The 72,089-nt window shown below is 44.0% G+C and overlaps 1 protein-coding gene across 3 annotated transcripts; it reads right to left on the reverse strand.

Moving 5' to 3' along the window:
* Positions 1-17,074: 17,074 nt before the first annotated feature.
* Positions 17,075-44,338, reverse strand: LOC130303743 (albumin-like). 3 transcript variants are annotated; one of them, XM_056551844.1, is made up of 16 exons: positions 43,869-44,338; positions 34,816-34,928; positions 33,505-33,568; positions 31,767-31,899; positions 31,385-31,590; positions 29,647-29,779; positions 28,582-28,679; positions 26,427-26,556; positions 23,676-23,893; positions 22,536-22,668; positions 22,339-22,436; positions 20,309-20,447; positions 18,608-18,831; positions 18,206-18,338; positions 17,395-17,449; positions 17,075-17,203 (listed from the first exon to the last, which is right to left on the reverse strand). In XM_056551844.1, the coding sequence occupies exons 2-15, from the start codon at positions 34,892-34,894 to the stop codon at positions 17,405-17,407; spliced, it is 1,833 nt and encodes a 610-aa protein (XP_056407819.1). In that variant the 5' UTR covers positions 34,895-34,928; positions 43,869-44,338; the 3' UTR covers positions 17,075-17,203; positions 17,395-17,404. The 3 variants fall into 3 exon arrangements, with proteins under 3 accessions (XP_056407819.1, XP_056407816.1, XP_056407820.1); XM_056551841.1 differs by lacking the exon at positions 43,869-44,338 and adding an exon at positions 43,286-43,433; XM_056551845.1 differs by lacking the exon at positions 43,869-44,338 and adding an exon at positions 36,983-37,086.
* Positions 44,339-72,089: the final 27,751 nt, after the last annotated feature.

Below are 72,089 nucleotides of genomic sequence, written 5' to 3' on the forward strand. Positions count from 1 at the left end.
TCAACTGACCGTGATGCTACAGCAGCTACTACCACAGCTTCAGCAATCATCTCCTCCGCCAGCTCCTGCACCTCCTCCGCAGCGAGTGGCCGCTTCAGGCCTACGACTATCCTTGCCGGATAAATTTGATGGGGACTCTAAATTTTGCCGTGGCTTTCTTTCCCAATGTTCCCTGCACTTGGAGATGATGTCGGACCAGTTTCCTACTGAAAGGTCTAAGGTGGCTTTCGTAGTCAGCCTTCTGTCTGGAAAAGCTCTGTCATGGGCCACACCGCTCTGGGATCGCAATGACCCCGTCACTGCCTCTGTACACTCCTTCTTCTCGGAAATTCGAAGTGTCTTTGAGGAACCTGCCCGAGCCTCTTCTGCTGAGACTGCCCTGTTGAACCTGGTCCAGGGTAATTCTTCCGTTGGCGAGTACGCCGTACAATTCCGTACTCTTGCTTCAGAACTATCCTGGAATAATGAGGCCCTCTGCGCGACCTTTAAAAAAGGCCTATCCAGCAACATTAAAGATGTTCTTGCCGCACGAGAAATCCCTGCTAACCTACATGAACTCATTCATCTAGCCACTCGCATTGACATGCGTTTTTCCGAAAGGCGTCAGGAGCTCCGCCAGGATATGGACTTTGTTCGCACGAGGCGTTTTTTCTCCCCGGCTCCTCTCTCCTCTGGTCCCCTGCAATCCGTTCCTGTGCCTCCCGCCGTGGAGGCTATGCAGGTCGACCGGTCTCGCCTGACACCTCAAGAGAGGACACGACGCCGCATGGAGAATCTCTGCCTGTACTGTGCCGGTACCGAACACTTCCTGAAGGATTGTCCTATCCGTCCTCCCCGCCTGGAAAGACGTACGCTGACTCCGCACAAAGGTGAGACAGTCCTTGATGTCAACTCGGCTTCTCCACGTCTTACTGTGCCTGTGCGGATATCTGCCTCTACCTTCTCCTTCTCTACTATGGCCTTCTTGGATTCCGGATCTGCAGGAAATTTTATTTTGGCCTCTCTCATCAACAGGTTCAACATCCCGGTGACCAGTCTCGCCAGACCCCTCTACATCAATTGTGTTAACAATGAAAGATTGGACTGTACCATACGTCTCCGCACGGAGCCCCTCCTAATGTGCATCGGACCTCATCACGAGAAAATTGAGTTTTTGGTCCTCCCCAATTGCACTTCCGAAATTCTCCTTGGACTACCCTGGCTTCAACACCATTCCCCAACCCTGGATTGGTCCACTGGGGAGATCAAGAGTTGGGGTCCCTCTTGTTTCAAGGACTGCCTTAAACCGGTTCCGAGTTCTCCTTGCCGTGACCCTGTGGTTCCCCCTGTAACCGGTCTCCCTAAGGCCTATATGGACTTTGCGGATGTTTTTTGCAAAAAACAAGCTGAGACTCTACCTCCTCACAGGCCTTATGACTGTCCTATTGACCTCCTCCCGGGCACTACTCCACCCCGGGGCAGAATTTATCCTCTCTCTGCCCCAGAGACTCTTGCTATGTCTGAGTACATCCAGGAAAATTTAAAAAAGGGCTTTATCCGCAAATCCTCCTCTCCTGCCGGAGCCGGATTTTTCTTTGTGTCCAAAAAAGATGGCTCCCTACGTCCTTGCATTGACTACCGCGGTCTTAATAAAATCACGGTAAAGAACCGCTACCCTCTACCTCTCATCTCTGAACTCTTTGATCGCCTCCAAGGTGCCCACATCTTTACCAAACTGGACTTAAGAGGTGCTTATAATCTCATCCGCATCAGAGAGGGGGATGAATGGAAAACGGCATTTAACACTAGAGATGGACACTTTGAGTATCTGGTCATGCCCTTTGGCCTGTGCAACGCCCCTGCCGTCTTCCAAGACTTTGTTAATGAAATTTTTCGTGATCTCTTATATTCCTGTGTTGTTGTGTATCTGGACGATATCCTGATTTTTTCTGCCAACCTAGAAGAACACCGCCAGCATGTCCGCATGGTTCTTTAGAGACTTCGTGACAATCAACTTTATGCCAAAATGGAGAAATGTCTGTTTGAATGTCAATCTCTTCCTTTCCTTGGATACTTGGTCTCTGGCCAGGGACTACAAATGGATCCAGACAAACTCTCTGCCGTCTTAGATTGGCCACGCCCCTCCGGACTCCGTGCTATCCAACGTTTTTTGGGGTTCGCCAATTATTACAGACAATTTATTCCACATTTTTCTACCATTGTGGCTCCTATCGTGGCTTTAACAAAAAAGAATGCCAATCCTAAGTCATGGCCTCCTCAAGCGGAAGACGCCTTTAAACAGCTCAAGTCTGCCTTTTCTTCGGCTCCCGTGCTCTCCAGACCTGACCCATCTAAACCCTTCCTATTGGAGGTTGATGCCTCCTCAGTAGGAGCTGGAGCGGTCCTTCTACAAAAAAATTCTTCCGGGCATGCCGTTACTTGTGGTTTTTTTTCTAGGACCTTCTCTCCGGCGGAGAGGAACTACTCCATCGGGGATCGAGAGCTACTAGCCATTAAATTAGCCCTTGAGGAATGGAGGCATCTGCTGGAGGGATCAAGATTTCCATTTATTATTTACACCGATCACAAGAACCTCTCCTATCTCCAGTCTGCCCAACGGCTGAATCCTCGCCAGGCCAGGTGGTCTCTGTTCTTTGCCCGATTTAATTTTGAAATTCACTTTCGGCCTGCCGATAAGAACATTAGGGCCGATGCTCTCTCTCGTTCCTCGGATGCCTCGGAAGTAGAGCTCTCTCCGCAACACATCATTCCCCCTGACTGCCTGATCTCCACTTCTCCAGCCTCCATCAGGCAAACTCCTCCAGGGAAGACCTTCGTCTCTCCACGCCAACGCCTCGGAATCCTCAAATGGGGTCACTCCTCCCATCTCGCAGGTCATGCGGGCATCAAGAAATCCGTGCAACTCATCTCTCGTTTCTATTGGTGGCCGACTCTGGAGACGGATGTTGTGGATTTTGTGCGAGCCTGCACTGTCTGTGCCCGGGATAAGACTCCTCGCCAGAAGCCCGCTGGTCTTCTTCATCCTCTGCCTGTCCCCGAACAGCCTTGGTCTCTGATTGGTATGGACTTTATTACAGACTTACCCCCATCCCATGGCAACACTGTTGTTTGGGTGGTCGTTGATCGATTCTCCAAGATGGCACATTTCATCCCTCTTCCTGGTCTTCCTTCAGCGCCTCAGTTGGCAAAACAATTTTTTTTACACATTTTTCGTCTTCACGGGTTGCCCACGCAGATAGTCTCGGATAGAGGCGTCCAATTCGTGTCAAAATTCTGGAGGGCTCTCTGTAAACAACTCAAGATTAAATTAAACTTTTCTTCTGCCTATCATCCTCAATCCAATGGGCAAGTAGAAAGAATTAACCAGGTCCTGGGTGATTATTTACGGCATTTTGTTTCCTCCCGCCAGGATGACTGGGCAGATCTTCTACCATGGGCCGAATTCTCGTATAACTTCAGAGTCTCTGAATCTTCCTCCAAATCCCCATTTTTCGTGGTGTACGGCCGTCACCCTCTTCCCCCCCTCCCTACTCCCTTGCCCTCTGGTTTGCCCGCTGTGGATGAAATATCTCGTGATCTTTCCACCATATGGAAAGAGACCCAAAATTCTCTCTTACAGGCTTCATCACGCATGAAGAAGTTTGCTGATAAGAAAAGAAGAGCTCCCCCCATTTTTTCTCCTGGAGACAAGGTATGGCTCTCTGCTAAATATGTCCGCTTCCGTGTCCCTAGCTACAAATTGGGACCACGCTATCTTGGTCCTTTCAAAATTTTGTGCCAGATTAATCCTGTCTCTTACAAACTTCTTCTTCCTCCTTCTCTTCGTATTCCTAATGCCTTTCACGTTTCTCTTCTTAAACCACTCATCATCAAACGTTTCTCTCCCAAACTTGTTTCTCCCACTCCTGTTTCCGGCTCCTCGGACATCTTCTCCGTAAAGGAGATACTGGCCTCCAAGAAGGTCAGAGGGAAAACTTTTTTTTTGGTCGATTGGGAGGGTTGTGGTCCTGAAGAGAGATCCTGGGAACCTGAGGACAATATCCTAGACAAAAGTCTGCTCCTCAGGTTCTCAGGCTCTAAGAAGAGGGGGAGACCCAAGGGGGGGGTACTGTTACGCCGAGCGCTCCGGGTCCCCGCTCCTCCCCGGAGCGCTCGCTACACTCTCGCTACTGCAGCGCTCCGGTCAGATCCACTGACCCGGTGCGCTGCGATACCGCCTCCAGCCGGGATGCGATTCGCGATGCGGGTGGCGCCCGCTCGCGATGCGCACCCCGGCTCCCGTACCTGACTCGCTCTCCGTCGGTCCTGTCCCGGCGCGCGCGGCCCCGCTCCCTAGGGCGCGCGTGCCGGGTCTCTGCGATTTAAAGGGCCACTGTGCCGCTGATTGGCGCAAGTGGTTCTAATTAGTGTGTTCACCTGTGCACTCCCTATGTATACCTCACTTCCCCTGCACTCCCTCGCCAGATCTTGTTGCCATTGTGCCAGTGAAAGCGTTTCCTTGTGTGTTCCTAGCCTGTGTTCCAGACCTCCTGCCGTTGCCCCTGACTACGATCCTTGCTGCCTGCCCCGACCTTCTGCTACGTCCGACCTTGCTTCTGTCTACTCCCTTGTACCGCGCCTATCTTCAGCAGTCAGAGAGGTTGAGCCGTTGCTAGTGGATACGACCTGGTCACTACCGCCGCAGCAAGACCATCCCGCTTTGCGGCGGGCTCTGGTGAAAACCAGTAGTGACTTAGAACCGGTCCACTAGCACGGTCCACGCCAATCCCTCTCTGGCACAGAGGATCCACCTCCTGCCAGCCGGCATCGTGACACCCAGCACACTCCATATGCGTTTTAGAACACAGCAAAGTGTTCTATACCTCTATAGAGGCTGTATGTAGGCTTGAAATAGCCTTTTTTAATATAGATTCGCCGCGAAAAAATTCCGATCGAATCAAACTTTTTCAGAAAATTCGGTGAATCGGCCGAATCAAATTTTTGAAAAGTTCGCTCATCTCTAGTGATGATATCCACGGCTGAAGGTGGATGTTAACAGACAGTATGGATGAGCTGTGGTGTTGGCATCCACGTGTGTCAATGTCTCTAGATGCATGCTCTGTGGTACTGTAATGGGAGGGTTCCAACTGTTGCAAGTACTTTGATCAAATTTAAAGACAATGTTTGCGGTAAATGTCCTTTGCACTATTGAGGGGAAATAAAACCAGGCTAGATGCGTTACAATACCACAGTAATTTTCTTCAGTAGTATATAGTATATAGAGCCGATATAGTATGATGCCGTGGGGTTGTCTTTAAAATCTTTTTACAGTGAATATGATGTGTACACTGTAAATTGGTGGGCTTTGAAATTATTAATAGCATATCAGACAATACTATACATTTTCCTGCTGGTCAATAGTGTAAAAGTTTTTTTTTGTTTACTTATCATAGTAAAGTAGCATTTAACATTGATATGAGTGGTGTAACATTTTGTTCTGTGTGTTGAAGTACTGCTGTTGTTAGTGTCAATCCACTTAGGGGCACTAACCTGGATTTGGGACACAAACACAAACCTTGAATACCCAGCTTGTGAGGCTAACAAAATTAATAATAAAAGAGGATGAAACTTCCATTTCGTACATGTTAAATATTTAATTAGTACATTTATAAACAAAGACTTTCTCAATGTGTATTCCTTTCTCCTGTCTACATTACGTTTTCTGAACTGTTGAAAAGAATGGGGGATTGAAATACACAAACACTTGGAGAGACAGAATGTCCAGAACATACAATAATAGCTTCTCTTGTGTACTAATAGGAGTTTTCTAATAATTAATTACCCTTTATTAATTAACCATATTTTATGGGAAATATAACGTATGTACAATTATTACACAAACTCTGTAGTTGGAGTAATAGGTTAATGTTTTAGGGAAAACTACCTAAAAAAGTGGTGTGATTCTGCTACTTTGCATATTCCCTGTTCCTGAAATTCCCAGTGGAATGCCAATGGCTTCTGGACCTCCACCCACCCTTAACCTCTTAAGGACCCAGCCATTTTACACCTTAGGACCCTGCCATTTTTTGAACATCTGACCACTGTCACTTTAAACATTAATAACTCTGGAATGCTTTTAGTTATCATTCTGATTCCGAGACTGTTTTTTCGTGACATATTCTACTTTAACATAGTGGTAAAAAAAAAATTGTAACTTGCATCCTTTCTTGGTGAAAAATGTGAAAATTTTATGAAAAATTTGAAAATTTTGCATTTTTCTAACTTTGAAGCTCTCTGCTTGTAAGGAAAATGGATATTCAAAATATATATTTTTTTCACATATACAATATGTCTACTTTATGTTTGCATCATAAAATTGACAAGATTTTACTTTTGGAAGACACCAGAGGGCTTCAAAGTTCAGCAGCAATTTTCCAATTTTTCACAAAATTTCCAAACTCACTATTTTTCAGGGACCAATTCAGGTTTGAAGTGGATTTGAAGGGTCTTCATCTTATAAATACCCCACAAATGACCCCATTATAAAAACTCCACCCCCCAAAGTATACAAAATGATATTCGGTCAGCCTTTTAACCTTTTAGGTGTTTCACAGGAATAGCAGGAAAGTGAAGGAGAAAATTCACAATCTTCATTTTTTACACTCGCATGTTCTTGTAGACCCAATTTTTGAATTTTTACGAGGGGTAAAAGGAGAAAATGTATACTTATATTTGTAGCCCAATTTCTCTCGAGTAAGCACATACCTCATATGTCTATCTAAAGTGTTCGGTGGGCGTAGTAGAGGGCTCAGAACCGAAGGAGTGACAAGGGGATTTTGGAGAGTACGTTTTTCTGAAATGGTTTTTGGGGGGCATGTTGCATTTAGGAAGCCCCTATGGTGTCAGAACAGCAGAAAAAACCACATGCCATACCATTTTGAAAACAAGATGCCTTGAGGAACGTAACAAGGAAATAAGTGAGCCTTAATACCCCACATGTGTTTCACGACTTTTGCATATGTAAAAAAATAAAATAAAATTTCACTAAAATGTGTGTTTCCCCTCAAATTTCACATTTTTGCAAGGGTTAATAGCAGAAAATCCACCCAAAATTTGTAACCCCATCTCTTCTGAGTATGGAGGTACCCCATAAGTTGGCCTAAAGTGCACTACGGGCGAACTACAATGCTCAGAAGGGAAGGAGTCATATTTGGCTTTTTGAGAGCAAATTTTGCTCGGGGGCATGTCGCATTTAGGAAGCCCCTATGGTGCCAGGAGAGCAAAAAAAAAACCACATGGCATACCATTTTAGAAACTAGACCCCTTGAGGAATGTAACAAGGAATAAAGTGAGCCTTAATACCCCACATGTGTTTCACGACTTTTACATATGTAAAAAAAGAAAATAAAATTTCACTAAAATGGGTGTTTCCCCCCAAATTTCACATTTTTGCAAGGGTTAATAGCAAAAAATGCCCCCCAAAATTTGAAACCCCATCTCTTCTGAGTATGGAGGTACCCCATAAGTTGACCTGAAGTGCACTACGGGCGAACTACAATGCTCAGAAGAGAAGGAGTCATATTTGGCTTTTTGAGAGCAAATTTTGCTCGGGGGGCATGTCGCATTTAGGAAGCCCCTATGGTGCCAGGACAGCAAAATAACCCCCACATGGCATACCATTTTGGAAACTAGACCCCTTGAGGAATGTAACAAGGGGTACAGTGAGCATTTACCGCCACTGGTGTCTGTCAGATCTTTGGAACAGTGGTCTGTACAACATTTTTAATTTGCACAGCCCACTGTCCCAAAGATCTGTCAGACACCAATGGGGTGTAAATTCTCACTGCACCCCTCATTACATTCCGTGAGGGGTGTAGTTTCCGAAATGGGGTCACATGTGGGGTTTTGTTTTTTTTTGCGTTTGTCAAAACCGCTGCAACAAACAGCCACCCCTGTGCAAATTACCTCAAATGTACATGGCGCACTCTCCCTTCTGGGCCTTGTTGTGCGCCCCCAGAGCACTTTGCACCCACATATGTGGTATCTCCGTAGTCGGGAGAAATTGCATTACAAATTTTGGGGGGGCTTTTTTCCCTTTTACCTCTTGTCAAAATGAAAAGTATAGGGCAACACCAGCATGTTAGTGTAAACAATTTATTTTTTTACACTAACATGCTGGTGTAGACCCCAACTTCACATTTTCATAAGGGGTAAAAGGAGAAAAAGCCCCCCAAAATTTGTTAGTCAATTTCTCCCGAGTACGGCGATACCCCATATGTGACCCTAAACTGTTGCCTTGAAATACGACAGGGCTCCAAAGTAAGAGCGCCATGCGCATTTGAGGCCTAAATTAGGAATTTGCATAGGGGTGGACATAGGGGTATTCTACGCCAGTGATTCCCAAACAGGGTGCCTCCAGCTGTTGCAAAACTCCCAGCATGCTTGGACAGTCGACGGCTGTCCAGCAATACTGGGAGTTGTTGTTTTGCAACAGCTGGAGGCTCCATTTTGGAAACAGTGGCGTACCAGACGTTTTTCATTTTTATTGGGGAGGGGGGCTGTGTAGGGGTATGTGTATATGTAGTGTTTTTTACTTTTTCTTTTATTTTGTGTTAGTGTAGTGTAGTGTTTTTAGGGTACAGTCACATGGGCGGGGGGTTACAGCGAGTTTCCCGCTGTGAGTTTGAGCTGCCGCGCAAAATTTGCTGCATCGCAAACTTGCAGCCTGATACTCACTGTAAGCCCCCTGCCCATGTGAATGTACCCTGTACATTCACAGGGGGGGGACCTCCAGCTGTTGCAAAACTACAACTCCCAGCATGCACAGTCTATCAGTGCATGCTGGTAGTTATAGTTTTTCAACAGCTGGAGGCACACGGGTTGGGAAACACTGAGTTAGGAAACAGACTATGTTTCCCAACCAGTGTGCCTCCAGCTGTTGCAAAACCACAACTCCCAAACATTCTCAGGCATGCTGGGAGTAGTAGTTCGGCAACATCTTTAGAGCCAGATGTTGCCGAACTACAACTCCTAGCATGCTTGGAGTTGTAGTTTTGCAAAATATGGAGGACTACAGTTTGCAGACCACTAATACAGTGGTTCTCAATCTGTGCCCTTCCAGATGTTGCAAAACTACAACTCCCAGTATGCCAAAACTGTCCAGGCATGCTGGGAGTTGTAGTTCTGCAACATCTGAAGGGCCAGATGTTACAGAACTACAACTCCCAGCATGCCTGGACAGTAAGGGCATGCTGAGGATGTGTAGTTTTGCAACATCTGGAAGGGCACAGTGGTCTCCAAACTGTGGACCTCCAGATGTTGCAAAACTGCAACTCCCAGCATGCCCAGACGCCAAGGGCTGTCTGGGCATGCTGGGAGTTGTAGTTTACAGGATCCCATTACAGAAATGCATGTCGCTTTACGGCGACGTGCATTGCTGTAAAGGGCCCGACCGCGGCTGAAGATCAACTCACCTGTCGTCGCCGCCGCCGTCTTCATCGCAGGGATCCGGGTCTTCAGGGACGAGGTAAGTACCGGGGCTGGGCCCCAGCACTCCCCCGTCCCCCGCCACGTCCTCCGGTCTTCCTCCCGTCCTCTCCGGACTTTCAGGGGCCGGGCAGGACGGGAGGAAGTAACCGCCCCCCCTCATGCGATTGGTCGGTTAACTAACCGAAGAATCGCAGGGTATAGGAGGAGGTGGCCGGTTTGCCACCTCGCTCCTATACGTTAGCATGGTCCTGGCTGTCCCTTGCGATTTGCGGCAATCGCCGATATGGGGGGCCTACATGGCCCTCCTCGGCGTTTGCCCTGGATGCCTGCTGAAGGATTTCAGCAGGCATCAAGTTCCGATCTCTGCCCGGCGCGCAGCAGAGACCGGAAAACGCTAGGGCGTATGGATATGGTTAATGGTGTTCTCCTAAAGGAGAAATCTTGCCTCATTGACATAAATGCAGTGGGTGAAATAGGTATTGAACACGTCACCATTTATCTCACTAAATATATTTCCTAAAGTGCTATTATCCTGAATTTTTTTTTACCAGATGTTGATAACAACCTAAGTGATCCATACATACAAAGAAGCCATGTATAATAATGTGAAATGACACATGGAAATAGTATTGAACACATAAAGAAAGAGAGATGCAAAAAGACATGGAATGCTAAGACAACAGCTTTTATATATTGTACATTAATATATCCCTAAAAACTTCCTAAATGTATGTGATTACATACCTGTCATCAAAAGAAGTTTTTATATATTGTACATTAATATATCCCTAAAAACTTCCTAAATGTATGTGATTAAAAAAAAAATTTATTTCCATGTGTAATTTTAGTTTGAAATAACCACCACTAGGGGTCTCCCTACATAATCCGGTCTTATAGATTTCGGACTCATGCTGGCCTGGCATGAGTCCAAAATCTCAGACACGTGACTAGCACAGCGCTGCTCCCTGCCTGTCAATCAGACAGACGGGAGCTAGTGCTGTGCGCTGCTGGGCTCACGGCTCGCTCCCCCGCCGGAGGAGAGGAGTTCCTCTGCCAGAGGAAAGGAGTTCCCCCACCAGAGGAGATAAGTTCAGGGACCCCTATGCCGATCACTGGTACGGGGGTGGACACGCCGACAGGCATCTGTAAGCTCATGCTGCCAGCAGTGAGAACGGGCAGGAGATGGACACGCCGCCAGCAGTAAGTAAGAGCAGGGGGTGGACACGCAGTGGGCTCTGCTGAGGCAGTCAGTCATCACTGCAGCTCAGGGTCCAGGTGGCCCACGGTGAAGGCACACAGGCCACAGGAGACCCCTGAGGAGCGGAGAGAGACATGTTACCTCCGCTGACAGGATATCGGGGCGCAGTGTGAGGGGAGCCCCCATGGCAGGCAGCCCCTTACTTCACTTTGAGGTGTCTTGAGAGTGTACCTGAGACAGCTTGGGGGACCTACAGGATCCTTTGTGTGTGCTGAGAGGAGGATGGGGGTTGTTACCCTATCATAACATGACACCATGTAAGGGCGGAAGTGTTACTCAGCAGGCTTCATCTGACGTCACGCCTGCCGGGTAGCGCCCACTTCAGCCAGAGAAAGATGACAGGCAGTGAGTAGGCTTTGAAAGATAATTATGAAGGAAATACTGGGCGAAAATAAAAAAGGAAAACTGCGGGGGGTTGTTAATAAAGAGGGCAACATAACAACAGCATAATATAAAGCAGTGGAGATGGTGACAGGTATTCTTTAAGGACTCAGCCCATTTCGGCCTCAAGGACTCAGACAATTTTATTTTTACGTTTTCGTTTTTTCCTCCTCACCTTCAAAAAATCCTAACTCTTTTATATTTTCATCCACAGACTAGTATGAGGGCTTGTTTTTTGCATGTCCAGTTGTCCGTTGTAATGCCATCACTCACTTTACCATAAAATGTATGGCGCAACCAACAAAATGCTATTTGTGTGAGGAAATTAAAAAGAAAACCGCAATTTTGCTAATTTTGGGAGGCTTCGTTTTTACGCCGTACAATTTACAGTAAAAATGACATGTGTTCTTTATTCTTTGCGTCAATACGATTAAAATGATACCATGATAACATACTTATCTATTACTGTTGCGCTTAAAAAAAACGCAAACTTTTTAACGAAATTAGTACGTTTAAAATCCCCCTATTTTGAAGACCTATAGCTTTTTCATTTTTCCGTATAAGCTGCGGTATGAGGGCTCATTTTTTGCGCCGTGATCTGTACTTTTTATTGATATCATATTTGCTTATATAAAACTTTTAATCCATTTTTAATACATTTTTATTGGAATAAAATGTTATAAAAAAGCAGCTATTTTGGACTTTTTTTTTTACATTCACGCCGTTCACTGTACAGTATCATTAACATTTTATTTTAATAGTTCAGATATTTATGCACGCGGCGATACCAAATATGTATATAAAATATTTTTTTTAACACTTTTTGGGGGTGAAATAGGGAAAATGGGGCAATTTACGTTTTTATTGGGGGAGGGGGTTTTTCACATTTTTTTTACTTAATTTTTTTACTTTTATTTTTACACTTTAGTAGTCCCCATAGGGGACTATTTATAGAAATCATTTGATTGCTAATACTGTTCAGTGCTATGTATAGGACATAGCAGTGATCAGTGTTATCAGTCATCTTCTGCTCTGGTTTGCGGGAAGGCAGATCAGAGCAGAAGATGCAGGGAAGGCAGCGGAGGCAGGTGAGGGGACCTCCGGCTGCCGTGCTGGATGACAGGATCGCCGCGGCAGCGCTGCGGGCGATCCGATCATCCATTTTAGTGACCACGATGCTGCAGATGCCGTGATCTGTATTGATCATGGCATCTGTGGGGTTAATGGCAGATCGCGGATGTCTGCCATTACTGGCGGGTCCCTGGCTGCAATCAGCAGCCGGGACCTGCCGTGCATGATCCGGGCATCGCTCCGATGCTCACGGTTATGCTTAGGACATAAATGTACGTCCTGATGCGTTAAGTACCAGCTCACCAGGACGTACACTTACGTCCTGCATCGTTAAGGGGTTAAAAAGCAACCCAGCCCCTTGTAAGTGCAAATTAATACCAGCTGGTTCAGTCCCAACTGATGGCCTACAAAAAGATCTTATTGCCAAAGTGTCCTACAAGACACATCTCATGATGGGTAAAAGCAAAGATGAGTAGTAAAACATAATAATAGTGTTGGTTATAGGCACATATCTAAGCTTCTGAATGTTCCAGTGAGGACTGTAGGGGGAGTGGAAATACAATAATTTCATCATAACTTCAAGAGCTTCAAAAAAATAAAAAGTAAACTGTAATTGGCAGGTACTGTTGTCTCAAAGAAAAATATTTAGTGAGAAAAATGGTGATGTGTTCAATACTTAATTCACCCGCTGTATATACCAAAGTCATAAATTTGTAATTGATAAAAAGATTCAACAAACCAGACATTACACTTAGATTTTTTTAATTTACTTAGAATTTACAAATTTCTGGGTGAATTATTGACAACAAATAATAGTTGATAAAATTCTTAGCTACATGCACAATTGCAAAGGATATAAGGTTACATATTTCTGTATAGGTGGTTATGTTCAATAAAGCTGCAGATTATTGCCAAGCTGATATAGAAAATTAAAGTGTCATGTCTTTATTGGCCTGTGTTCACACACAGCTATTCGATTGGTTGTGTGTGAACAGTTTTATGTTCCCTGGTCAGGGAATAGTTAATAGCCTTTTGCTAGCTAGCCAATAGCTCCTAGGGTGTGTCTAGATAAGGATCAGCTCTGCTTAGCCTCAGCGCTGGTGATTAACTTCATTATATCCTGACTTGCTAAGATGCTGGTCATGCTGCATGGAGCTCTTGGTGAAACACTCTTTGTTTGAGCTTTTAATCTACTATCCCTGTCTTAGCATGCACTATGTATTTTCTGGTTTTAGCACTATGTATTTTCTGGTTTTAGCCATGGTTAGGTGGCATGCTTATAGTAGATTTTAATTTGTGATTGTATAGTTAGTTTTAGGATTTGTATATCTGTTCTGTTATGTATCTGTTCACACTTGTATCTCTTGTATCCATTCTCATGAAGTTCTGTGTTTAATATTTCTGTTTTCCTACTGGGCCAGCATCCTGTCCACACTGGTGAGTGTGCTGCTGGCCAGTAGTCTATTTGGATTTATTATTAATGGCTACTCCTTAAGTGGAGTGGAGCATCCAGTTTGTGTGTTCAGTCTGAACTGTGTTCTATATCTATATCCTGGGTATTTAGGCATCCCTGTTACCTGTCCATTGGGACTCAGAGGGTATTGTTATTCCTGCACCTATTGGAGGTGTTCCGAAGGGATTGCAATTATTCCTGTCTTGTGTTAAGTTTGAACAGTGTTCTATAAATATATCCTGTGTATCTAGGCATCCCTGTTACCTTTCCATGGGGACTCTGTGTCTACTGGAGGTTTTATGTGGGATTGCGAAAATTCTTGTTTAGCGATAGATTCCGTTTACCTGTCCGTGGGGACTCAGAGGGTATTGTTATTCCTGTGTCTACTGGAGGTTTTTCTAGGGGATTAAGCTTATTCCTGTTTTGTTCTGGAGTATGTTCAGACTTATCTGCTTTCCTGTCTGGTGTTTTGAACTCTATATGTTTATTAGTTATTTATTCAGATCTTTGGAGTTCTGTTCTTGACCGCTTATCTATAGTGTCCTCTGTTCACGTCAGCTGATATAGTGTCCTCTGTACTAGCTCTCCCATCTGTGTCCTCTGAACTTTATACTATAGAGTTCTATGTTTCTGTTATGTTTCTGGTTTGTGACCAACTATTTATTAGCATGTGTTTTTATTAGGCCCCTGCACTTTAGTTCAGGGAGGGACCGGTGCCCAGTTGTCGATCCACCGTTTAGGGTGGATGGGCAAGTAGGCAGGGAGAGCGGTTTTCGAGTCAGTTTAATAGTCACTCTCCCTTCCCCCCTGGTCGGTCCAGGACATAAAGGTTATGAATTTATTTTCCTAACATTAAATTATCATCCACTAAATAATTGTCTGTAATTGCCTCGGTTCATGGAATTTGTCTAGTGGATTTTCCCTTTTGAAATATCACAAAATTTTTGTTTAATTAGATCTGAGTTGAAAGATGTTATACTTTTGTGGTAAATTATTAGAATACCTTAGTTAAGTAAAGTATTTAGTGTTATTTAATCAGTACTTTTGTTTTGTAATTAATTGTGTCATCTGTTTTATGTTATAATAAACTATATATATATATATTTACATAATTCACTGCATGTGCTTTCCTTTTGCAAAGACACAGACCATATTCTATCTCAGTTAAAAACTTTTTAAGAGATGTTTTAATTAAATTTAATAAAATATTTTTTTATGGCATTTCTTAAATTTTCTTTTCACATACAAAGCCCATCCCTTTACACTGTACCTAACACACTGAGTTGCTGGTTTATGTGGGATTGAAATCATTACCCCATTTTCAGATTAAACTACTGGTACACAAATAGAACTGCATTACAGTAAAAGCATCACTTTCATCTAACGGCTAAACAATTGAACCCTGTCTGTAATATTGGTGAAAGTTTGCATCCATTTTTGCTAAATGAATGTGGTTGTGCACACAGTAGGTAAAAAAAACAGACATGACATGCCAATTTTTTTTTAAGTGATGCAAAAAATATGTCTTTTTTTTAAATATTGTCTCTCATTTACTATTGCAAACCCAACATGTGTTGTCAAGTTGTGCACCAGATTCTGGCACATTGCACCAGAAATTCTGTCTGCACCAGAATTTGCTCCAGAATTGAAAAAAACCCGACTTACTCTCCAATTTTACTAAGAAAACCTGAAAAAGGGGCGTGGTCGTTCGTAAAAGGGGGCATGGTCACCAAAAAGGGGCGTGTTCCCGACATTTTCACAAAAAACCAACAGTTTCACCAGAAAATGTGGTGGATTTCAGCTGAGGAAAACCCGACAGATTTGAGCATGTGTTAAAAAAGCAAAATGTAGGGAAAGTGGAAAATGTAGTGAAACCTTAGTAAATTAAAGCTTACAAAGAAACCTACACTCCACTCTTAGTAAATCAAGGCCACTGTGTGAACAACTAATTTCTCATAGAATCTTTTTTTTATTTTTAATAAAATATGCCTGAATTGAACAAATGTACTTAGAATTCTTTATAAATTTTACTAGAAGCTACTGTTGAAATAACCAGTTTCACTATATAGATTACAGTACAGTGAATTTCTGGGTAGTCTGACTGCTGGTACCCCCCCCCCACAATCTCCTGCATCATGCACGGAGTAACCACTCCACGAAGCATCTCTATGGGAGATCCAGAGATACTGCACTTGTGTATCTTTGGCTTTCCTATATGAAGGGGGCTGTGTCAGCCACTGCTTTGTTTGGTGGTCGACAATAATCTGTGCAGAGCAGAGGAGAGCCGGGGTGCCAGGCAGGAGATGAAGATGGGTCCCTGCGATCAAACACTTATTCCCTGTTGTATAGTCATACACAATATAATAAATCAAATATATAGTAATTTTGTAACCAATATCTTATGTTAAATTTTATTCAAACCCTTTAATTTATTTTGGACTCTTCATGTTACCTCTTCCATCTCACAACATATTCCAGGTTTATCTTTTAGACAGTGCTGTTTTTGGAAAACTGCCGCTGCAGTTATAGAGCAAAATGCAGAAGTGGATCCAGCAGAAAAAAAAAGTAAAAAGTCTTGCTTCATATTTCCCATTCCTTTTAAATCTACTTCTGGCTTTGGCTCAAAAAACGTGAGTGACACCAGCCTTAAAGAGGACCTGTGGCCAACACACATCTATCAAAATATTAAGATGTTATTGCCATTATATAGCTTAGGGAGCATTATCAAAAACCTTTTTACCATTTCTTGATGCTCTCTCTTCCTCTTTCTCTTTCCCAAGATTTGTGGGTTTATACTTTGTCTGACAATTTAGGGAATCTGTGGGAGTGACTGTAAGGGGATGAGCAGGATTAGACAATAAGGGGTTGTCTATGTTGTACCTTGAAGGACGTGTCTATTACGCACTCCCTAACTGTATAACCCTACTCATCACCTTATATTCACTCCTATTATTAAAGCTAAGTTTATGCCCATCTGATTGATATTCTAAATTGTCAAACAAACTATAAACCCTTATATCTCAGGAACAAACGGGCATATGAAGAAACTGTAAAAAGGTGTGCAATCAGAGTACCATAGGCTATTAAATGAAAATGCTATCTTATTTTTTTCTGTTGGCCACAGATCATTTTTAAAAGGGTTATTCAGGAATAGAAAAACATAGCTAATTTCTTTCGAAAACACTCCCTGTCTGTCTCCAGGTTGGGTGTAGTTCTGCAGTTCAGTTCCATTGAAGTGAATGGAGCCGAGTTGTAATACTACACACAACCTGGGAACAGACATGGAGCTGTGTTTGAATGAAATTAGCTCTGTTATTCTATTCCTGGATAACCTCTTTAATGTGTGCTTTTTTATCATATTGCTGCTTTTTGTATAATTTCCATGTATCTTCTTTATAGAATGGTATACCATTTGTTATAATACTAAATAAACAAGAGACGGCCTTAATTCACAAGAGCTTTATTTCATGTTGTAAAATAGCTCAGAGTATATTTTATTTGAGTCTTCTTTAAGTTGTATTAATGTTCGGATGTTACAGGTTTTCAGTCTTACTCCTCAGTGAGGCTGCAGTCTGTAGAAAGAAGGGAAAATATATTTTTTCTATTATAGTGATGGAACCAGCACAAATAACAGCCAGCAAACCTGAACTTCATTAGACTTTAATAAACCTAAAAACAATTGTATGACCTATACAAGTAAATGAATCCCATATGTCTAGAATTTTCTTTCCTCACAAAATACAGCCAAATATGACATATTCACCTCTTATATGTTAGTGTCCTAACACTTCCTTCAAATGCAGAAGAACAGTTGGTCTCTGGAGAGAAAAAAAAGTAAATAAAATTAACAAATCATCTATGTACATGTTTCCATAAAACACAGCCCTCCATGAAATCTTCCTTTGGTTTTCTGTCCTTATACTATGGGAAGTAAAGTTCCTTACTAAGGTTCATTAGGATCTTTGTGTATGATTACTGGCAATACATGATAATTCTAACCTTCATGTGCTCACCAGTGTTGGGCCTGTATTTACACTGATACACAGTAGCAAAGAGAGCTGTACGGCAAGGCTGGGTTCACACGTAGTATATTGGTCAGTATTTTTTTTTTTCAGTGCAAATCAGGAGTGGGTCCGAAACCCTGAAAAAGGTGCAACTCTTTCCATCAAAGTAAACACAAGGAAGCAGATTTACTATGGTAAATGCGCTACAAAAGTTGCTTCCAAGATCTAAACATTTCACATGTGTTGTAGACCATGAGCTAGTAAAGAGAGTGTCTCCTATGCTCCTTGTCTATGCATTTTGGACATGTTTAATTGGGGTCCTTACTCATGACCGTGACCAGGGCCAGCAGTCATTCGCGTGACCCTTTACACATATGCCTTATTACACAGGGAGATGTGCCACCACCAACCAATGTTTTGTTCAGTGGGTAAAAATGACCTGCTCAGCCAAATAACAAGGGTTTTGTTATTTGTTTGATGATCTGTAGCCCTATTGACACCCTGTGTAAAAGGACTCTTGGACTAGACAGTTTAAAGATGTACCAGATATATCTAATAGAAGAAACTCACCTCTTGGTCAAAGCAAACTTGATGATCTGGTGCGGCACAGCATTTCTCCCTCACTGTTCTGAATTCCTCAACAGTCTCCTTAAGTTTTTCTTTTGAGATGTCAGGCTTCAGTTTTAAGACATGAATAAGTAATCTGCAATTGGATTATGAAGATGAAGATTAATAAAGCCACAAAAGCAAGGTAAAAGAGTTGCAGTAATAACCCATCCCTAGAGAAATACCGGTCTCTTCTGATAGGAATGGCTCACCCTATTTGGCACACCAAATCTTTTGCACAGATAAATCAAATTCTATTATAATGAAATACATGGAATACAGAATCATTCCACAGTTGTCTGTTAATTTCCTATATAAGTGTAGAGGAAAACTTTAGCAATAATTTCATTTTTTTTTTTTACTTACGTAAGTCTTTTGCTTTGCTGTTCCTGTTCTGTACCTTCACAGATATCGGCACCAACTTTAAAGGCACTTTCATCAAATGCTGGTGGTTGATAAGATGGGTCAACTCCAAGTTTTGTGAAGCATGGTCTTCTGTCCGCATAAGAGTCATCACAACAGTGACGGACCTGGTCATTTATGAATTTAGCTGATTGTTTTTCACACATTTCTCCTAACAGTAAATCAAGCTGGAAATAGAAAAAAAGATTATATATTTTAACTGACAAATGACTGTTATCTAGATAAACTATGACAACGATGGCACATACTGTATCTACATCTAATGTATTGTGTCCATTTTATCCAGTATAAGTTGACATTTCAATACCATTCTGTGGTTAATCTATTTGCCTTTTTCATACAGATTCTTCTTCAGTTAAAATGACAAGGTGAATATTTACATACCCGCCTGCCCCAGTTTAGGAAAGATGTGTATGCAACCTCAATTGTACATTGATATCAGTAATGTTGTTTCTCATTGGAAAGATTTTAACAGCAGGGCTGAATCGGCACCTCACCATCAAGCATATATGCCCTTGTCTTGATATAAAATCATATAAAAAGACAAGAATCTACGTAACATATTTCTACAAAGAAACACTTAGTTCTGCATATAGCAGAGCTCTATGTACACAGATTATACAGAAGGACAGGTAGGAGGCATAACACTTTAGTATGGAGCATTATGGCATCCATGAGCTGCTATAAAGGCTGTACTTCACCTGTATAGTCATATTCACTCTGCTTTTCTCTGTACTTTTTCAATCTAATGGAACTTGACATGATTTCTTTTTCAGTAAGATTCAGATGAAGTTAAAGACCTTATGGGCCTCTGTGCAGCCATATTATAGCTCTGCATAACACTAGGGAGTAATACAGCCACGTTCCAATAAAATATGTATTTCTTTCTACAATGAGGAATTTACTGGACTTTGCATAATTGTTACTTTGCTATGAGTTACGCTCAACATTGTATGTAGAAGTTGAGAATGCTTCTGGGATTTTAGCTATATGATGGTGCCACTTTATGGCATATGATGGTGCCACTTTATGGCATCTAGGTCAATTCTAGGGTTAAAGGGGTTTTCTGACATAAGACATTTTATCCCCTATCCAAAGGATAGGGGATAAGATGTCTGATCGCGGGAGGCCCGCTGCTGGGACCCTGCAGCACCCGCATTATTTGCGGAGCTGCGTCTCCAGCCTCGGTAACCAGAATGTCACGCCCCCCTCGTGATGTCACGCCCCCTCCATTCATGTCTATGGGAGGCCGTTACACATGAAGGGAGGGGGTGTGACGTGACGTCACGAGGGGGCGTGGCGTTATGTCACGTCTCCAGTCCCGAAAACTTCTAGTTTCCGAGCCTGGAGACGCAGCTCCGCACATAATGCGGGTGCTGCAGGGAGATCATTGGGGGGGTCTCAGCAGCGCGCCCCCCACGTTCAAATATCTCATCCCCTATCCTTTGGATTGGGGATAAAATGTCTAAAGCCGGAATACCCCTTTAAGGTTTACACATTGTTATGACAGTACTATGAAGTTTTAGGATGGCATGATTATTTTTTCCATTCCGAAGGGTCCCGATTCATGGCTTGACAAACTATAAAATACATTACCTTACTTCAGGTTTTAGTTTCAGAAATTAAGTACAGAAGTCAACATACCTTCTCTTCAGCACAAGCCAGTCTCTGGTTCTCAGGAAGTGCACAACACTTGCCACCAAATTTTGTCATTTTACCGGTCAAATGAAGAAGGGCCTCATCTGACGCCTGTGGAAATTTTTTACCGTAGCAGGCTAGCAACCTGATAATATCAAAAAGAAAATATTTTAATCCTTATAACTAATTTGAAAAGAAATGATTTGAATATATTGAATATCTATATGTAAACACAAGTCTGTCACTAGTAATGATAAGCGGCAGGGGCCATATTCGAATTTGCGATATTTCGCGAATATATTGATGATTATTCGTCCTATGTTCGCAAAATTCGCATATTCACTATGTTTGTTCACTTTTTTTCCATGCGAAAATTTGCATAAAAATTCATGTGGAAAAAAAAACAAATATTCCCCATTATGGATATATAGCACTATATTCTAAATATTCGTAAAATCGCAAAGTGCTGATATTCACAATAAAAATTTGCATTATGAATATTCATGCTCAACACTAGTCACTAGTATGTTCTTTTTCTATGTTTCTGAACCAAACATTTTGGAATGATATAACACATATATTCTACACTGTAAGAAGATTATTGTTGTCATGTAACTTTTCAATTAACCTGAATTCTATCTGTGTATCTTATCAATATGGCCCTCATGGCATTCCCCCACATCTAGCCCATTTATAAGTTAAAAAAAAACTCTATGGGGGAGATTTCTCAAAAACTGTGCAGATGAAGAGTGGTGAAGTTGCCCATGGCAACCAATTAGATTGCTTCTTTCATTTTTAAAGAAAATGAAAAATGAAATAAGCAATCTGATTGATTGTCATGGGCAACTGCACCACTCTTCCGCTACACAGGTTTTGATAAATCGCCCCCTATGAACACTAGCTTACCAATACTAGTATAAAGAAGGTGCTTAAAATATAACTTTTAATAGTTTCTATCTGAAATACAAAAATACCATGTTTATCAGTGCCATGAGTATTGGGTACAATCCGACCTCTTGGAGTGCTTTTTTGTCTGTAGGAGCACTTCACTGGCCAACATAGTAATCCCCTATAGACAACTACAACTCCCAACGCGTTTCTATCGTCCGTTGCAACGACGTCCTCAGGGGAGTATAGAATGCAGAGTATACCAACAGATGAATACAAGATATAAATTCAGGACCCCATGTTCTGTTAATTATCACCCTACTTGGTTCTAAAGACAATGCGATCAAAGCATTATGTCACATATCAGGATGCAGTTTATATCACTCATACATTGGTATTGAGAAAGGTCAAACATAGGTATCAACTCCCAGCAAGGGTCAGGTGGCAATCATGATCCCTTGAGCTGGAGTACAGTCCGTTGATTCCTATCAAGATGTACCGGTGGCGGGCACTACCGCAATGGCAGAGAGGCCAGCTGTAAATGCCAGACCAGCGCGCTATAAGTTAGCAGTTTATGTTACATCTGACAGTCATGTCATATGGCAATAAGTGTGAGTGGTAAAGGTCTCAATGCCCATGAAGAGTTACTGTCATTAAAGACAACCTTTGACATGTCGATCAGTCTTTGAAGGAAGTATACGGATCTCTCAGCCAGCCGGGGAGCAGAGCGCAATAGCGCTCACTTTCCTGTCTAATAACTCACAATCACAGTGGGTCTCAGGAGTGAGACCCGGTGTGATCAATAGAAGTGTTTTTTAATGACAGTAATGCTTTAATCACATTCTAACACAGATACTTATTTAAAGCAAAGCAAACGTTTGTATATACACTAATTTTTACATTTTCAGATAATATCGGCATGTAATGTTATATGAGCAAGAAACATTAGCATCACATGAACTTGAGGGTTCTACCTATTATAAAGCAAGGACAACTTTTTCCTTATTTTTCTTTCTTTTTCTCTACTTTTCGACATGTATGTCCTGTTCCTGTGTACACCCTTTCTCTTCTTCCTTTTACTATACTCATCAAGACTGTTGCTGTTTAGTCAAAATAAATCAAGATTAAAGAGTTCTGTGTAAACTTACATAATGTTATAACCATAAGGTCCAAGATGCTCATAAGCGTCACAGTTTTGTTTTACTAGATCTTGGCTTTCTTTGATTCCAGCTGCAAGCAGTTGAGGCTGCAAAGTAACAAAAACATTTAAGTAAATGAAAAAGTAAAGAATGTACTAACGATGTAATGCTAAAGATGAGATAAGTGTCTGGGTAGTTAGTCATACCGCAGCCTTGTAGCACTCCACAGGATTTTCAGATGCACAGCACTTTGTAAGAAGGCCCTCGTAGCCTTTACCAACTCTCAGAAGGGCTTGAAGAGACAATTCTGGATGCCTTTTTGCAAATTCATGAAGAAATCTACAGCACAAAAATAAAAGTAATATCTTAGTAATGTTACCCTATCTAAATAGATTTTGGTTGGATGGGTTTATACGTATTTTTGGATATGGAATTATGTAATCTATAGAAAATATATATGACATGATAAATCAATAGATACAAAATTATACATTAAGAAGAAGATCTAAAAAAGTTAGTGTGCCAGCACTTTTAGTTTTTTTTTTTTTTTTGCATTAGTATATCATATGTGTGATGTCACCAGGGCTGTATTGTGGTTTTATCCGTGTGATTAATGAAAGCAATTTCTGAATCTCTGTCCATGCAAGCTGGATCTTCTTGTGTATTATGGATTCATTGTCCAATTGTGGACTTTTCTGTGCTCTTACAGGATGGAGGAGGTGTGCAGTCAAGCTGGATCTCTGCTATGTGTACACAGTCATATGTGTCTGTACTATATCTGGCCATGACATATATTAAATATATATTTTTTCACCAGTTTTACAGTCTAAGGGTTTTACCCTCTGTTGGGTAGAGCCTGATGTCTATGATGTCTCCCATAGACTATACACACGCACACAGACACAGAATAAGAGACCCTGCTCCCTTATACTTCTGTAGCACATCTTCAGAAGCAACAGCAGCATGGAGGACATTATAGACCAATACTGAGCAGTGTCAGATGTGAGTCCAGCACTTAGATGAGATATAACATTAGTTGATTTTCTTTGTGTGTCTGTGCATCTATCTCTCTCCAGCCACCCCAATTTTCCATAGACTTCTGTAAGCAGCAAGAATTAACAATTTGTTTAGAGAGGGTACAGGAAAAAAAAAGCCTGACAGGGGAGAAAGAAGCAGTTTGGAAAAGTTTGTTGGAACATCAGTCCCCAGTTTGCATATTTTCCCCCATTGCATTTAAGTAGGCTAAACATTACCCAACCAAAACTTACTTAAACACATGTAAATTACTGTTAGAATAGTTTATGTAAAGTTTACGTAAATACATATGTGAATACATGAATACTTACTTGGCTAAGTGTACATCTTTATGATCTTTAAACTGGTCGCACACATGTTCATCCTCTACAAATTCTTTCGGCAGCTCTTTAGGCAGATCTGCTGGGATGTCATCTTTAGGTAAGGCCATGATGCAAGGTGTGCGCTCGAGTACAGGCTTTTCACAACAAACTTTCAAGTTGGGTGAAATCTTTTCATGATTGTCACAGATATGTTGTGTGTATTCCAGCTGCCAAGCAAAGATATACAGTATTAATTCTATTCAAAATGCTATATGACCATGTTTGTACATGTCTGTAACCGCTTATTATGAAATCAGACGTATGAGAACCAACTTTCTGAAAGGAAGTGCCCAGGGTCTGCTCAAAGCTTAGTGCATGTGCTAAAGATCTTATATGTCAGGGACTGTAGTTACAGAAAGAGGCTATTTTGTTAGTTAGATCTGTTTCTGAGAAACACCGAGCCAGCTCTGCGTGTTTTTTCCACAGGTATTATTGGGACATTATAACTCTTTTATTCACAGAATAACTGGCTGACTTGAAGTTACCATTCATTTTTCAGGATTTATTCCAGAGGAATTATTGAGACTAATATATTGCTAACATAAAAGGAGCTCTGAGAGCTAACGTTATTCCACAGGAATTACTGTACCTTTCTATCTACAGGCACCTTTGATTTTTATGGGACCTCACAGAATATATATATATATATATATATATATATATATATATATATATATATATATATATATATTTATTTATTTATTTAGGCTTCATAAGTTCCAGGAACAGCCACTGCTTTTTGTCAGCTAATATCATTTATTTACTTATGTGCAGATCAGTGTAATTTTATATTAAGTTTTATTCTCTATTATATTTATTTTACATTACCATATAAAGAATTAGTAGGAAGTGGCTGCAAGGGCTCTGCAGCGATCCCTCAGTCTGTTTCTGTATTTTTACTTATTTTTAATATGATTAATACAGTTACATAAAAATATTTTTACAATACTCTTTCCTTCTATACTACCACACATTTATTTAACTGTGTCTGGTACCAGTTTTGGGACCCCTGGATGCTCGATAGATAGATAGATAGATAGATAGATAGATAGATAGATTCTATTTGCTTGGACATCTGGGTGTATATGTCCATTTCCATTTTATATTAAGTTTTATTCTCTATTATATTTATTTTACATTACCATATAAAGAATTAGTAGGAAGTGGCTGCAAGGGCTCTGCAGCGATCCCACAGTCTGTTCCTGTATTTTTACTTATTTTTAATATGATTAATACACTTACATAAAAATATTTTTACAATACTCTTTCATTCTATACTACCACAAATTTATTTTATTGTGTCAGGTACCAGTTTTGGGCCCCCTGGATGCTTTTGAGGACCGGCTCCTTTATGTGTTTACCATAGATTCTATTTGCTTGGACATTTGGGTCTATATGTCCATTTCCGGTTAACCTCAAACTTTGCGTTCTGTAAGCTGCACTAACTTTCTTGTTTCTGAGAAAGTTGAATGACGAGAAAAGAAAGTACAATCTCAATATACACTGCTCCAAAAAAATAAAGGGAACACTAAGATAACACATCCTAGATCTGAATGGATGAAATAACTTTATGAAATGCTTTCCTCTTTACATAGTTGAATAAGCTGACAACAAATCACAATTTGGTTAATGTATTGTTAAAGTGACTATAGACGTGACAGATTCAACTGTTCAAATGAGCCAGACAGTGCTGCGGTATCTTGCACCATCGCTAAGTACAAAAATTGCAAGGAAGAGCAGTAAAGACTTTGTGGTGCTAACACGAGTGTCACAGCCCCTTCACACAGCTGTTTGATGGGGTGCCAGAAGTTGGACCCCCTTTGAGTAATATTGATGGCCTATTTTAAGTATTTAAAAGTTTTTGTTTATTTTAATCAAGACCTATACAGATATCCATATTACAGATCCTTTGTGCCTAGGGAATGTTCCATTGGATGCCTTATTACAGTGAATCTCCCTTAGAAGCATTGCTATAAGGGGAGAACATTGTGCCTTACAGGCTTAAAGAATTTAAAAGGGTCTGAAATATGTCTTTATGGTATTCAGTATTTATGTAGTATAAATTCAAACCTTCTGTGTTGAAATGTTTTCATGAATACAGACGTTATAGCATTATGTGATAGAATACTTTGTTACTTACTCTGGTCTATTAAAGCTAGATTTACCATATATGATCATTTAAAGGGGTATTCCAGGAAAAAACTTTTTTTTTTTTTATATCAACTGGGTCCAGAAAGTAAAACAGATGTGTATATTAGTGGCAAAAATAATTATTGTGGTTGAGCTACACATATCTGTTTACAATAGATTTGTATATTACTTCTATAAAAAAAATCTTAATCCTTTCAATAATTATCAGCTGCTGAAGTTGAGATGTTGTTTTCTGTCTGGCAACAGTGCTCTCTGCTGACATCTCTGCTTGTCTCGGGAACTGGACAGAGTAGAAGAGGTTTGCTATGGGGATTTGCTTCTACTCTGGACAGTTCCAGAGACACGTGTCATCAGAGAGCACTTAGACAGAAAAGAACAACTCAACTTCAGCAGCTCATAAGTACTGAAAGGATGAAGATTTCTTAATAGAAGTAATTTCCAAATCTGGAGCCAGTTGATATATAAAAAAAAGTTTTTTCTCATCTGCCTACAGACGTCATCTATGTGGCACAGAAATATATCCATTGATGTATGTAGCAGTTGTCTTACCCTCTCAATCATACATTCCACCACATCTCCTTTACAGCAGTCCTTACTCATATGCAAAGATTCATCACTGTATTTATGCACAAGATCAAAAGTAGCAGCAGGATGTTTCTGAGAGATTTTGGCTATTTTTCTGATGGAGAGAAAAAAAAAATAGGGTGGGTTCACATCGCATTTTTGTGTCTATTTAAGTACGTCTAATTTTGCTGCATACTAGTCAACTAAGGTATTGTGTGTGGCATCAATGGGAAATGGATTCTGCTATATGGCATACAACATCCATTTTTATAATCCATTAACGTATATATTTTTCTCCTTTTCAAGTGTAGAAAAAGTATATGTTCAACGGAAACAAAAATGCAGTGTAAACTCACCCTAAGAGAATAATAACAGGTTAATATTATATAGATAAAGCTTAAAACATAAAACATCTTTATTCACATATTAAGGGCTACGTTTAACTTCTCAACCAATGTGTATTTATTGTTTTAATTAATAAAAAAAAAAAAAAAAAATTAAGCAGCTTTGGAAATGGCCCTAATCTCCTAAACAGACATTTGTGTGGTCATAGTCAACAAAACCTGTGTAATCTGACTCTGTAGATAAATGAGGAAGAATTTCTAAAAAGTAGTGTTGTTAAGTTCTTTTGATCCATCATTTTTTTCGGTCATGGTTTGGACCGCTGTGCCAGTGTTATCAAAATGTCGCACAGCATTTGAAAACTTTGGGGCAAAATAACCCTTTACTGTCAATGATTGTAACTTCCCTGAGTGAAGGCTTTTTTTTTGCCTGTGGCACATCATTTTTCCAAGTGTTGCTTGGCTTTGCTTGGCTATGCGTGCATCGTAGACCAATTTGCGCCAAAATAATGCACTCAAGATTAAAAGTCACACTTAGTAAATTGCTAACCACTGCAAAAGTCACAATCGAAAGTGTTCTAAACTAGAGCACTTTCTGAATTGCTCTACTCAGAAAGTGTCAAGACATTTGCGCAAAAACTGCCTGCACCAAACACGTGACAAAGATAGAAGAAAAAACACCTCAAAATAGCATGATAAATACATTTAGTAGATTAAAATAAGTAAAAGCCAAATGCAGGACAAGCTGTTTTATTCACACTGGCTGTTTCAGCTAGCTATGTTTTTTTTTTCCACAGTAAAGGCACATCTTATTTATTTTATCTAGATAGAGTGCTGTTTGATAATGTTCATATGAGAAAAACAGAACAGTAGCCAGCACTCACCATCCAGGGGTCTCTTTATTACATGATACAGTGCATATTCAGACACACAGCGGGCAGGGAGTAGAGGGTAGGGGTATCAGGACAGCACTGTTTCGCGCTTCACCTGCGCTTCCATGAGCCGGTATCTACACCCTGCCCGCTGTGTGTCTGAATATGCGCTGTATCGTCTTATAAAGAGAACCCTGGATGGTGAGTGCTGGCTACTGTTCTGTTTTTCTCACATGAACATTATCTACTTTGTTTGAGCACTGTGCACTACCGCAACCAGGGTAGGTGCAAACTTTCCTGGCTATCCATTCAGGGAATAGTGTGAAGACTAGTAGTGGAGTTGCCGATGTAACTTTGTCTCATTGGACTTATTACTGTTTGATAATGTAGTGCTAGGGATTGCTGCTGTCTAATAAAATCCCATGTAGCCAATGTATTGAGCCACACCTATTGTCTCGTTGCCTCTATTCACCACAGGCTGCTTCATTTGTAACAGCAAAAAATAAAAAAGAACATATAGGACCAGTTTTTGAAGCGTTGCAAATAGGTAATTCCTAAGGGTTCCTATCTCTAAGGGGTAACAATGAGCCCTCCTAGTACCCAGACAAGAGTCAGCAAGCCTTTCCACTGGGTACACTCTAAAATTTTGAGTTAAAGGTATACTCCGCCCCAAGACATCTTATCCCCTATCCAAATGATAGGGGATAAGATGTATGATCGCTACAGCTACAACACCCCAGACATCCAGTGCACGGAGCAAACTTCGCTCCGTGCCAGATGACTGGCGATGCAAGGCGGAGGCTTGGGGATAAGATGTCTAGGGGCGGAGTACCCCTTTAATAAATACACCTCTGCAGCTCTTAAGCAATTTAACATGAATAGACTGGACATTACATACACAGTGTTTTTTATGTAGTTCTGACTTACATGGCCTGGTAGACTCTATCTGGAAAATGGGCAAGAATGTGGCAAACATGTTTTTGCTTAAACTCAATGTAAAGTGTGGTTTTTACAAGATCGGGGAACTGAAAAAGGGAACAAGAAGGAAAAGAACATGAATGAGTAAACATAAAAGCAAATACTACTAAGTCATGCACACTTTAAATGGATCCTCACTCTATGTATATTCTATGTAGCTTTATAATAATGTATGGGGGGTATTTATCAATTTTGCCTGTTTCTTTTTATTTCTTTTTTCTGACATTCCTAAGTGTGTTTTCTGTGTACAAAATTTCTTGGCGTGGATTTACGCCAAAAAAATTTGCACCAAAATTGCGCCAAAGATCGATTGGCGCAAATGATGAACTACTGACTAAAGTTAAAATCACACACAGGAGATTTTAAGAAAGTTGTAAAAATGACAGTGGAGAAGATGCACCAAACGTTGGCGCAAAAAGACACTGCGCCAAAGTATTGCGCCAAAGTTACGTGAAAAAAACATAAATCCTTTGATAAATACCCCCCATATTCTTAGGACTGCAGCGACAGAGCTCAATCTGACTACCTACAGCAATGTTTCCCAACTAGTGTGTCTTCAGCTGGATCTCTATCTGACATGCATCTCTTTATGACTGAATGTATACAAAAACGAAGTTGCTGCAGCACACAAGGCGTAGTGTTTTGACACTACGCCTTGTGTGCTGCAGCAACTTCATTTTTGTATAGCTTTTTGGACCCCGGACCTGGGACCTTTTGACTGCGTGCACCTATCTACTTCCATTTCTGAGGTGCAACTCACCCTGTTCTTTTTCTATCTATGACTGAATGGCTACAAAAATCTCACTATAAAGCCAACCCATGTACAGGTTTTGTTATCTGCTGTATTGTGAAAAGAATAGCACCACTCAGATGAACCAAGGACACAAAGGTCTATAAATAGTAGCTCATTTGTTACTTTACATGAATATTTGCTAAATCCCGATTTATGTTTCTGTAGGTACGGTTTAAGATATTAATATATATTGAATGTAGAAATATAATTTTATACTATACCTTGGCATCAAAACATTTATCCTTCTCTTCAGCTTGACAGCATTCGGTGATAAGAGTGTCATATTGTGCCGCAAGTGCCAGAACTGCTGGGGGGTAGATGTTTGAATGTCTCTTACCAATGCTTTCAATGTAGCTGAAAATGTACAAGTATTACAATTAGGACAGTGAGAACAGCCATCTATAAGCTAAAACAGGTTTCCCTTTTTTATGTAAAACAAGCATCATTATATTTAAAATGACACAACTTTCTGAGATACTTTCTGCATTAGTTACTAATATGTTTCAGGATCTCTGCAGGACAGAAGATACAGACATGATCAAGACATGTTTAAAAAAATTTCTACGGAGGAAAAAAAATTGAATAAACTGGTGTCAGAAAGTCATAAAAAATCTTAAACCTTCCAGTACTTATCAGCTGTTGTATACTATAGAGAAAGTTGTGTCGTTATTTCCAGTCTGACCACAGTGCTCTCTGCTGACACCTCTGTCCATGTCAGGGACTGTCCAGTGCAGGAGAAGTTTTCTATGGTTTACTTCTATTCTGGACAGTCCCTGACATGGACAGAGGTGTCAGCAGAGAGCACTGTGGTTAGACTGGAAATAACTACACAACTTCCTCTGTAGTATACAGCAGCCGATAAGTACTGGAAATATAAAGATTTTTTTTTTTTGTTATAGAAGTATTTACAAATCGGTTTAACTTTCTGGCACCAGCTGATTTGAAAACATTTTCCTTCCAGGGTACCGCTTTAAGCTTCTGGGAGTAAATAAGATTTGTTTCAATTCACTGACTGTAAGAAGAGGTATTAAAAACTTGGAGATATTAAAATTAAAGTATTATATAAAGTTTCATGTAAACAGTACATCCCAGGGTGGCATTGGTTATAACATAACTCAACAGGAAAAAAGACTATTCCAAACCCGTCAATGTATACAAAGTAATAATAAAGGGGTTATCCAGGAAAAAACTTTTTTTTATATATCAACTGGCTCCAGAAAGTTAAACATATTTGTAAATGACTTCTATTAAAAAATCTTAATCCTTTCAGTACTTATGAGCTTCTGAAGTTAAGGTTGTTCTTTTCTGTCTAAGTCCTCTCTGATGACACGTGTCTCGGGAACCGCCCAGTTTAGAAGCAAATCCCCATAGCAAACCTCTTCTAAACTGTCATCAGAGAGCACTTAGACAGAAAAGAACAACCTTAACTTCAGAAGCTCATAAGTACTGAAAGGATTAAGATTTTTAAAAGAAGTAATTTACAAATCTGTTTAACTTTCTGGAGCCAGTTGATATATAAAAAAAAGTTTTTTCCTGGATAACCCCTTTAAACCTTATTTCTAGCTTTTACTGTGTCCTAATGTCTATTTTCATTCATACGGTAAGTGATGTAATATAATGCATCCTCATTTCTCATGGATACATGCAGGGCTTAGATATAAGGGAAGCAGAGGTTGTAGTCACACTTGGGCCCTTGCACCTCAGACCCCTCTACCCACCATTATTATAAATGGCACATAACAGTGGGGTCTGTAGCAGATTTTGAATGATTGCCCAGATACATATAGTTCCATCTTTGCATACATGGCATAATGTGGGCCTGCCATTAAACATGTTGCAATGACTTTTGTTTCAAATATAATATATTGCAATTTATTCTTAATCACTTGAAATATTAAATAAAAACATGGCAGAAAGAAGACATAATAAAGGAGAAAAAAAAGATATGCAAACACTCACTAGTGAAGAGCATGGTCATGGTCTTCTTTATGTTGTTTACATGCAGATTCAGCATCTGGCTTCTGAAATGGCCCTTCGTCAACATCTCTATGATCATGGAAACACTTCTCCCTCTCTGGCTCTGCCTTGGCACAACACTCTACACTCCAGGGATAACGTTCTGCCAGTTCTGGATGTTTACACATTTTATCATGGAATATAGTTATCTGCAAAAGCACAAAATAAATCAGATATCATTTCTGGAAGATTACTCTATTGGCATTGGTGCCAATCCATAGGTAAAACCATTGGATGCCCACCATTACATATAGGTAAGTCTATGATATTATTATAATCTGTAAGGTGGGGCTGTCAATGTAAAAGCTTTAGCAAACATTCCTACCATTGGTTTTTTACATTCTTCATCCTCTTCATGATCTACACAATGTTCAGCAAAGGTGGAGAGCTCGTGCATTGCTTTCTCGTGTTCTTCAAGTGAACATTTCTGGAAGTTCTGAGAGAGCATAACCAGCAATCTACAGAATAACAATATGTGATCATTATCAGCATAATAAATGTGTCACCTTTAAATGCATTTTTGTTTCAAAAATTTTAATTGTAAATATGTCCTCATTATGATGGCCAAAAGATTACACATTTAAATCAAAATGTAATATTATTTTTACCTGGCTCCCCTGGACCAAAGGTGCACTCGGACACTCAGTAGCACTTTCTACTACTGTCAAAGGGGTGTGTCCCTATACAGCCTGATATTGTTCAATCAGTGCTGATAGTATCAGTGTAGGGGCATACCCCTTTGGCATTGGCAATAGTTAAATCCAATTGTCTATTTGTTCAGAAATTTCTAAGGAAAATAACATAGGAAAAGCAGAATGTAGAGTTATAAAAAAAAAAAAAATTTGAATAGTTTTGCATTACGAATGCTGTTATTGGCCCTCATTTACTAAGAGTGTTGAGCTTTTACTAGTGTGAAATGTTTTAGACTTGCAGGATTCCTCTCTATTTACTATGGGGATTCAGAGATTTACAAGTCATTTTCTGACCAGCTATTTTTTTGTGAAAATTTTCAGCCATAAATTCACAGGATTTTCTGTTAATTCAATAGCAAATAAGTCGAGTTGTGAAACCATGCCCCTTTTCTGTCTGACCACTCTCCCAGCAGTCAGGTTTCAGCCCTCTTTTGGGGTTTGTCGGGCTTTTAGGTCTTTTTTGGCACATTGCACCACACATTCTGGCACAGACACAATTTGTGGCACAATGCTCCAGATTCTGCCGTACTGTGCCACATTTTGGCACACAACCCAACAAAACAGGTCAGGTTTACAATAGCAAATCAGGGCCATTGAGTTAAAGGGGTATTCTAGGATTTTGTTTTATTTGACTATGCTACAGGGGCTGTAAAGTTAGTGTAGTACATAATATAGTGCCCGTACCTGTGTGTGATGGTTTTCTCACAATTCTTCTGTGATTTTAACCCCAATATTTATTTTTACCAGCATACAAAATGACTGTTGTCTTGGATTTTTCCCAGGTTGCAATGCGGCCGAGCCCTGACTCACTAGTCAGCTGATGACAGGGAGCCTGTCTGCCTCAATGGGTGGAGGGATCAATCTGCACCTAATGCAACAGCTGGAGGCACCCTGATTGGAAAACACAGGTCTTTTGTTTCAATGGGTGGGGTGGCTGATGTGTGGGAGGGAGGAAAATGGAATTGTGGGATTTGTAGTCAAAAAAAGAAAATTAAAACAGGAAATACCAGTTCACAAAAAGCTAGCCACAGTGTTATGGTAATCTTACAACATAGACATTTAGCCCAAAGACAAGCGCAGATCCTTCCTAAGCATGTCCATTACTGTCTGCCAGGTACGAACTAAAATCCCCTTATGGTGGATAACCCCTTTAAAGTCAGCAGAGCAAACAGGGACTTTTCAAACCAAATGAGCATGAACTGGTCAATTTTTTAGCTTTACTGGTTTAAATTAGACTGTGCATGAATGGTAACAGTCAGATTTAGCCTGCTTGACTGGTTATTGTTCGTTTGCATATAACATATTGGAAAACTTATGTAGAGCTAAAAAGGCAGAAAACTGTGAAAGAACAGGATGACCAATAATACTTACAAGTGGTTAAAGTTGGTTTTGCCTACGGTAGCATATATTCCACCAATGACCCTGGAATGATGATCTACATGCAAAATCAGAAGAGCAAATAAGTACATCATTAGTATTTTAAAGCAATTCTTTTAAACATGGTTTGTGTTATTATAATAGAACAACTGCTATCTACTCATATGACTGTATCTTCAAAGAGTGCATCATACCATATCAGCCTATTGTAAGTGGGGTAAGTGAGAGATTTGTTTTGAATGGTGCAGTGGCCTGTCATGTGTGCCACCTCTTCATTTATTGTCTATTGATCTAATGAAAATGACCATACTCGGTTATCTCCAACAGCTCCATAGATATAAAATGAAGTGGCTGCGCAAGTGTCGATCCACCTCTCTACTCAAAACCAATCAGTTAGGGTGTTGTTATGGAGATCGCAGGGGAGCCGAGTAGTCGGACACCCGCAATCTCTCAATTATTCTCTATCCAAAGCTAATTTAAGTAAGAATACCCCTTTAATAAACTTTTAGACAAGGCAAATGCTTGTTTGGTTCAATAAAAGGCTGTGATATCACTTGGTAGATTTGTTGCTGGAATTTCTGCTGCTGAAAATCTATTCTATATATCTGAATCGGTTTCTCCCTGAATAGATTTATAAAGACCTTGTTTTGATGTATTAAACATCCTTCAAAGTATCTGCAACTAGCATGCCACATGTAAACACACTGGAAGGCTAATGGGAGCACTACTATAGAGAGCCCAGCTGTTTTTTCTAGGAGACTATAATTTACAGTGTTTTAATACAATGGCCATTTTGTTGTAGACCAGTCGACAGGAATATACGTTTTTTTTAAGAAATGGAAGTGAAAGGGCTTATCCTATATACAGTAAACGAACAAGCTCATTTATAAACCAGTGGACTGGTATAACTTGTTGGTTAAATAATGAAGGTAAATGTTTAGGAAGCGTTTATGTCTGTTGGTGCTCTGAATGTTTTACCAAACTGTTTGGCAACCATTGTCATTGGACAATTCTTATGTAATGCTACTGTGATTTGTGGTGTCATTCCTATAAGTAACAAAACCAAACATTCTGAACATAATACAATTGCAAAACTGTATAGTTTATGCTTTTTGGAGGATCTAGTTTAACTAGTTTAAAGCAGTGCAGCCCATTACAGAACTCAATAAAAAAAAGAGTTTTATAAGAAATAAGGTATTCAACTTAAAAAGCTCAGCGATATAAGATGAGCGATTAAAAGGATTGATGAATAATAATGTTTTCACTGATTAAAAACTACCTGTGGGGTAATATTACGTTTCTTACCTGTATCCCTCTTTTGCAAATGTCTTGACTCAGCAACTATGCTGCATAGGAGCAAGCAAATCAGAGTGGCCCACTTCATGGCTGCAGATCTTTGGGGAGGACCTCTTAGAAGCCTGGAAAATATGAGGAAACCTGATAAATATATATGGTTTCTGGAACCAAGTAGAAATGATTAACCAGGCTGGGTCTATAAATTATTAATATTTACATTGAGATTGAAATAACACAATGTCAACTGTTTAGTTGGTGCTGGCACCCATCTCTTTCAAAGTCCTTATGTATGAGGTAGATGTCCACAGATGAACTACATAAGTCTTTGGTAACTAGTCTATGAAACTACGAACAAAAGGTTAAGTAAAGTGATCCTTGATTATGACAGTCATCTATTCCAAATGTGTATGAAGGTTAAATAATCAAAAAAGACATACCGTAATATGTAAGAATAAACAGCAGATTTTGTTTTTATAACTAACTACAAGTTATATGTGCATTTGGATCACAGATATTTGTTCCTCAGTTTACCGCTTACACATAATACTTAGCAATAAAACATGAGTATAATATTCAAATATTTTTTTATGAAGAAATATTTGGTGTACATATTTTAAAAATATGGGTAAATGTATGCTTGATAATTGAATTTTATAGTTTTCACATTGCAGAACATATTTATTATATAAATGTTTTTAATCTTGTCCTAAGAAGGTTTTAAAATTAGGTAAACATGTAAACAACAACACAAAAAAGATTCCACCATGTCATTAGATATGTAATTTTTCACAGGCCAAAATGCAGAAGCAGCCTGTAAAAATGAAGCACACCCTTACTGCTTCTATTGGAACTAAAAGGGTAAGTAACAGACAGGTGCTGCTAGTCAAATAACCTTGATTAAGTGATCATTAGCAAGATTGACCACCTCTATATGTGCAGTAGTTTTGTCAGTTTGCTGGTCTGGAGAGTGTGTAAACTTAAAGGGGTACTCCGGTGGAAAACACATTTTTGAAAATCAACTGGTGCCAGAACGTTAAACAGATTTGTAAATGACTTCTCATTAAAAATCTTAATCCTTCCAGTACTTATCAGCTGCTGTATATTACAATGAAAGTTCTTTTCTTTTTGAATTTCTTTTCTGTCTGACCACAGTTCTCTCTGCTGACACATCTGTCCATGTCAGGAACTGTCCAGATTAGAAGCAAATGCAATAGAAAACTTCTCCTGCTCTGCACAGTTCTTGACATGGACAGAGGTGTCAGCAGAGAGCACTGTGGTCAGACAGAAGAGAAATTAAAAAAGAAAAGAACTTCCTCTGTAGTATACAGCAGCTGACAAATACTGGAAGGATTAAGATTTTTAAATAAAAGTAATTTACAAATCTGTTTAACTTTCTGGCACCAGTTGATTTACAAAAATGTGTTTACACCTTTAAAGCCAAGGGTGAAAGAGATCAATAATGATCTTAGTGAAGCTATTTAATTGTTGCTTCTCATCAATATCAAAAAAATTGATAGCTCTTAATCTTCCCAGGAGTAGACGTCCCAGCAAATTCAACCCAAAGTCAGACCGAGCTCAGAGAAATTGCAAAAAAAATTAAGAGCTATAATTGATACTCTACAGGCCTCAGTTAGCATGTTAAATGTTAAGGTTCATAACAGTATCACCAGGGGCATCAATGGGCCATAGATCCGAGTCTTAGGCTCATAGTCCCAGGTCTGTGGATGCCATTTTTTTTTCTTTTCTTTTTTTTATAATGCTTGTCACTGCTGCTTTAAGATCATGGCAGGTAGTAGGCACACCAGATGCGGTGTTGACTGGCAACCTGCGACTTGTGTAAATAAACCTGACTGAGAGTCAGTTACATGTATAGAAGTTTGTTTGTTGAGGTGAAAATGTGTCCTTTTGGCTGTGGCAAAGGACGATTCCTGAGCTAATCCCAGAGTAAATCTCACAGTATGCATGTATTTTCTGGGGCTGGGCCACCACCAGAATTTAAACACTAAATCAGTATTTCCAAACCAGGTTGCCTCCAGCTGTTACAAAACTACAATTCCTAGCATGCTGTCCAGGGTGAGAGTTGTAGTTTTGCAACAGTTGGAGGCACCCTGGATGGGAAATACTGTCCTAATTATAAAAAGGGTGCAAGAAAAACATAAAAAAAACAAATGCTTACCTAGCCCCATCCCCGTAGATCTGCCACAGCTCCTGTTCTTCTCTGTAGCATCCCGGTATCTTCTCTATGCCCCCGACAAGTGCTTGGGGGAAGAGACAAGTGCCCTTTCCCGCTCAGCCAATCAGTGGCCGCAGTTGTGTCAAGTGTCAGGTCAGTGATTGGCTGAGCAGGAATGGAAAGCAAGGATGCGCTTACTGCAGCAGGCGACACCCAGGTTGCTACTCCCAATATGACTCGACCACACAGGGCAAGGCGAAGAGACGAAGTCGGACTTAGCAGAAGGTCAAGGCAGGCGGCAAAGGTGCGTAGTCAAATAACATAGCAGAAGGGACAGAACACTGGCTGGGCAAACAAACAAAGGAAATGCTTAATCTCAAGCAAATGGCACTGAAGATCCGTCAGGGAAGAGTGGGAGGTGCAGGGACTTATAGAGTAGTATCCTACTGGGTGCACAGTGAAAAAATGGTTTGAAGACAATTTGTTTGAACAATGCAAAAAATATTTATTAAAATACAATTATAAAATTATTCAATTAAAAAACATTTGAACAGAGCAATATTGAATATAGTTGATTACCATAGGGCCCTAATGGTATATATTCATAGTAATATATGAGGCACTGCAGTTGTAAATAATGGCCGACTATCCGGATTGTACTGTTAAACCGGCAATTTTTATATCTGGTTGTAAAGTCCTTTGTGTGGATTGGACTAAGAATGCCTGTAGTCTCTATGGAGATGAATAATGCTCACCGTGTCCGCTGGTCCCATACTGCGACGGGCCGAAAATGATGGGAGTAGCAATTCTACTTCACAAGTAGAGCGTTGATTTTGGCTTGGTTTGGGAGCGGTGATATAGCAGATGGCTCCCACGCCGGAGGTCCGTAGCTGTTGTGATGTTGAACCCTCGCTGGCTTACTCCGGTAGAAATGCTCGCAGTGGTGGCAGCATGTAAGGCATGTAAGGTAGAATCAGAAGCAAGTGAGTGCGTCAGATGGATAGAAATCCCGGCTGGAGCATCGAGTCTGTAGGCAGCTGGTTTAGATTAAGTCGGCTTCTGAATAGGCAGTGCGTCTTTGTAGTGCTCTGTTTAGACAAAGTCTTAAGCCTAGACGCGTTTCAGGGTACTGCAAGTTGACCCCCTTTCTCAATTTGCCTACAGCGAGGGTCCGACATCACAACAGCCGCACGCCGCAGCTACGGACCTCCTGCGTGGGAGCCATCTGCTATATCACTGCTCCCAAACCAAGCCGAAATCAACGCTCTGCTTGTGAAGTAGAACTGCTACTCCCATCATTTTCGGCCCGTCGCAGTACGGGACCAGCGGACACGGTGAGCATTATTCATCTCCATAGAGACTACAGGCATTTTTAGCCCAATCCACACAAAGGACTTAACAACCAGATATACAAATTGCCGGTTTAACAGTACAATCCGGATAGTTGGCCATTATTTACAACTGCAGTGCCTCATATATTACTATGAATATATACCATTAGGGCCCTATGGTAATCAACTATATTCAATATTGCTCTGTTCAAATGTTTTTTAATTGAATAATTTTATAATTGTATTTTAATAAATATTTTTTGCATTGTTCAAACAAACTGTCTTCAAACCATTTTTTCACTGTGCACCCAGTAGGGTGGTATCCTTGAGGGGTGGTTGAAATTTTGTTTCTAAATTTATTTTACTCAGTCGGTGGGGACCGATTTGTCAACCACAATTTAACCTTGGATACAAGGTTGTGAGCTGCACACATTTCCACTTATAGAGTAGTATCAGGTGTTTCACATAATTATGGGCATACTGGCCCTTTAAATTTCAGAGCTACGCACCCTAGGAGACTGACATACGTATGCCGGAGCTGAGAGGGAGGAGAAGAGACAGTCGAGGACCGTGGTAAGTGACGGGCTGGGATTTGCCACTGGGCGTGTTCCGCCATGTGAATCCCAGCCCCGCTGGCAGCAGGGGAGAGCAGGACAATGCGCTCACGGCCTCATGTGCCTCAAGGCCCTGAGCTCACGGCTCAACACATGTGGCCGTAGCGCAATGTGAAACAGTACCCCCCCCCCCTTTGGTCTCCCCCTCCTTTTGTGGTTCAGGAATTTACAGAGAAGGTCTAGGTCCAGGATATTTTCCTGTGGCTCCCAAGATCTCTCCTTTGGACCGAATCCTTCCCAATCCACCAGAAAAAAGTGTTACCCTCTGATAAAGGACTTTTGTGTCAGGACAGCACCTGCTCCAACTGAAGAAGCATCCACCTCCAAAAGAAAAGGCTTGCCAGAGTTGGTTCTAGTCAGGATCGGAGCCGAAGCGCAGGCAGTCTTTAACTGTTTAAAAGCATCTTCAGCCTCTGGAGTCCAGACCTTGGGATTAGAAGTCTTTTTGGTGGGAGAGACAATGGACGCTATCAAGGTGGAGTAATGAGGAATAAATTGCCAATAGTAATTGGCAAAACCAAGAAAGTGCTGAATTGCTTTTCAGCCACATGGTCGGGGCCAGTCCAGTACAGCAGACAAATTGTTAGGATCCATCTGTAGACCTTGACTAGTAAATATGTAATCCAGAAAAGGAAGACTGGATTTTTCGAACACACACTACTCAAGTTTAACGTAAAGATGGTTGTCTTGGAGACGTTGTAAAACCTGGCGGATGTGGGAACGATATGTCTGAAGATTGGGCAAGTAGATCAGAATATCGTCCAAATAGACCACAACAAGGTGTATAAGAGGTCACAAAAGATGTCATTAATGAACTCCTGGAAGACTGCTGGAGCATTACAGGGTCCAAACGGCATCACAAGATACTCGAAATGTCCATCCCGAGTATTAAATGCAGTCTTCCATTTGTCACCTTCTCTTATGCGAAAAAAAGTTATAGGCACCTCGAAGGTCAAGTTTGGAGAAGATCCTTGCCCCATGCAGACGATCAAATAACCCTGAGATTAAGGGACGTGGGTAGTGGTTCTTGACGGTGATTTTATTCAGTCTGCGATAGTCAATGCAGGGTGGCAAAGAACCGTCTTTTTTCTCTACAAAGAAGAATCTGGCTCCGGCAGGGGAAGATGACTTCCTGATAAAGCCTTTTTGAAGATGTTCTTGTATATATTTAGACATAGCCTGAGTTTCGGGAATAGAAAAAGGGTAAATTCTTCCCAGAGGAGGAGTGGTCCCGGGCAATAAGTCTATAGGACAATCGTAGGGACGATGAGGTGGCAATACTTCAGCTTGCTTCTCACTGAAGATGTCAGCATAGTCCTGAAGATGCGTAGGGAAAGTGGGCTGAGGAGTAGAAGGAGGCACCAACTTAGATGGAGGAATATGAATACAGTGACTGTTGCAATTAGGACCCCAACGGAAAACTTCTCCAGTTTTCCAATCCAGTTGCAGGGCATGGAGTTGCAACCAAGGAAGGCCAAGCAGGAGAGGGGAGGTACAGTAAGGAAGTTCATAGATGGACAAGTTCTCCTTATGTAAGACTTCGACGTGCGTAGATATCGGTTCTGTGTGGTAAAGCACAGTACAGTCCAGATTTTCTCTGTTGACCGTTGAGATGTACAAGGGCTTCAACAGGTAAGACACCGGAAGATGATACCTATGTACTAAGGAGGCATCAGTAAAATGTTCTGCGGAACCAGAATCCAGGAAGGCAAGAAAGGAAATAATCTCTTTGTAGGGTAGAGAAAGCTGGACCTACAAATCCTTGAGGAAATTATCTGCACTGGCGTAGTAGAGACATAGATTCTCAGCTTGTCGGCCAGTTATTTCCTGCAGAGTCAGGCGAGACCGATCTACCTGCATAGCCTCCACTGCGGGAGGCAACGAAGAAGGTTGCGGTGGTTGCTGGAAGACTGGTGCCAGGCGATGAAAGCGCCGAGGTTGTGCAGACTCCCTTTCTTGACGTTGTTCCTCATGTCACTCAAAGGAACGGATATCAATCCGGGAGGCCAGCTGTATAAGATCATTCAAGGTAGATGGCAATTCCCGAGCAGCAAGGACATCCTTAATATGGCTAGAAAGTCCTCTTTTGAAAGTGGCGCAAAGAGCTTCATTATTCCAGGATAACTCTGAAGCCAAGGTATGAAATTGGATAGCATACTCGCCCACAGTAGTTACCCTGAGAAAGGTTCAGCAAAGCTGTTTCAGCGGAAGAAGCTTGTGCAGGTTCTTCGAAAACACTTCGCAATTCCATCAGGAAAGCCTGAAGACTGGCTGTGAGTGGGTCACTGAGATTCCATAATGGAGTTGCCCAGGCCAGAGCCCTTCCAGTTAACAAACTGACGACAAAGGCCACCTTTGCTCATTCCGTAGGGAACTGCTCCGCCATAAGCTCAATGTGCATGGAGCACTGTGTAACAAATCCATGGCAGGACTTGGGATCCCCTTCATACTTCTCGGGAAGAGACAGACGGAGCTTGGATCCCGTGGTCACTGCAGGAGTGGGATACATTACCGGACCAGGAGGAGGCTGTGGCTGTTGCGGTTGTTGCTGGGCAGTAAGCAATTTCTGCATCATGGCGGACAACTGGTTTAACTGTTGCGCCTGCTGGGCCAACTGCTGCGACTGGAGAGCCAATATATGTTGCTGTAATGGTGCTGGATGTGGATCCACTGACCTGTGTGGCTGATGACATGGGCCATATTGGGGAGCAGAGTCTAAGGTGCCGCTGGTCTTCACCAGAACCTGCCGCAAGGCAGGATGGGCTTGCTGCAGCAGGCGATATCCAGGTTGCTAGCCCCGATACGACTTGACCACACAGGTAGCTGGACGAGGCGAAGTACAGTAGGATGAGGCAGAGACTAAGTCGGACTAAGCAGAAGGTCAAGGCAGGCGGCAAAGGTGCGTAGTCAAATAACGTAGCGGCAGGGTCAGAACACTGGCTAGGCAAACAGACAAAGGGAACGCTTAATCTCAGGCAAATGGCACTGAAGATCTGGCAGGGAAGAGTGGGAGGTGCAGGGACTTATAGAGTAGTGTCAGGTGTTACACATATTTATGGGCATACTGGTCCTTCAGATTTCAGAGCTCAGGCGCATGCCCTAGGAGATGGGGTCACGCGCGCCGGAGCTGAGAGGGAGGGGAAAAGACAGCCGAGGACCGTGGTAAGTGACGGGCTGGGATTGGCATGCGGGCACATCCCACGATGCGAATCAAAGCCGCAGGGGAAATGGACAATGTGCTCACGGCCAGCACATGTGGCTGGAGCACAATATGTAACAGTATGCACTTATAAGGGCAGAAAAATGTGCTACAGTGCACTTAAAAAAAACATATTTTTGCACAACACCAGTAGTACACAACAGTGCTGCAGCAGTCGCTGTGTACTAAACCCAAAATTGCACTCTCTCACAGACTATTAGGAATGTACTGCTGGGTATGTATTATACCATCTACAGACTAGTATCACCAGCAGACGATTTGTTGTGAAAAAAAGAGCGCAGAAAAATGCGCTCCAGTACCCTTAAAAAACGTATTGGAGTAAAACGCCAGCCGGTGATTACTTTTGCATGGACTTTCACAGTATCTAGGCCCTTGACAGATTAACAAGTACAAAATAGTACACTACTTAGATGTAGGTATGTGGTATGCACTTACGAGTGCAGAAAAATGCGCTACAGTACTCTTAAAAAAACGTCATCGCGACCGGCCTGCACGATAAGAGCTGCAGAGCTCTGAGTACAGGAGCAGGGATTCATTCCCTGCTCCTGTACATTTTACTTTCTTAGAGGAAGAGTTAGGCGGCCACGGGGGCCCTTCTGATGCAAGGCCTTAGGTGGCCACCTAACTCACCTGATGGTTGAGACACAGAGAGTTCTTATAAGCAAAGGGTCTATGAATATTTATGAGGTGGGCAGGCATATGGGAGCAGAGAGGACTGGGGAGGGAAGCTCTGTATAGCAATGGTGCCTGTATACAGCCTGGATCTTCGTGAACTAATAACGGATCTGGGTGAGTTACACCTCTTTTTAGTCAGGTTCATCTGTACTAAAACCCTGTTTATTGAGTGTAGTGAAGATGAACAAGGTGTCACATTCACTTTAAGGATGTTCATATATGTAGCAGTTGCACCATAGTAATTACCACACAGCTTAGAACCTCACAGCAAATACTTCATGAAGTTTACAACTAGCTGTGACGTTTTCACAGTAAGTACAGATGGAGTACATAATCACAGACATTTTCTGCGGCTTTCTCAGCCATACTAGTTACTTTAGGAGATATATGTATAAAAAAAAGAGATGCGCTCCTAGTGGAGAATCACAAGGTGGGTTGGCGTGTGAGCATGTCTTTTGCACCTTACCGTGTAGCATTGTGCTGAGGGAACAACACCTTGATGAGCTTGTGGACTCGCTGGGGTTTGTAGTTGAAAGTATGGGCGGCAGCCTGGGCGTCCTTCACCGTGACCTCCAGGTCGTGGTGCAGCAATAGTGAGAGGAGAACCAAAAAAGTAGGACTTGCTTGGCCCTTTGCGCCTATTCCCCAAACATCAATTCCAGCCGATAGTAGTTCATTAAAACAACTGGCCTTTATTGGTACAAAAAAAGAACCCTTCTTTAGTACCAATAAAAGCCAGTTGTTTTAATGAACTACTATCGGCTGGAATTGATGTTTGGGGAATAGGCGCCAAGGGCCAAGCAAGTCCTACTTTTTTGGTTCTCCTCTCACTAATGCTAGTTACTTTGGTGCAACTCAAAAGTGAATGGTCAACTAAATCACAAACTAAAGTATCTCACAATTGTTCAGAGACATGAAGCACGCCATTATTCAGGAGATGACTAGCGTTGGTGTGAACCGCAGACCTTGATATGCAAAAAAGGCTCCAAGGCCCAGGCGATGAGCTTAGGAACAAATCCTATACTGACAAGATTGAGGCAGTATCCTACCAGACTAGCAATTGATAAGGATAGATGTAGGAAGGAATATGGTGACCCAATCACTGCTGTGCATGGTGCACAATGAACGATGGGGACTGCACTTGGAGCACTGCATGGGAAAGTCATGCTTTGGAAGCATTAGGCCCCTAGGACACTTTTGCATACAAGGGATTTAGTGTATTGCACTATTACAACCTGGTGGCTCAGTGTGTGGCACTATTATATCCAGGGGCAAATTATGTGGGCACTATTAAGTCCTGGGAACATTGTGAGGCTCTTTTATGTTCTGGCAGCATAGTATGTGGAACTATTATATCCTGGCAGAGCAGTGTGTTGCCCCATGATATCCTATTAGTGTAGTGTGGGGCACTATTATATCCTGACAGCACAGTGAAGCACTATTAAATCCTGTGGTACATTGTGTGGCTCTAATATGCCCTGGAAACATAGTATTTGGCACCATTACATGCCTAGCAGCTCAGTGTATGACACTATGCTATCCTGACAGTGTAGTATGTGGCACCATTATATCTTAGCAGCACAGTGTGCAGTGCTATTATTTCCGTGTGGCAAATACAGTAATGTGTATGTGGTAGGAAAGCTTCCAGGGCATGCATAAACTGTATTAATGTGGTGTCAGTTACGTGGCATGTGCCATAATGTGACCAAATGTATATTGTACATGTCTTGTAGGGTAACAGTATATTAATATGTTTGAATTGTTGTTACTGTATAAAAAAGTTTATGAATGTTAAAGGTAGAAGTGCAATAAAACTGTTAAATAAAAATGCAACTTTAGATATTGTTTACCTTTTTTGATAAATCCATTTATGAATCCATAAAAAGGAGATGGTGTACAATGCATTTCTATTTTGTTGCTTTAAAAAAAAAAAAAAAAAATTATTTTACAAATGTAATGAGAAGCTAGTCTTATAATTTGTGATATAGTTTGCCCTAACTGGCATAGAGCTTTACAGTACATACAAAATGATCTGCAGTTCTCACTGTGTAAATATGTGAGTTTTACATTTACTAACTGTTCTTTGGCCCTGCATTATCAAACTATTTAAAGGGTATTTCCTATGTTTGCTAAACCCATACCTCATATTATTTAAACTTTATTCTAAGGTGTGAACCCTGCAACAAATTACAGAAATTGTTTGCACATTAACTAGTCTATTAATCCAAGAAATTTGCTAAATAATTTACTATAAATGAAGAAAAGCAGTTAATTAAAAACAATTTCTCCAGGAATGTATCTGTACTGCACTATTTGAATATATTCACATGTGGTAGTTTTGTTCCAAGTTGCTTAAAAAAAGCTGTTGTTTTTTTGCCTTTATGCAAAAAACCTATGACTAATCATACAGCACCATTTGTTTTATTCCAGTACAATTGCATCTATGCGTTTCATTACTCTAACATGGTCATGTGATCACCAGTCTGATTATCCAAATCTTCCAGTGCCTATTGGTCTCAATCGAATGTCAGTTCTTGGACTGACATCCTGTAAAGATGACCTCATCACCTACCAGATTCCTCCCAGAAACTTATAGATCCCTCTAAGGACATTTATTACTGGAACCATGTCCTGTGGTTCAATGAGACCAACTTATTTGGTTCAGATAGTGTCAAGTGTTTGTGGCAGGAACCAGGTGAGAAGTACAAAGACTAGCGTGCCTTGTGTCATGGAGTGTCATGGTCTGGGCCTGCATAAGTGCTGCTGGCACTGCGAAGCATTGATGGATCCATGAATGCCAACATGTAGGTACGTTGCTCTTTCCAAATATATCACAAAATGCCAAGCTTTTCTGTGGTTACTGATGATTCAAAAAATCCGTTGCAGAAGTAGCTGCACATCTATATTTGTTCCTGAATGATAGGGATGTCCCGATACCATTTTTTTTAAGACAGACTATGAGTACCGATGCTTTAATTCTAGTACTCACCAATACCAAGTGCGAATACTTTTATTTTAAAGGGAATCTGACACCACGGTGACCCGATTTCTGGCGTTGCTTTCCATGCTGATATGTGGGTTCCTTGTTGTGTACAATGGGGGCAGCTGCTGTAGTATGATTTCTCTCTTCTCCATTGGACAGAACAGGGAATTTGCATTGGTGGCGAGACCAATGTCTCTGGATCGATTGCACTTATGTTTACATGGTGAGCAGTGGTAGAAACCAGGTCACCTGCACTATCTACCTATAAATTCAAGTTAGTGCAGGTGACTCTGCTGTAAGATTGCATTTAATAGTAGCATCCCCTTTGTAGCCAGCAGCCCCCCATATAGCCAGCAGGACCCCCTATGTAGACAGCAGGCCCCCTTTGTAGCCAGCAGGCCCCCCTGTAGACAGCAGCCCCCCCCCCTTGTAGCTAGCAGCCCCCCCCCTTGTAGCCAGCAGGACCCCCTTTGTAGACAGCAGCCCCCTTTTGTAGCCAGCCATCCCCCTTTGTAGCAAGCAGGACCCCCCTGTACCCAGCAGTCCCCCTTTGTAGCCAGCAGGACCCCCTTCGTAGCCAGCAGGACCCCCCTGTAGACAGCAGGACCCCCTTTGTAGCCAGCAGGACCCCCCTGTAGACAGCAGCCGCCCTTTGTAGCTACTCACTGTCCGGTGTCGCCACTCCGCAGCCCAGTTCTCATCAATGCCCTGTTCTGCCTTCTGCATAATGGCGTCTTATGGAGTAGCATGTGACATACACATCACTCTGCTTCCTCCGTAGCGTTACGCTGGGCGCAGTGGAGTAATGTGTGTGTCACATGCTCCTCCATAAGACGCCATAATGCGGACGGCAGAACAGGTCAGCAGCAGTGATGAGAATGGGGCTGCGGCAGTGATACGAACCGGAGAACGGGTAAGATGACCACTCCACCAGGTATCAGGGACATTAGACGAGTCCCCGATACCATGCAGATACCTGGTATTGGCCCCGATACGGATACTAGTATCGGTATCGGGACATCCCTACTGAATGATATTTTCTGGAGGGATACCAGGCATTCTGAGAGCTAACAGGTGTATATAATTGAAAGTGACTTAAGGTGATACAATAATAAAGAACAACAGATACTCCCCTGCTGTTCTGACATAAACATAATAAACATATTGGGGGACATTTATCATTGTTTGCTTTGGTAAGCGAGTTCTGTAGCATGTTTTTTTTTTTGCTTTGGGTTTGCTTATGTGTGACATATTTATCATACTATCACAGGGGGTTGATAAATTTGGCTCACGTAAGCAAAGACGAAAAAAATCACTTTGGAATACCATTTTCTTAGCACACCACTTTTTTTCCCCCTAAATGTTCTAACCCATTTTTTTTTTCTTTTCATTTCAGATCAGTCTATCCTGTGGGCTACTTCAGATTCGGTGGACTATGTTGACCAGCGTTTTTTTGTTTAATATTAACAATATTTTGTAACGAGAGATTGTGGGGGAGTGTTTCTTTAAGTAAAAGTTTTTTAAATGTGTTTTTTTTTAATTTTATTTACTTTACAGGATTAGAAGTGGAAGCCATCTTAGGTCCATTACTAAGCCGGGGCTTAGCATTAGCCCCAAAAACAGCCAGCGCTAACCCCGATTATTACCCCGGTACCCCCCGCCACAGGGGTGTCGGGAAGAGCCGTTACCAACAGGCCCGGAACGTCCAAAATGGCGCTCCTGGGCCTAGGTGGTAACAGGCAGGCGTTATTTAGGCTGGGTAGGGCCAGTAACAATGATCCTCGTCCACCCTGGTAATGTCAGGCTGTTGCTGTTTGGTTGGCATCTTGCTGAGAATAAAAATACGCATGGGAAAAAAAACGCATAGGGTTCCCCATATTTTCATTCTCGTCCAAATACCAACCAAGCAGTAACAGCCTGATGTTACCAGGGTGGGCGAGGACCATTGTTACTGGCCCTCCCCAGCCTAAATAATGCCAGCCTGTTACCACCTAGGCCCAGGAGCACCAAATTGATGCTCTGGGCCTGTTGGTAGCGGCTCTTCCCAACACCACTGTGGTGGTGGGTACCGGGGTAATAATTGGTGGTTAGCGCTAGCTGTTTTCGGTGCTAACACTACGCCCTGGCTTAGTAAAAAAATCTGTCTACTAAGCCTGTAAAGTAAATAAAAAATTAAGAAACAACATGTTTAAAAAACTTTTATTCCAAAAACACTCCCCCACAAGCCCTCGTTAACCATTTTATTAACATAAAACAAAAAAAAAACACTGGGCATCATCCTAGTCCACAGGATACAGGGATCTGAAATGAGGGGAAAGGGGGAAAAAACAAGGAAAATAGGTTAGTACATTTATTGTAACCCACCGTCACATTTTCCGCCCGCACCGCACCGCATGACTACAACTCCCAGCATGACCTTACAGTAAGGACATATTGGGAGTTGTAGTCATGCAGCAGGTCTCGGGGGAGATGTGCAAATGGGTTAAAAGCTTGTCACCTGCCCCCAATGCATGACTACAACTCCCAGCATGCCCTTACAGTAGGGACATGCTGGGAGTTGTAGTCATGCGGCACGGGCAGGTGACAAGCTTGTCATCCGCCCGCCCATCTAAGTCACTCCACCTGTGCTGCAAAACTACAATTCCCAGCATGTCCTTACAGTAAGGAAATGCTGGGAGTTGTAGTAGTGTTGCATGGACGGGAGATGTACATTTCCTACCCGATCATCCCACCGTGCCTGTGAAAATGAAAGTAAAAAAAGTCACACAAAAAGCCTCACCTGCGACTTTTTGTGAAACTTTTTGCACAGCTTCGCTCCCCGACCACCCGCCCACATCTACCACCCACCAGCTACAGTGTAGCTATTACAGGACTACAACTCCCAGCATGCCCTTACAGTGAGGACATGCTGGAAGTTGTAGTCCCAGGGTGCCGGGGAGCGCAAAAAGTCACACAAAAAGTCTCACGTGCGACTTTTGTAAGCAAAAAAAGCTTCTTAAATCCCTTGATAAAGCTCCCGAAGAATGCTTTCTGGTTCCTGTGACACACAGAACCTGCAGGAACTATTCATTCACCCAAACACTGGCTGCAACAGTTACCAGCCATAGCCAGGAACTGACACATGCCTTGTACACAGATGGCAATATGTAGGGGAGCAGTCCTTACAAAAGTTAAAGATCGGTGGGAGAGAGTTACATCACAGGAGATTGAAGTAGTAAGTAATAATAACAGCTAGAGACCACATGTGCAACTTTAAATAGAAACAAACCCCAAGATAGAGGCCTGGGGTAGAAACCTCTTATTTTTAATCAACCACCCCTAAGACTTAAAGGAGTACTCCACCTCTAGACATCATATCCCCTATCTAAATGATAGGGGATAAGATGTCTGATTGTGCAGTCCCGCCACTGGACCCCCCCCCCACGATCTCTGCTGCAGCACCCCTATCATCCAATGCATGGAGCAAAGTTCACTCCATCCAGGATGACTGGTGATACGGCGTCGGAGGCTCGTGATGTCACAGCCATGCCCCCCCCCTCGTGACATCGCGCCCCCTCTCAATGCAGGTCTATGGGAGGGGATGTGACATCCACTACGCCCCCTCCAATAGACTTGCATTGAGGGGGCAAGACAGTGATGTCACGAGCCTCTGACGCCGCAGCATGCGTTCTAAATAAACGCCGGGTGCTGCAGGGAGATCGTGGGGGATCCCAATGGATAGTAAAATCAGCTGCAGAAAATATGCAGCAATAATATGCAGCAGGCCATTTACGTGTGACCCTACCTTATGTCACAAGCTATGATACTAGTATTTATGATACTGGTGTACAGAGATTGGTAAATTCACCACTGGTGCCCTGTGCTCTTCACAGATGAAAGCTGGTTCACACTGAGCACATGTGACAGACGTGACAGAGTCTGAAGATGCCGTGGAGAACGTTCTGCTGCCTGCAACATCCTCCAGCATGACCAGTTTGGCAGTGGGTCATTAATGGTGTGGGGTGGCATTTCTTTGGGGGGGCCTCACAGCCCTCCATGTGCTTTCCAGAGGTAGCCTGACTGCCATTAGGTACCGAGATGAGATCCTCAGACCCCCTTTTGAGACCATATGCTGGTTCGGTTGGCTCTCGGTTCCTCCTAATGCAAGACAATGCTAGACCTCATGTGGCTGGCGTGTGTCAGCAGTTTCTGCAAGAGGAAGGCATTGATGCTATGGACTGGCCCGCCCTTTCTCCAGACCTGAATCCGATTGAGCACATCAGGGACATCATGTCTCGCTCCATCACCCAACGCCACGTAACACCACAGACTGTCCAGGAGTAGACGGATGCTTTAGTCCAGGTCTGGGAGGACATCCCTCAGGAGACCACCCGCCACCTCATCAGGAGCATGCCCAGGCATTGTAGGGAGGTCATACGGGCACATGGAGGCCACGCACACTACTGAGCCTCATTTTTACTTGTTTTAAGGACATTACATCAAAGTTGGATCAGCCTATAGTGTTGTTTTCCACTTGCTTTGAGTGACTCAATATCCAGACCTCCATGGGTTGATTAATTTGATTTCCATTGATAATTTTTTGTGATTTTGTTGTCAGTACATTCAACTATGTAAAGACGAAAATATGTCATAGGATTCATTCAGATCTAGGATGTGTTCTTAGTGTTCCCTTTATTTTTTTGAGCAGTGTATAATAATAGCTAAGTCTTAATTCAGGAGGCTTCACATACAAAATATATTGATAAAGTAGGAAAGGTAGAACATTTTTTAAAAGGTCTCTAAAGTCTTGGCTACTAGGAGTTTTACTTCCTTTCAAAATGCTGTTTAGTTCTGTACTTGTACTTTGTATTGATATCACTCATTTTACCACAAAATCTTTGTCTAACCCAAAACAAATTATTTGTGGGCAGGTGTGGACTGACAAGCCGGTCCGATCAGATGTGGTCCGAGGGCCCAGCCGGTTAAAAAGCCCGCCGCTGTCGCTGCTAATGAGGATCCCTAAGCAGCCAGCGCTGCCTTCTGCTGTATATGTGTGGACACAGAGTGTACATCTGCAGCCTACACAGAGAGGAGACGTGACCTCTGCCCCCACGCAGAACGTAGTGCAGGCGTCGATTATGTCACTCATTGGAGCCTGTGCTGTGGAGGAAGGAAGATGCGGGCCCCTGCTGTGCTCTGGAGGAGAAGATCGCTGCGTGGGACATCAGGTGAGCATAAGCATCATTTTTTTTTCAACCTGGGAAGGGGGGGGGGTGGGTGAAAAACTCTTCTGCCTACACCTACTGTGGGGGATCCTTCTGCCTACACCTACTGTGGGGGATCCTTCTGCCTACACCTACTGTGGGGGGATCCTGCTGCCTACACCTACTGTGGGGGGACCCTGCTGCCTACACCTACTGTGGGGTAACTCTGCTGCCTACTCCTACTGGAGGAGACCCTGCTGCCTATATCTACTGTGGGGGGAACCTGCTGCCTACACCTTCTGTGTTGGGACCCTGCTGCCTACACCTACTGTGGGGGAACTCTGCTGCCTACTCCTACTGTGGGAGAACTCTGCTGCCTATACCTACTGTAGGGTAAGAATACAGAAAACATGCATAGACGGTTTCTATATATCTAGGGCACATGCAAACATCCACCCACAATAGACACCACAATGGGAAAGTAACTCAAGTAATTTCTCAAATGAGAGATGGGATGCTGTACCATTAGAGAGCCCTATTAGTGTAACAAAAAAGCCAACTAGACTCCAAAAAATTGAATAAACAACAAAGAGAAGGGAGCTATTTGAAAAAATACACAATAAATCTTTATTGAAAAAAATTACACATTCAAAGCAGTGTATGAATAAAACATTTTAAAACAGGGGGAATAGACGACAAAGAGGCGGCAAAGCCTGGGACAAAACACTTGTCAAGCAGTAATGGATATAATTCATAAGAGTACCATGTAAACAGAAAGATGTATAGCAGCTGAAAATTTAAATGTGCAAAATGGCAGGGAATCTGGACAGCATAGGTCCTAAAGTGCAGGTACAACTCACTAACCGCCACAATAAGCACAAAAGTAGTAAAGCTGAACAAACATCAAACTATTACATACTAAATGATGTTGAGGAGTACTGCAAGTCCCAGGATGCCGCCACCCCTACACGTGTTTCGTTCCGTTGACCTTCATCCGGGGGTGACAGCATCCAAGCAACTATGGGTATTTATATAGTATATGACCAATCACAGAGCAAATGTACGGATTACTAACCTTTAACACCTGTATAGAGCGATCCGCTCTGCGCCATCACTGCGGCCGCATCCCGGAAGCCCGCGCCCGTGCACGTTTTTGCCACTTTATTACGTTGTTGGTTGGCCTCCGCGCATGGTTGTATGTGCACTACATCCATGTGATAAGCGGTGGTCGCCCAACAATTACTGTACATCAATGTGTTAATATGATTTTATTTATATATATTCTTTCATCTAATATTTATTCATTAATATTATTTTTATTTATTTTTCATGTATGGTTATATTTTACAACACATAGTTTTACCCCCATATACACATTCTCCTCACTTCTTCACACATGTTTTTATCTACATACACCACCATTATGCATTTTCATCACTTATCAAATGTATTCATTAATTGTTATTTACATCACATACAATGTTAATATTTCACTTCATATCATCGCACTTCACATTCATTTATTTTATTATTTTATGGTTTCTTTTATGTATATATGTGTATATATATATATAGTTGTATGTATGGGTATAGTGTATTTTTATATATATTTTCTTATTAATGTAAATTTTGTATATTTTGTATATATGTGAAAGATGTACTATTTTTCCTTTATGCCTATATATATACACATATATTGTTTCATATTAATATTTATTTTTATTATGTTGCCCTTTCATATTAAATAACTATCCCAATTATGCTGCATCTCTTTATCCCATCATGGTTTAATTCCGGAGCACTTAGTCACTTTATTGTTAGTACTGGGTGCAATACCTTGATTTACCCACTAGGGGTCCTCGGTATACTTTTCCCTTGTGAACGCATGCTGCTCTGTCCCTCCCCGGCCGCCGTACTCCCGGATCTCGCGTCTCTATGTGCCGCTCATGTGACTCTGTTGCATGGGCATCACATGACGCGGGCTTCCGGGATGCGGCCTCGGTGATGGCGCAGAGCGGAATGCTCTATATAGGTGTTAGAGGTTAGTAATCCGTACATTTGCTCTGTGATTGGTCATATACTATATAAATACCCATAGTTGCTTGGATGCCGTCACCCCCGGATGAAGGTCAGCGGACCGAAACACGTGTAGGGGTGGCGGCATCCTGGGACTTGCAGTACTCCTCAACATCATTTGGTATATAATAGTTTGATGTTTGTTCAGCTTCACTACTTTTGTACTTATTGTGGCGGTTAGTGAGTTGCGCCTGCACTTTAGGACCTGTGTTGTCCAGATTCCCTGCCATTTTGCACATTTAAATTTTCAGCTGCTATACATCTTTCTGTTTACATGGTACTCTTATGAATTATATCCATTACTGCTTGACAAGTGTTTTGTCCCAGGCTTTGCCGCCTCTTTGTCGTCTATTCCTCCTGTTTTAAAATGTTTTTATTCATACACTGCTTTGAATGTGTAATTTTTTTCAATAAAGTTTTATTGTGTATTTTTTCAAATAGCTCCCTTCTCTTTGTTGTTTATTCTACTGTAGGGTAACTGTCACGATGCCGGCTGGCAGGTAGTGGATCCTCTGTGCCAGAGAGGGATTGGCGTGGACCGTGCTAGAGGATCGGTTCTAAGTCACTACTGGTTTTCACCAGAGCCCGCCGCAAAGCGGGATGGTCTTGCTGCGGCGGTAGTGACCAGGTCGTATCCCCTAGCAACGGCTCAACCTCTCTGGCTGCTGAAGATAGGCGCGGTACAAGGGAGTAGACAGAAGCAAGGTCGGACGTAGCAGAAGGTCGGGGCAGGCAGCAAGGATCGTAGTCAGGGGCAACGGCAGAAGGTCTGGAATCACAGGCAAGGAACACACAAGGAACGCTTTCACTGGCACTAGGGCAACAAGATCCGGCGAGGGAGTGAAGGGGAAGTGAGGTGATATAGGGAAGTGCACAGGTGTAAACACTAATTGGAACCACTGCACCAATCAGCGGTGCAGTGGCCCTTTAAATCGCAAAGACCCGGCGCGCGCGCGCCCTAGGGAGCGGGGCCGCGCGCGCCGGGACAGAACTGACGGAGAGCGAGTAAGGTACGGGAGCCGGGGTGCGCATCGCGAGCGGGCGCTACCCGCATCGCGAATCGCATCCCGGCCGGAGGTGGTAACGCAGCGCCCCGGGTCCGTGGAACCGACCGGGGCGCTGCAGTGAGGGAAGTGTAGCGAGCGCTCCGGGGAGGAGCGGGGACCCGGAGCGCTCGGCGTAACAGTACCCCCCCCCTTGGGTCTCCCCCTCTTCTTGGGGCCTGAGAACCTGAGGATCAGACTTTTGTCCAGGATATTGTCCTCAGGTTCCCAGGACCTCTCTTCTGGACCACAACCCTCCCAATCCACTAAAAAAAAAGTTCTTCCCCTGACCTTTTTAGAGGCCAAAATCTCTTTGACAGAGAAGATGTCCGAGGAGCCGGAAACAGGAGTGGGAGGAACAGATTTAGGAGAAAAACGGTTGAGGACGAGAGGTTTAAGAAGAGAGACGTGAAAGGCATTAGGGATACGAAGAGAAGGAGGAAGAAGAAGTTTGTAAGAGACAGGATTAATTTGACACAAAACTTTAAAAGGACCAAGATAGCGTGGTCCCAACTTATAGCTCGGGACACGGAAACGGACATATTTAGCGGAGAGCCATACCTTGTCTCCAGGGGAAAAAATGGGAGGAGCTCTTCTTTTCTTATCTGCGAATCTCTTCATGCGAGAAGAAGCCTGTAAGAGAGAATTTTGGGTCTCTTTCCATATGGTGGAAAGATCACGAGAAATTTCATCCACAGCGGGCAGACCAGAGGGCAAGGGGGTAGGGAGGGGGGGAAGAGGGTGACGGCCGTACACCACAAAAAACGGAGATTTGGAGGAAGATTCAGAGATTCTGAAATTATACGAGAATTCGGCCCAAGGTAGAAGATCTGCCCAGTCATCCTGGCGGGAGGAAACAAAATGTCGTAAATAGTCACCCAAGATCTGGTTAATTCTCTCTACTTGTCCATTGGATTGAGGATGGTATGCAGAAGAAAAATTTAATTTAATCTTGAGTTGTTTACAGAGAGCCCTCCAGAATTTAGACACAAATTGGACGCCTCTATCCGAGACGATCTGTGTAGGCAACCCGTGAAGACGAAAAATGTGTACAAAAAATTGTTTAGCCAACTGAGGCGCAGAAGGAAGACCAGGAAGAGGGATGAAATGTGCCATTTTGGAGAATCGATCAACGACCACCCAAATAACAGTGTTGCCATGGGATGGGGGTAAGTCAGTAATAAAATCCATACCAATCAGAGACCAAGGTTGTTCGGGGACAGGTAGAGGATGAAGAAAACCAGCGGGCTTCTGGCGAGGAGTCTTATCCCGGGCACAGATAGTGCAGGCTCGCACAAAGTCCACCACATCAGTCTCTAGAGTCGGCCACCAATAGAAGCGAGAGATGAGTTGCACAGATTTCTTGATGCCCGCATGACCTGCGAGATGGGAGGAGTGACCCCATTTGAGGATCCCAAGGCGTTGGCGTGGAGAAACAAAGGTCTTTCCTGGAGGAGTTTGCCTGATGGAGGCTGGAGAAGTGGAAATCAGGCAGTCAGGAGGAATGATGTGTTGAGGAGAGAGTTCAATTTCAGAGGCATCTGAGGAACGAGAGAGAGCATCGGCCCTAATGTTTTTATCAGCAGGCCGAAAGTGAATTTCAAAATTAAATCGGGCAAAGAACAGAGACCACCTGGCCTGACGAGGATTCAGCCGTTGGGCAGACTGGAGGTAGGAGAGGTTCTTGTGATCGGTGTAAATAATAACTGGAAATCTTGATCCCTCCAGCAGATGCCTCCATTCCTCAAGTGCTAATTTAATGGCTAGAAGCTCTCGATCCCCGATGGAGTAGTTCCTCTCCGCCGGAGAGAAGGTCCTGGAAAAAAAACCACAAGTAACAGCATGCCCGGAAGAGTTTTTTTGTAGAAGGACAGCTCCAGCTCCCACTGAGGAGGCATCAACCTCCAATAGGAAGGGTTTAGATGGGTCAGGTCTGGAGAGCACGGGAGCCGAAGAAAAGGCAGACTTGAGTCGTTTAAAGGCGTCTTCCGCTTGAGGAGGCCAAGACTTGGGATCGGCATTTTTTTTTGTTAAAGCCACAATAGGAGCCACAATGGTAGAAAAATGTGGAATAAATTGCCTGTAATAATTGGCGAACCCCAAAAAACGTTGGATGGCACGGAGTCCGGAGGGGCGTGGCCAATCTAAGACGGCAGAGAGTTTATCTGGGTCCATTTGTAGTCCCTGGCCAGAGACCAAGTATCCTAGAAAAGGAAGAGATTGGCATTCAAACAGACATTTCTCTATTTTGGCATAGAGTTGATTATCACGAAGTCTCTGAAGAACCATACGGACATGCTGGCGGTGTTCTTCAAGATTGGCAGAAAAAATCAGGATATCGTCCAGATATACAACAACACAGGAGTATAGTAGATCACGAAAAATTTCATTAACAAAGTCTTGGAAGACGGCAGGGGCGTTGCATAGACCAAAGGGCATGACCAGATACTCAAAGTGTCCATCTCTGGTGTTAAATGCCGTTTTCCATTCATCCCCCTCTCTGATGCGGATGAGATTATAAGCACCTCTTAAGTCCAGTTTGGTAAAAATATGGGCACCTTGGAGACGATCAAAGAGTTCAGAGATGAGGGGTAGGGGGTAGCGGTTCTTAACCGTGATTTTATTAAGACCGCGGTAGTCAATGCAAGGACGTAGAGAGCCATCTTTTTTGGACACAAAGAAAAATCCGGCTCCGGCAGGAGAGGAGGATTTACGGATAAAGCCCTTTTTTAAATTTTCTTGGACGTATTCAGACATGGCAAGAGTCTCTGGGACGGACAGAGGATAGATTCTGCCCCGGGGTGGAGTAGTGCCCGGGAGGAGGTCAATGGGACAATCATAAGGCCTGTGAGGAGGTAGAGTCTCAGCTTGTTTTTTGCAAAAAACGTCCGCAAAGTCCATATAGGCCTTAGGGAGACCGGTTACATGAGGAAGCACAGGGACACGGCAAGGTTTACTGGGAACCGGTTTTAAGCAGTCCTTGGAACAAGAGGGCCCCCAACTCTTGATCTCCCCAGTGGACCAATCCAGGATTGGGGAATGGAGTTGAAGCCAGGGAAGTCCAAGAAGGATTTCAGAAGTGCAATTGGGGAGGACCAACAGTTCAATCCTCTCGTGATGAGATCCGATGCACATTAGAAGGGGCTCCGTGCGGAAACGTATAGTACAGTCCAATCTTTCATTGTTTACACAATTGATGTAGAGGGGTCTGGCGAGACTGGTCACCGGGATGTTGAACCTGTTGACGAGAGAGGCTAAGATGAAATTTCCTGCAGATCCAGAGTCCAAGAAGGCCACAGCAGAGAAGGAGAAGGCAGAGGCAGACATCCGCACAGGCACAGTAAGACGTGGAGAAGCAGAGTAGACATCAAGGACTGTCCCACCTTTGTGCGGAGTCAGCGGACGTCTTTCCAGGCGGGGAGGACGGATAGGACAATCCTTCAGGAAGTGTTCGGTACTAGCACAGTACAGGCAGAGATTCTCCATGCGGCGTCGTGTCCTCTCTTGGGGTGTCAGGCGAGACCGGTCGACCTGCATAGCCTCCACGGCGGGAGGCACAGGAACAGATTGCAGGGGACCAGAGGAGAGAGGAGCCGGGGAGAGAAAACGCCTCGTGCGAACAGAGTCCATATCCTGGCGGAGCTCCTGACGCCGTTCGGAAAAACGCATGTCAATGCGAGTGGCAAGATGGATGAGTTCATGTAGGTTAGCAGGGATTTCTCGTGCGGCCAGAACATCTTTAATGTTGCTGGATAGGCCTTTTTTAAAGGTCGCGCAGAGTGCCTCATTATTCCAGGATAATTCTGAAGCAAGGGTACGGAACTGTACGGCATACTCGCCAACGGAAGAATTACCCTGGACCAGGTTCAACAGGGCAGTCTCAGCAGAAGAGGCTCGGGCAGGTTCCTCAAAGACACTTCGAATTTCCGAGAAGAAGGAGTGTACAGAGGCAGTGACGGGGTCATTGCGGTCCCAGAGCGGTGTGGCCCAAGCCAGGGCTTTTCCAGACAGCAGGCTGACTACGAAAGCCACCTTAGACCTTTCAGTGGGGAACTGGTCCGACATCATCTCCAAGTGTAATGAACATTGGGAAAGAAAGCCACGGCAAAACTTAGAGTCCCCATCAAATTTATCCGGCAAGGATAGTCGTATTCCAGAAGCGGCCACTCGCTGCGGAGGAGGTACAGGAGCTGGCGGAGGAGATGATTGCTGGAGCTGTGGTAGTAACTGTTGTAGCATAACAGTCAGTTGAGACAGCTGTTGGCCTTGTTGCGCAATCTGTTGTGACTGCTGGGCGACCACCGTGGTGAGGTCAGCGACAACTGGCAGAGGAACTTCAGCGGGATCCATGGCCGGATCTACTGTCACGATGCCGGCTGGCAGGTAGTGGATCCTCTGTGCCAGAGAGGGATTGGCGTGGACCGTGCTAGAGGATCGGTTCTAAGTCACTACTGGTTTTCACCAGAGCCCGCCGCAAAGCGGGATGGTCTTGCTGCGGCGGTAGTGACCAGGTCGTATCCCCTAGCAACGGCTCAACCTCTCTGGCTGCTGAAGATAGGCGCGGTACAAGGGAGTAGACAGAAGCAAGGTCGGACGTAGCAGAAGGTCGGGGCAGGCAGCAAGGATCGTAGTCAGGGGCAACGGCAGAAGGTCTGGAATCACAGGCAAGGAACACACAAGGAACGCTTTCACTGGCACTAGGGCAACAAGATCCGGCGAGGGAGTGAAGGGGAAGTGAGGTGATATAGGGAAGTGCACAGGTGTAAACACTAATTGGAACCACTGCACCAATCAGCGGTGCAGTGGCCCTTTAAATCGCAAAGACCCGGCGCGCGCGCGCCCTAGGGAGCGGGGCCGCGCGCGCCGGGACAGAACTGACGGAGAGCGAGTAAGGTACGGGAGCCGGGGTGCGCATCGCGAGCGGGCGCTACCCGCATCGCGAATCGCATCCCGGCCGGAGGTGGTAACGCAGCGCCCCGGGTCCGTGGAACCGACCGGGGCGCTGCAGTGAGGGAAGTGTAGCGAGCGCTCCGGGGAGGAGCGGGGACCCGGAGCGCTCGGCGTAACAGTAACACTGCTGCCTACACCTAATGTATGGGAACTCTGCTGGCTACACCTAGTGTGAGGGAACTCTGCTTCCTACCCCTAGTGTGAGGGAACTATCTACTATGTTCCTGCCTAGCTAATATGGGGATACAAACTACCAAACTAATTGGAGTGGTACCTACATGGGGGGTTTTAATTCAAGGGGCAGCTATGTAGGGGATTTACCTACAAGGGACATGACTACCTACCTGGGGGACATTGACTACCTGGAGCATGATCTACTAGGGGCCACTACCTCCTGGGGACATTACCTACCTGTCACTTCTGTAAGCAACACCTTATTTTCTGTCCGCTAACACAAAATACTCTGATAGTGCCCCTCCTGAGACTAGACTTTGGATCTGCCACTGGGTGGAGGGGGTTGCTGGCTACATACTTGACTAACTACCTGGCTACCTAACTTTATACCTGGATGCCTAACTACCTACCTACATATTTTGAAACCTACTAGAGATGAGAGAATTTTTGAAAAAATTTGGTTCGGCCGATTTGCCGAATTCTCCGAAAAAAATTGGTTCGGTACGAATTTATTCGCAAATCTCTATTAAAAACGTCTATTTCTGGCCTACAGAGAGCCTCAATAGTGGTGAAGAACACTTTCCCTTGTCGTAACACGCATAGGGAGTGTGCTGTGTTAGTGAAATTATATTGTTATTCAGTATGACATGCACTGACGCAGAGCGTCTGTATGTGGCAGCAGGGTCGGGAGACCATATTATGTCACAATTGAAGAGATTAAAGAGATATTTTATGTAATTTTTATTTAATTTCATTTGAATTTATTAATTGTTAATGTTAAAATCCTTTTTTGATGACCCATTCTGGTGAACATCGAGCTGGCAGTGCGCCGCAAGGCGAGCTACCACCTGTTCGAGCCCCTGCCTCTCAGTGCCCCCGCCCAGCTTCCCCCACCACCTCCGTTTGTCTTACTCTGTGTGGAACTGCGAATGTTTTATTTTAATCAGTTATGGTTCATTGTTATCGCTTCAACCTGTTTCATTGTATTCTTGTGGTAATTCCAGAGGTAATATATGATGACGACTAGAGAGGAGTGAATTTTTTGTCCGATTTGATTCGCTCATCTCTATTGAGGACTCATTGGAGGGCAAGTCTGGTGCCAGCAGCTGAGGTAATTACAGCTCCAATAGTGTATAATTGCTGCAGTGTAAACTATGGAGCTTTTGGGCTTAGCTAAGATATTGATCTTGAGGAAGTGGTTCGCTCCTAATGTCCCACATATGAAAGAATGGACGAGTATGGTGAATAGAGTTCAAAAATACGAAGCTATATACTATTTAGGGAAAAAGGAAAGTGTAATGAATAAGAAAGAATGAGAGAAATGGAAATTAAGTGGGTCTAGTCCTAAAAGGGCACCAGGTTGATGGCTGGCGGGTGGTGTGGGGGGAAGGTGGGGGGAGGAAAGATATAAAAGTAATATGCTATATAGTAAATGAATATGTAAATGTATGTTTTATACTTGAAAAAAATAAAAGCAAAAAAAAAATTAAATTTTTATGGTTACAACACTAGTTTGAAAAGTGAGTGTAAGATCTAATTTTCAGAATGACTTACTTAATTACTTTTTTTTTAAAATCATATTGTAAAAATGTTGGAATTTTTCAAATTATTTTTGCTAAGAATGGACCCATTGCACTTGACATTGTTACAAATTCCCCAAATTTTATATTGATATATGATGTACATTCTCCTGGTCCAGGCATGGAGCCAATGATGATGACAATTTTCTTTTTTTTTTTTTTTGAAAAATCCAGTACAGACCAGAGCCTAGGAAATGTAAACTATGCCTTGTTAGTCCTTTTTCATTGATGAGACTTGTAGTGTATTTTCATCACTTGATTTCAAATTGGCATTTCTTGAATATTCCCAAAACATGTCCATATAACATATTTTGGTTCTCTTTGTAGAGGAAGCTGTGTCTCAAAGAGGGCGGTACCTGCGTGATCGATTCCTGAAGAAATTTGCCAAGCATGAAGCTAGTGGTAGTGGAGCAACCATGCCAAAATAATACAAATATTTCCATCAGCTGTTGTTTCTGGCCCCGGGCAGAGAGCTCAGAGAGTAAGCAAAAGTCAATCCTTGGTTCATAATCCCAAAAAGAAAAAAAAGAGAAAAATTTACATTAATAATACAAAATTAATGTTAGTGTCTAAAAATGTAAAACTAATTTTACAAAAAAAAATTTTTAAATTGTAGAACTGAAAGCAACATGGATTATGTGTCTGAGAAAGAAGGGTTGACTGCCACACAAGAAACCCAGGATGAACCTGGCACACAAACAACAACCGATGAGGGACAGTTAAGTGCTGAGGAAGAAGCTGAACCCAGGCCAGAACCAGTTGTGGTGGAATCCACAGATGTTGGGGATGACGGTGAGGTTGCAGGGCCCAGTGGAATACAATACACCAGGTCAACAACCCCTATTGGGCATGTTAGTTTACATGCAACCAGAAGCCCATACCAATGCCAAAGTGTGCGTTGCAGACTCCGTCCTGACCATGAGTTCAATAACGAAATAATAGCTCTGGTCCACCGTCAGCGGTCGGAGGATGATTGTGACGCATTTGGTAGGGCGCTTTTGAGGTACAAAATAGAACATGCTGCATGACCTTCATACTAGGCTGCATAGAGTATTTTTCCACACCATACCATCCCCCTCCAGCACCAACCTTACTGCTTCAGATGATGTCCCAATGGACTCCATCAGACCATAACAGGAGAGCAGAAGAACTCACACGCAGGGGCTCAGCAACTCAAACCGAGTGGCATCATGTGGAGCATACTGTGTTCTTCCATAATAGACCACCTAGTTTTTATTCTTCAGATGCTACCCATTATGGTAGTCGTAATGAAGCTCAGATGTATGGGCCATATCCTCCTATACATCAAGCACCACAACAATACAATCAACCCAACCCTCCCATACCACCTCCTCACCAGCAACACAGTGAAGGTTACTCTGTATAATGTGTTTAATGTGCCACACACTTTATGTTCTGTGTGTTTATATTTTTTAGTTTTGGATGGTCTGTTTGTGTTAATTTTGGCCATTCTTTGCAAAATTATTGACCAGTTTGGACTTTATTTTCTTTATAAAAAATATTTTGACCAATATAGAAGTGTCCAGTGTTTAATGTGTTTTTCTTGTTATCCCAAAAATGTAAAACAAAAAAATAATAGATATAAAAAGAAAAAAAGATATACCTTCTCAAAGTCTGGTACCAAACGGATAAAGTGCCTTCCTAAGACATCCACCAATGTAGAGGATGGACCCAATATCTGTGTCTCCGACAAGAAATAGGCTAAAAGAAAAACATTGCACACAATACCAAGTCATTTTAACATTTATTTACATTTCACACCCAAAAAAAGATATAAAACACACAGAACCGACGCATCAACTCGATCCTGCTTGCCAAAAGCAACGGCAAACAATTTGCAGCATCATTGTGGGCCAATCTTCCTTGAGGAGCGGAAATTCTGAAGAAAGAATGCCTTAAAAAATACAAAAAAGGCAAAAATGCATCCGCTGGGCGGGTTTAAATAGAACTCTACAAAGGAAATTATATCAGGAGGGGGCAGATACTTCCCATTAATCTCAATCCATTTTAGCTATGTCCAAAATCCAACTTGGAAAGGCTAGAAAAACTGCCAAGGTGCCAAAAACGCAATCTCCACACAAATGAAAAAACGCCAGAAAAAATGCCAGAAAAAAAAACGCCAGATGCAGGAAATTGCACTAGCATTTTTTCTGGCATTTTTTTTCACACAAAAAAAAAACGGAGTGCAAAAAAACAAGTGAAAACTTAGCTATAACATGTTTCTTATATATAAAGATTAGATTTGGGTGGAATTGGGGCAGAAATGTGACCAGTGGCAGAGCATTGCAGGGGGCCCTTGCTTTTTTTGGTCCGGGGACTCTGAGTGTTGTCAGTCTTCCCCTGTTTGTGGGATGAATTTGAAAAAAAATAATTGAGTTATACTGTAATCTTAACATTTATGTTACGCTGAGTGCTCCGGGTCCCTGCTCCTCCCCGGAGCGCTCACAGCGTTCTGTTATTCAGAACTGCCGACCGGGTGCGCTGCGATAATGCTCCCAGCCGGGATGCGATACGCTCGCGATACGCATCCCGACTCGCTTACCAGACCCGTTCCCCGTCTGTGCTGTCCCGCTCCTTAGGGCGCGCGCTTTAAAGGGCCGGTGTGCCACTGATTGGCGCATGAGGTTTTAATCAGTACTTTCACCTGTGCACTTCCCTACTTATACCTTACTTCCCCTGCACTCCCTCGCCGGATCTTGTTGCCATTGTGCCAGTGAAAGCGTTTCCTTGTGTGTTCCTAGCCTTTGTTCCAGACCTCCTGCCGTTGCCCCTGACTACGATCCTTGCTGCCTGCCCTGACCTTCTGCTACGTCCGACCTTGCTTTTGTCTACTCCCTTGTACCGCGCTTATCTCCGCAGTCAGAGAGGTTGAGCCGTTACCGGTGGATACGACCTGGTTACTACCGCCGCTGCAAGACCATCCCACTTTGCGGCGGGCTCTGGTGAATACCAGTAGCAACTTAGAACCGGTCCACCGACACGGTCCACGCCAATCCCTCTCTGGCACAGAGGATCCACCTCCAGCCAGCCGAATCGTGACAGTAGATCCGGCCATGGATCCCGCTGAGGTCCCGCTGCCAGTTGTCGCTGACCTCACCACGGTGGTCGCCCAGCAGTCGCAACAGATAGCGCAACAAGGCCGCCAGCTGTCTCAACTGACCGTGATGCTACAGCAGCTACTACCACAGCTTCACCAATCATCTCCTCCGTCAGCTCCTGCACCTCCTCCGCAGTGAGTGGCCGCATCCAGCCTCCGATTGTCTTTGCCGGACAAATTTGATGGGGACTCTAAATTTTGCCGTGGTTTTCTTTCACAATGTTCCCTGCATTTGGAGATGATGTCGGACCAGTTTCCAACTGAAAGGTCAAAGGTGGCTTTCGTAGTCAGCCTTCTGTCTGGGAAAGCCCTGTCATGGGCCACACCGCTTTGGGACCGCAATGATCCTGTCACTGCCTCTATACACTCTTTCTTCACGGAGATTCGAAGTGTCTTCAAGGAACCTGCCAGAGCCTCTTCTGCCGAGACTGCCCTGCTGAACCTGGTCCAGGGTAATTCTTCTGTTGGCGAGTACGCCATCCAATTCCGTACTCTCGCCTCCGAATTGTCCTGGAATAACGAGGCCCTCTGCGCGACCTTTAAAAAAGGCCTATCCAGTAACATCAAAGATGTGCTGGCCGCACGAGAAATCCCTGCTAACCTGCATGAACTTATTCATCTTGCCACCCGCATTGACATGCGTTTTTCCGAAAGGCGTCAGGAGCTCCGCCAGGATATGGACTTTGTTCGCACGAGGCGGTTTCTCTCCCAGGCTCCTCTCTCCTCTGGTCCACTGCAATCCGTTCCTGTGCCTTCCGCCGTGGAGGCTATGCAAGTTGACCGGTCTCGCTTGACATCTCAAGAGAGGACACGACGCCGCATGGAGAACCTTTGCCTGTACTGTGCCAGTACCGAACATTTCTTGAAGGATTGTCCTATCCGACCTCCACGTCAGGAAAGACGCACGCTGACTCCGCACAAAGGTGAGACAGCTCTTGATGTGAACTCTGCTTCTCCACGTCTTACTGTGCCTGTGCGGATTTCTTCTTCTACCTTCTCCTTCTCAGCTATGGCCTTCTTGGATTCCGGATCTGCAGGAAATTTTATTTTGGCCTCTTTCATCAACAGGTTTAACATCCCGGTGACCAGTCTCGCCAGCCCCCTCTACATCGCCTCTGTTAATAATGAAAGATTGGACTGTACTGTGCGTTACCGCACGGAACCCCTCTTAATGTGCATTGGACCCCATCACGAAAAAATTGAATTTCTGGTCCTCTCTAACTGCACTTCGGAAATTCTTCTTGGATTACCGTGGCTTCAACACCATTCCCCAACCCTCGATTGGACCACCGAGGAAATCAAGAACTGGGGTACTTCTTGCCACAAGGACTGTCTTAAGCCTGCTCCCTGTACTGTCAGTCAAGACCCTGTGGTTCCTCCGTTATCTGGTCTCCCCAAGGCCTATCTGGATTATGCTGATGTTTTTTGCAAAAAACAAGCAGAGACTTTGCCTCCACACAGGCCTTATGACTGTCCTATTGACCTCCTCCCTGGTACTACTCCACCCCGGGGCAGAATCTATCCTCTGTCTGCTACGGAAACACAAGCCATGTCGGAGAACATCCAAGAGAATTTAAAAAAGGGGTTTATCCGCAAATCTTCCTCCCCTGCCGCAGCTGGATTTTTTTTTCGTTTCCAAAAAAGACGGCTCCCTACGCCTTTGCATTGATTACCGCGGACTTAATAAAATCACTGTAAAAAACCGCTATCCCCTACCTCTTATCTCGGAACTCTTTGACCACTTACGAGGCGCCCACATCTTTACCAAGCTGGACTTAAGAGGTGCATATAATCTCATCCGCATCAGGCAGGGGGACGAGTGGAAGACAGCATTTAACACCAGAGATGGACACTTTGAATATCTGGTTATGCCCTTTGGGCTTTGCAACGCCCCTGCCGTCTTCCAAGACTTTGTAAATGAAATTTTTCGTGATCTTCTATATACCTGTGTTGTGGTTTACCTAGACAATATTCAGATTTTTTCTGCTAACCTGGAAGAACACCGCCAGCATGTCCGCATGGTTCTTCAGAGACTTCGGGACAATCAATTATATGCCAAAATGGAAAAATGTCTCTTTGAATGTCAATCTCTTCCCTTCCTAGGATACTTAGTCTCTCGCCAGGGACTACAAATTGTCACGATGCCGGCTGGCAGGTAGTGGATCCCCTGTGCCAGAGAGGGATGGCGAGGACCGCGCTAGTGGACCGGTTCTAAGCCACTACAGGTTTTCACCAGAGCCCGCCGCAAAGCGGGATGGTCTTGCTGCGGCGGTAGTGACCAGGTCGTATCCACTAGCAACGGCTTACCTCTCTGGCTGCTGAAGATGCTGAAGATAGGCGCGGTACAATGGAGTAGGCAGAAGCAAGGTCGGACGTAGCAGAAGGTCGGGGGCAGGCGGCAAGGATCGTAGTCAGGGGCAACGGCAGGAGGTCAAGAACACGGACTAGGAACAGACTAGGGAACGCTTTCACTAGGCACTAAGGCAACAAGATCCGGCAAGGGAGTGCAGGGGAAGTGACTAGATATAGGGAAGTGCACAGGTGAACACAATAAGCTAATTGGGCCAGGCACCAATCATTGGTGCACTGGCCCTTTAAATCTCAGGGAGCTGGCGCGCGCGCGCCCTAGAGAGCGGAGCCGCGCGCGCCAGCACATGACAGCAGGAGACGGGAACGGGTAAGTGACCTGGGATGCGATTCGCGAGCGGGCGCGTCCCGCTGTGCGAATCGCATCCCCAACGGCCATGACAGGGCAGCGCTCCCGGTCAGCGGGACCGACCGGGGCGCTGCGGAGAGAGAGACGCCGTACGCGCTCCGGGGAGGAGCGGGGACCCGGAGCGCTAGGCGTAACAGTACCCCCCCCCTTAGGTCTCCCCCTCTTCTTGGGGCCAAAGAACCTGAGGAAAAAAAATTCAATTTTTCCGTGATGAGGTCCGATGCAAATTAGGAGGGGTTCTGTGTGGAAACGAACGAGACAGTCCAATCTTTTATTGTAAAAACAATAGATGTAGAGGGGTCTGGCGAGACTGGTCACAGGAACGTAGAACCTGTTGATGAGAGAGGCCAAAAAAAATTTTCCTGCAGATCCGGAATCCAAGAAGGCCACTGTAGAGAAGGAGAAGGCAGAGGCAGACATCCGCACAGGCACAGTAAGACGTGGAGAAGCAGAGTAGACATCAAGGACTGTCTCACCTTTGTGCGGAGTCAGCGTACGTCTTTCCAGGCGGGGAGGACGGATAGGACAATCTCTTAGGAAGTGTTCGGTACTAGCACAGTACAGGCAGAGGTTCTCCATACGGCATCGTGTCCTCTCTTGAGGTGTCAAGCGAGACCGGTCAACTTGCATAGCCTCCGCGGCGGGAAGCACAGGAACAGATTGCAGAGGACCAGAGGAGAGAGGAGCCGGGGAGAAAAAACGCTTCGTGCGAACAAAGTCCATATCCAGGCGAAGCTCCAGACGCCATCCGGAAGAACGCATGTCAATGCGAGTGGCAAGATGAATGAGTTCATGTAGGTCAGCAGGAGTCTCTCGTGCGGCCAGAACATCTTTAATGTTGCTGGATAGGCCTTTTTTAAAGGTCGCGCAGAGAACCTCACTATTCCAGGACAACTCGTAAGCAAGAGCACGGAACTGAATGGCGTACTCGCCAACGGAAGAAACACCCTGGGCCAGGTTCAGCAGGGCAATCTCGGCTGAAGAAGCTCGGGCAGGTTCCTCAAAGACACTTCGAATTTCCGAGAAGAAGGAGTGTACAGAGGCAGTGACGGGGTCATTGCGGTCCCAGAGCGGTGCGGCCCATGACAGGGCTTTTCCAGACAGAAGGCAGACTACGAAAGCCACCTTAGACCTTTCAGTAGGAAACTGGTCCGACATCATCTCCAAGTGCTGGGAACATTGCGAAAGAAAGCCACGGCAATACTTAGAGTCCCCATTAAATTTGTCCGGCAAGGACAGGCAGAGGCTAGGAGTGGCCACTCGCTGCGGAGGAGGTGCAGGAGCTGGCGGAGGAGAAGATTGCTGGAGAAGTTGCGACTGAAGTTGGTGCGAAATGGTGGACATTTCCGACAGCTGACGGGTTAGAAGGGCGATCTGTCGGGCTTGCTGGGCGGCCACCGTGGTGAGGTCAGCGATAACTGACAGAGGAACTTCAGCGGGATCCATGGCCGGATCTACTGTCACGATGCCGGCTGGCAGGTAGTGGATCCCCTGTGCCAGAGAGGGATGGCGAGGACCGCGCTAGTGGACCGGTTCTAAGCCACTACAGGTTTTCACCAGAGCCCGCCGCAAAGCGGGATGGTCTTGCTGCGGCGGTAGTGACCAGGTCGTATCCACTAGCAACGGCTTACCTCTCTGGCTGCTGAAGATGCTGAAGATAGGCGCGGTACAATGGAGTAGGCAGAAGCAAGGTCGGACGTAGCAGAAGGTCGGGGGCAGGCGGCAAGGATCGTAGTCAGGGGCAACGGCAGGAGGTCAAGAACACGGACTAGGAACAGACTAGGGAACGCTTTCACTAGGCACTAAGGCAACAAGATCCGGCAAGGGAGTGCAGGGGAAGTGACTAGATATAGGGAAGTGCACAGGTGAACACAATAAGCTAATTGGGCCAGGCACCAATCATTGGTGCACTGGCCCTTTAAATCTCAGGGAGCTGGCGCGCGCGCGCCCTAGAGAGCGGAGCCGCGCGCGCCAGCACATGACAGCAGGAGACGGGAACGGGTAAGTGACCTGGGATGCGATTCGCGAGCGGGCGCGTCCCGCTGTGCGAATCGCATCCCCAACGGCCATGACAGGGCAGCGCTCCCGGTCAGCGGGACCGACCGGGGCGCTGCGGAGAGAGAGACGCCGTACGCGCTCCGGGGAGGAGCGGGGACCCGGAGCGCTAGGCGTAACACAAATGGACCCAGAAAAACTATCAGCCGTATTGGATTGGCCACGCCCCTCCGGACTCCGTGATATCCAACGTTTTTTGGGGTTTGCCAATTATTACAGACAATTTATTCCGCACTTTTCCACTATTGTGGCTCCTATCGTGGCCCTAACCAAGAAAAACGCCAACCCTAAGTCCTGGCCTCCTCAAGCGGAAGACGCATTCAATCATCTCAAGACTGCCTTTTCTTCTGCTCCCGTACTCTCCAGACCTGATCCATCTAAGCCCTTCTCGCTGGAGGTAGACGCCTCCTCGGTGGGAGCTGGAGCAGTATTCCTACAAAAAAATTCTTCCGGGCATGCTGTTACTTGTGGTTTCTTTTCTAGGACCTTCTCTCCGGCGGAGAAAAACTACTCCATTGGTGATCGAGAACTACTGGCCATAAAATTGTCGCTTGAGGAATGGAGGCACCTGCTGGAGGGATCCAAATATCCAGTTATTATATACACTGATCACAAGAATCTCTCTTATCTTCAGTCTGCCCAACGGCTGAACCCTCGCCAGGCTCGGTGGTCGTTGTTCTTTGCCCGTTTTAACTTTGAAATTCATTTTCGCCCTGCTGACAAGAACATCAGGGCTGATGCCCTCTCTCGTTCATCGGATGCCTCTGAAGTGGAAGCTTCCCCGCAACACATTATTCCTCCGGACTGTCTGATCTCCACTTCTCCAGCTTCCATCAGACAAACTCCTCCAGGGAAGACCTTCGTCTCTCCACGCCAGCGCCTCGGGATTCTCAAGTGGGGACACTCCTCACACCTCGCAGGCCATGCTGGCATCAAAAAATCCATCCAGCTCATCTCTCGATATTATTGGTGGCCTACCCTGGAAGCTGATGTTGTTGATTTCATGCGGGCTTGTACAGTCTGTGCCCGGGACAAGACCCCTCGCCAGAAACCTGCTGGTCTCCTCCATCCTTTGCCTGTTCCTGAACGACCATGGTCTCAGATTGGTATGGACTTTATTACTGACTTACCTTTATCCCATGGCAACACAGTTATTTGGGTGGTCGTTGATCGATTCTCCAAGATGGCACATTTTATCACTCTTCCAGGTCTTCCTTGTTACGCCGAGCGCTCCGGGTCCCCGCTCCTCCCCGGAGCGCTCGCAACACCCTCGCAATCGCAGCGCCCCGGTCAGACCTGCTGGCCGGGTGCGCTGCGATACCTCTCCCAGCCGGGATGCGATTCGCGATGCGGGTGGCGCCCGCTCGCGATGCGCACCCCGGCTCCCGTACCTGACTCGCTCTCCCTCGGTCCTGTCCCGGCGCGCGCGGCCCCGGTCCTTAGGGCGCGCGCGCGCCGGGTCTCTACGATTTAAAGGGCCACTGCGCCGCTGATTGGCGCAGTTGGCTTAATTAGTTCATTCACCTGTGCACTTCCCTATTTAACCTCACTTCCCCTTCCCTTCCTTGCCGGATCTTGTTGCCATCGTGCCAGTGAAAGCGTTTCCCAGTGTGTTCCTAGCCTGTGTTCCAGACCTCCTGCCGTTGCCCCTGACTACGATCCTTGCTGCCTGCCCCGACCTTCTGCTACGTCCGACCTTGCTCTTGTCTACTCCCTTGTACCGCGCCTATCTTCAGCAGTCAGAGAGGTTGAGCCGTTGCTAGTGGATACGACCTTGTTACTACCGCCGCAGCAAGACCATCCCGCTTTGCGGCGGGCTCTGGTGAACACCAGTAGTAACTTAGAACCGGTCCACTAGCACGGTCCACGCCAATCCCTCTCTGGCACAGAGGATCCACCTCCTGCCAGCTGGCATCGTGACAGTAGATCCGGCCATGGATCCCGCTGAAGTTCCTTTGCCAGTTGTCGCCGACCTTACCACGGTGGTCGCCCAGCAGTCACAACAGATAGCGCAACAAGGCCATCAGCTGTCTCAACTGACCGTGATGCTACAGCAGCTACTACCACAGCTTCAGCAATCATCTCCACCGCCAGCTCCTGCACCTCCTCCGCAGCGAGTGGCCGCTTCCGGCCTACGACTATCCTTGCCGGATAAGTTTGATGGGGACTCTAAGTTTTGCCGCGGCTTTCTTTCACAATGTTCCCTGCACTTGGAGATGATGTCGGACCAGTTTCTTACTGAAAGGTCTAAGGTGGCTTTCGTAATCAGCCTTCTGTCTGGAAAAGCTCTGTCATGGGCCACACCGCTCTGGGACCGCAATGACCCCGTCACTGCCTCTGTACACTCCTTCTTCTCGGAAATTCGAAGTTGTCTTTGAGGAACCTGCCCGAGCCTCTTCTGCTGAGACTGCCCTGCTGAACCTGGTCCAGGGTAATTCTTCCGTTGGCGAGTACGCCATACAATTCCGTACTCTTGCTTCTGAACTATCCTGGAATAATGAGGCCCTCTGCGCGACCTTTAAAAAAGGCCTATCCAGCAACATTAAAGATGTTCTGGCCGCACGAGAAATTCCTGCTAACCTGCATGAACTCATTCATCTAGCCACTCGCATTGACATGCGTTTTTCCGAAAGGCGTCAGGAGCTCCGCCAGGATATGGACTTTGTTCGCACGAGGCGTTTTTTCTCCCCGGCTCCTCTCTCCTCTGGTCCTCTGCAATCCGTTCCTGTGCCTCCCGCCGTGGAGGCTATGCAAGTTGACCGGTCTCGCTTGACACCACAAGAGAGGACACGACGCCGCATGGAGAATCTTTGCCTGTACTGTGCCGGTACCGAACACTTCCTGAAGGATTGTCCTATCCATCCTCCCCGCCTGGAAAGACGTACGCTGACTCCGCACGAAGGTGAGACAGTTCTTGATGTCAACTCTGCTTCTCCACGCCTTACTATGCCTGTGCGGATATCTGCCTCTACCTTCTCCTTCTCCACTAAGGCCTTCTTGGATTCCGGATCTGCAGGAAACTTTATTTTGGCCTCTCTCATCAACAGGTTCAACATCCCTGTGACCAGTCTCGCCAGACCCCTCTACATCAATTGCGTTAACAATGAAAGATTGGACTGTGCCGTGCGTTACCGCACGGAACCCCTCCTAATGTGCATCGGACCTCATCACGAAAAAATTGAGTTTTTGGTCCTCTCCAATTGCACTTCCGAAATTCTCCTTGGACTACCATGGCTTCAACGCCATTCCCCAACCCTTGATTGGTCCACAGGAGAGATCAAGAGCTGGGGTACCTCTTGTTTCAAAGACTGCCTTAAACCGGTTCCCAGTACTCCCTGCCGTGACCCTGTGGTTCCCCCTGTAACCGGTCTCCCTAAGGCCTATATGGACTA

This window comes from Hyla sarda, chromosome 1 (genome assembly GCF_029499605.1).
Source record: "Hyla sarda isolate aHylSar1 chromosome 1, aHylSar1.hap1, whole genome shotgun sequence".
In the NCBI taxonomy this organism is placed as follows: Eukaryota; Metazoa; Chordata; class Amphibia; order Anura; family Hylidae; genus Hyla; species Hyla sarda.

Excerpts from the sequence above, each read along its gene's own strand:
- LOC130303743 (XM_056551844.1), bottom strand. The coding sequence starts at position 34,894 with ATGAAGTGGGCCACTCTGATTTGCTTGCTCCTATGCAGCATAGTTGCT. Across the intron at positions 31,900-33,504 it reads AAAACCAACTTTAACCACTT|ATTGCTGGTTATGCTCTCTC; the intron begins GTAAGTATTATT and ends GTTATTCTGTAG. Across the intron at positions 22,437-22,535 it reads TGGAGTGCTACAAGGCTGCG|CCTCAACTGCTTGCAGCTGG; the intron begins GTATGACTAACT and ends GTTACTTTGCAG.